The sequence below is a fragment of the Pelodiscus sinensis genome, chromosome 1 (genome assembly GCF_052426305.1).
Source record: "Pelodiscus sinensis isolate ZL-2025 chromosome 1, ASM5242630v1, whole genome shotgun sequence".
In the NCBI taxonomy this organism is placed as follows: domain Eukaryota; kingdom Metazoa; phylum Chordata; order Testudines; family Trionychidae; genus Pelodiscus; species Pelodiscus sinensis.
In genome coordinates, this window is record NC_143052.1 from 186,274,163 (window position 1) to 186,346,251 (window position 72,089).

General features: G+C 41.8%; 1 protein-coding gene across 17 annotated transcripts; it reads left to right on the plus strand.

Moving 5' to 3' along the window:
• Window positions 1-7,058: 7,058 nt before the first annotated feature.
• On the plus strand, window positions 7,059-50,516 carry BACH1 (BTB domain and CNC homolog 1). Of its 17 annotated transcripts, none has more exons than XR_016347960.1 (9): window positions 7,059-7,449; window positions 12,281-13,490; window positions 20,942-21,223; window positions 27,539-28,936; window positions 35,529-35,735; window positions 36,182-36,214; window positions 38,638-41,299; window positions 42,526-42,608; window positions 48,507-50,516. XR_016347960.1 is itself a non-coding variant. In XM_075910512.2 (9 exons), the coding sequence occupies exons 5-9, from the start codon at window positions 20,984-20,986 to the stop codon at window positions 39,097-39,099; spliced, it is 2,340 nt and encodes a 779-aa protein (XP_075766627.2). In that variant the 5' UTR covers window positions 7,059-7,449; window positions 11,232-11,258; window positions 12,281-12,338; window positions 13,340-13,490; window positions 20,942-20,983; the 3' UTR covers window positions 39,100-43,017. The 17 variants fall into 17 exon arrangements, 14 of the variants coding, with proteins under 14 accessions (XP_075766627.2, XP_089629791.1, XP_075766636.2 ...); XR_016347961.1 differs by having other exon boundaries at window positions 48,511-50,516; XM_075910512.2 differs by lacking the exon at window positions 48,507-50,516 and adding an exon at window positions 11,232-11,258 and having other exon boundaries at window positions 12,281-12,338; window positions 13,340-13,490; window positions 38,638-43,017.
• Window positions 50,517-72,089: the final 21,573 nt, after the last annotated feature.

Sequence of the window (72,089 nt, forward strand, 5' to 3'; positions counted from 1 at the left end):
AATGTAGTCTCTCTCTTTTTTGAAGAGTTCGAATTCAGACATGGAACAATCCACTGGAAGACAATATAAACTATTCTGCATCAAAATTTAAAAAAAGTCTCAGAATTTTGTTCTTCATATGCATGCCAGTCAAACCTAACAACCCCCCCTTCATAGTGTCTGATCCTGGTTAAACCCAAGTGCAATGTAAAGGTGTCTCATGTAAAGACACAGCTGCTTGTGATAATCTTATAACCCTTGATAAAAATGTACTTGATTAAACGAGAGTTTTGCAATTCTTAACACTCATGATTTAAGTAATTATTATCTCTATGTAACAGATGGACAAAGAAAGGTTAATTTAGCAAACTCATGGTGACACTCACCCCTGAATTTAGTCTATTACGCTAGGGATTAATTTTGCTGAGTGAGGAAATCCAGGAACTGAATTCAGAGCTGTGGGCTCTATGACCTGTGGCTTAACAAGTAGACAATTTTTCTTCCTAATGAAAGTGTTTTTTCTTAACTTAAAGCATCATAATTCCTGCTGAGAACAAATGCATATGAGCAAAACATTAAAAACTTATGAGAAATAAAGACGATATTGCTCTACAAAAAATTTCAAAGCCACAAAGATCTATATTTGTTGTTAATGTTGTTGATAAATGCCATTGAATCCTGCATCTTCCACCCAATCATGTATTTGACACCTTCCTTGTTTCCTTTGTACTTTTTCTGAACCCCCTTGGGTGATTTCATATCTTCCCTTGTTCTCTTATCTGCAGAGTTGCAGAAGTGTAACAGTTGCTTAAAATGGTCTTTTGTACAAGAGCAGCTTACAATAATATACTTCTGCATACTGTAGGATTTTGGAAGGGAAAATGTTGCTTGGCCAAATTTTGTTTCATACAACTAACATAGTACAGAATGTTTCATATATTAATCTTACCATGATTTTGCATTGCAAAATTGTCAGTTACAAGAGATTGGATTGCTGTTCAGAAATATTAGTGAGTGTTAGATTACAGAAACATTAAATTGTTTTAAGAATACTGGATCATGTTCCAACATAGCAAACTGAAAGGAGCATTGTTTTGGAACACTTTTAAAGTTTGTGCACCAGATTCAGAACTAGTGTTACAATGGAACTAAACTAACTTACAAGCTGAGGATCTGGCCTAGAGCGTTAATATCTATCTTTAATACAGCTGTTGACGAGTTGCTGGAGTTCTACAATAATCACGTTTTCTTGAAGCTTTCTTTCCATGCATGTGTATAACTCAGAAATGTAGCGGTGTAACTTCCCAGGCTCTGAAAAATATTGGGACTCTGATATTTTGTATGCCATCCACAAATGCCTCTTGGCACACAAACGGCTGCTTTGTGGTAAGGCATAGCTGCAACTAGTACTTCAACCTGCCAATTTTGGACAGAACTAGAGGTGCTTGAATAAAAAGGAATATTAATAGCAAAACTAAAACTAACAAGATATCCAAGATAAAGTGAGGCCTAAACCTGCTTTAAAGATAAAAAACTCAGAATAAATGTCCCCCACCCCATTTCAATATGTGTGAATTTAAATTGATCAATTAGAGAAAAAGAACAGATACAAATTAGGAACTCCATGAAGAGCCCTTGGGTTTTATGAGCTTTAGGCTGGTAAAATGATTGCTAAAGAGTAGGTAACAGCTGAGAAGCTCTTTATTTGAAAAAGAAAATGCTTTGATGAACAAGGGGCTACTTAGCCCACTGCACAGAATCCGAATGTATTGATCACTTCTGTGAATCAGCATCTCTCAAAACTCAGCTTTTATGAATTTTTCTCTGGGTTTTCACTGCAAGCAAAAGACACAAGAGTAGGAATCCAGTTAACATGGTATCGTTAGAAAAAGAATGCTAGAACAGGCATGAATAAACCATATTTTTTCAAACAAGTAGTTTTTCCTTCCTCAATATTTAGCTTCAGATGTTTTTGAGTTATGCAAGTACATTAATTTCAGTCTGACCATAAGAGGAACTTCCCCTACAACTGGCATAACTAAAAAGGACTGATAGCAAAAATCCTAACACCTTCCCCCAAAACTCAGTTAGATTGAGACAATGCATGGAAATTTTCACTGTAAAAGCAATTTGCAAAAGGCATGAGCAACTGAAAAAGCAAGGATGAAAGAAAGATGCAGTAATTTAGTCTTAGTTGTACATTCATACCCCATGAATATATTCCTATAATTCAAAGTAGGGATGTAAGGGACTAGTTGACTACCCGACTTATTGGCTGTGTCTACACTGGCATGAATTTCCGGAAATGCTTAAAACGGAATACTATTCCGTTTTTAGTTTTTCTGGAAAAGGAGCGTCTACATTGGCAGGCTGCTTTTCTGGAAAAGCATCTGTGGCCAATGTAGACGCACTTTTCCGGAAAAGAGCCCCGATAGCCATTTTCGCGATCGGGGCTTTTTTCCGGAAAAGACTACTGGGCTGTCTACACTGGCCCTTTTCCGGAACAGTGTTCCGGAATAAGGACTTATGCCCGAGTGGGAGCAGAATAGTTTTTCCGGAATAGCGGCTGATTTTGTACAGTAGAGCATCATTGCTTTTCCGGAAATTCAAGGGCCAGTGTAGACAGCTCGCAGCTTATTCCGGAAAAGCGGCTGATTTTTCGGAATAAGTGGCCCAGTGTAGACACAGCCATTGGGTAATTGAGTAGTGACTTGACTAGTCACTCCTCCACCGCTGCCTCTGTCAGAGAGGCACAGCAAGTGTGTGGGGGATGAGGGGAGGGGATCAGGAGCCAGTGATGGGGGGGAACTGGCTTAAAAGCCATCTCGATGGGGCAGGGGAGGCAGAGGCATAGTGGGAGACTGGGTGCAAAGCAGGAATCAGTTGATTCCCGGCTTACTCCTGGTCCCCCCTGCTGAGCATCTGCCTTTTAAATGCGTTAAGAGCCTGGCAGTTCTTAATACATCTAAAAGGCAGAGCCATAGCGGAGTTTCCCCCCTTATCGACTAATTGAGTAGTAAATGGAAATTCCATTGACTACTCGATTAGCTGACTACCCACAATTTAACATCCCTAATTCAAAGTATAACAAAATTAATGAGTCTTGGTTCTAATTCTTAACAATGGAGACCTGAGGTTATATGCTTCATTACATACGTGCCATTGTATATTTAATAAATGTCATTTTTAATTTTTCACACAGGTTCAAGAAGCAAGATACCATGGCCATCATTTTAGGTGGTGAACAAGGGTAAAAGCTTTCAATCTGAAAACAGACTTGAAGTAATGAGGAACTTTAATGACCCAGACATCTGTCTGAACAGCATGCCAGAAACCAAATTGTTCAATAAGTTCTTGGACCGTACTGTGGACCACTCTGTTTTAGAAAGTAGAGACAGTAACCAGGGGGACAGCCATTTAAGAGTTTGTGCTGAGTAGAGAAGAATTGACTGTAAGTTTTAAGGTGGTAGACAATCTGGGTGAAAATCATCATGAAATAATAGTTTTCTTGAGTATAAGGAAAGGTGGAAGTCAGAGCAGAGGAATAAGGGCAATTGACTTAGTACACTTTTACAAATTCAGAGAACTGTTATGTAAAGTACGTTGGAAAGAAAATCTAACAGATAAAGCAAGTTCAGGAGACCAGACAGTTTCTCAAGGAGACAACAGTAAAGACACAACTACAAATTATCCCAATTTAAAGAAACATAGGAATAGGAAGAGGTCAATATAACTATTAGGAGCCCTTTAAAATAAAAAAAAAATTCTACAAAATGCGGGAACATGGACAAATTGCTAAGCAGGGGTGCAAAAGAATAGCACAAGCACATAGAGTTACAAAATTTACAGAACAAAATGAATTACACCTACCAAGAAACATAAGTTCTTTAATTATATTAGAAGCAAGAGAGAGTGAGAGAAAAATATGTCTTTTACTTTTCAGGGAAGGAGCGCTAATAACTGTGGACATAAAGGCTGAAGTTTTCACTAAGAAGATTAATGATGATCAGATATTTAACACAATTAATATGAACAAAGGGGGAGGGGAAAGGAAGCCAAAATAAGGAAAGAACAGGTTAAAGAATATGTACGTAAGCTAGATGTACTGAAGTTAATATGGTACTGAAATTCATCCTAGAGTAGTTAAGGAACTAGCTGAACCATTAATTATCTTGGAGAATTCTTGGAGGACAGGTGAGGTTCCAGAGACCAGCAGAAGGATAAACTTATACCAATCATTAAAAAGGGGAACAAGAAGATCCTGGGGAGCACTCACCTCACTTCAATATCTGGGACGATATAGGAGCAATTAAAATTAAACAATTTGAAAGCAACCAAATGATAACAGCATTATAAGTTACACCCCGCAGAAAGCGCTTTCACTAAGACATGTGGCACAGTCCCATATAACGTTTTATAAGCAAACTAGGGAAACACAATGTAAATTTAATTATTATAAAAGGGGTGCACTAGTTGAAAGACAATCACACGATTAGTTGATAAAGGGAGCCACTCTGCAGAGCCACAGTGGGGATAGTTCCCAGCTCACACCTGCTCCAGAAATGCTCAGTCCCAGCTTGCACCAAGTCTAGCAGCCCCTCTTCGTGGCAGCCTGAGTTGGCCGCAGGCAGGGGCTGCTGCTGGAACGGCCTCTGCCCATGGCCAGCCCAGACCCCTGTGGACAGGGCCTGCCCTGAAACAGTCTCAGCTTGCTGCAAGCAGATAGAGATAGGCTGATAGAGGCGGGGAAAGCAGCACTACAGAGACAGTGCTGAAGGGAAACCAGCTTTTAAGCGGACTTCCCCCCAGCACCAGCTCCTATTCTCCCCCTTGCTGCCTCTCATAAAGAAGCAGCAGTGGGGGAAGGGGGAGAGGAGGAGGAGGAGGGAGAGAGGGAGTAGTCAGGTACTCAGCTACTCGCTTACATCCCTATTTGGTATTATTATGAATGACTCAGATAACATTAATAGGAAACCCACTTTTAAAAGTTGATGATGACACCAAACTAGGAGAGATTGCACATACTTTGGAAGATAGGATTGGAATTCAAAGTAATCTTGATAAAATGGAAAGTCAGTCTAAACAGATTAAATTCAATAAAGACAAGTGCAAATTATTTCACTCATGATGGAAAAAAAATGCTCAACTGCAAGATACAGAATAACTAGTAGAGATGCTGAACGGAATATAGGAATAATAGTGGAACACAAATTGAGCCCACAGTATGTTGCAGTTGTGAAAAAAAGCATTCTGGGATGTATTAACGGAAGTGTTGTGTATTTAAGCCAAGGAATGTTACTGTCCAATTGTAACAGTGTGATTCACCAGCACAGTGCCTCCTGTTGGACACTCTGGGAATTAGGTTTTTAGCTCTGGAGCACTTCCTTTCAGCAGGTGTCATTCTTCCTATGAGCTCTGACACTCTGTTAGGACTCACACTCTTCCAAGACTATGGTACCCTTTCCCCTTGGTACTCTCCTGCTGCAGTGCCTCCACACTCTGTGGTCTTCCCTTTCTAGGAACCCTTAACTCCCTATGCCCCCCCCCTTGCCTCAGTGACTCACTGCCAATCTCCATCTAGCCCCTGCCAGAGGGATAGACTGCAGTCTGAAATGACCACTCATCATAGGCAAGAGAGTGTGGACCTACTACCTTTGCCTACCCTGGCTGCCCCCCTGCAGAGGTAGTACTTGCCTAGGAGAGCTTCCCCAGCACTGCTCTAAGTTAGGAAGCCTCTAGCTTCCCTGGTAGCTAGGTCCCTTCTGCTCTACAGCTGGAGCAAGAGTGAATCCAAACCTCTCCTTTCCCTCCAGGAGCCTTTATTTATTTATACTTCCTTGAGATGGGCCCTAATTGGCTAATTCCTGCCAAAAGCTGCTGGCTCCACAGATCCACTGCTCCAGCCCTCTCCCAGGCTGGGTTTTAACCCTTAAAGGGCCAGTGTGGGGGCAAATGCCCCACCATACCCACTCTACTTGACACTGGTGAGGCCTCAGTTGGAGTTCTGTGATTAATTCTGGGTGCCACACAATGAAAAATGTAGACAAATTGGAGAGTTCGTAGGAGTCCAACAAAAATGAGGTTTAGAAAAACCTAACCTACGAGGAAGGATTAAAAGAACTTGGCATGTATTCTAGAAGAAGACTGAGGAAGGACCTCATAATAATTTTCAAATACAGCAATTATAAAGAGGACATTGATCAACTGTTCTCCCTGTTCACTAAAGGCAGGCTTAATCTGCAAGAGAGATTTAGGCTAGACAGCAGAAAAAAAATTCAAATCATAAGGGTGGTAAGCTCCGAAAGAGGCTTCCAAAAGAGGTTGTGGAAGTCTCATCACTGGAGAGTTTTAAGAACAGGTTAGACAAACACCTGTCAGGAACAGTCTAAGTTTATTCGGTCCTGTTTTGATACAGGGTGCTGAAGTTGATGAGCACTCATGGTCCTGTCCAGCCCTATGTTTCTGTAATTTCAACACAATTTTATTTCCTCAAAACTGCTGCAAGGTTTGGAGTTATTTGTTCCACTGTGGCAGAAAACCAAATTTCAAAAGTTTCCTTGCAATGGCATCGTTGCCTTCCTTAGCTCGAGTGCTTGGGGCTGGAGTCGCTCTGCTTCCTCTAAAGCTCGGGAATCCAGCCCACAAAACTGACCAGCTAATATTGTGCAATGAGCATCTTCACAGGCTTCCCAACACAGCTACCTCACGTGAGAAAAGGGGCAAGCCTGGGAAACCCTAGGCAGGTAACAAGCCCCTGCGGATGGTTGGGAGTCTATGTGCGGGTGAGCAGGGGCTGTGCACAGGCGGCCATGAGGCCTTGCATGGGGCCTTGGCTTTAGCGTGCGGTGCTAAACCCCGGATTCACACAGCGCGCGCCACCATGCCCCGGAGCGAGGAGCAGAACGTTCCAAAGCCCAACGGCCACGCTCGCGCCCCCCGCGGGCCACGCTAACAGCTCCGCGGCGGAAAGAAAGCGACGGCGCTGATCCTGACGCGCACGCGCGCTGTAGTCAACGTTGGCGTCAGAGCGTCGACCGGGCCGGCAGCGTCCAATCAGCGGGCAGGAAGTGAGGGGTCGGGGCAGGGGGAGGAGGACTGTTGTTACGGGTCAGCTGATTCCTTCCCGTCGCCGCAGTTCGGGGCAGCTGAGCCCTGCCTGGGCCTGGGGAGGACGCGCCTGTCCCGCTGGCGGAAGGTGAAGCGGGGAGCGCAGCTGTTGGCGCCGCGGGGCTCTTCTGTGGCCGGTTCGGGATCAGAACCCGCCTGGGGCTGTGGGACCCGCGCCGCCGCTGGAGGGGAGCTCGGCGAGCGGGGCCGTGTCTGCTCCCTTCCCCCGGCACCTGGGCCGAGGTGGGCAGCTGTCCGGGCGCCACGGGCCCTGAGCGCTGGCTCTGCCCTGGCTACCCCCGCGCCGTTCCTGGTGAGCCGGGCGAAAGGAGCAGGGCTGCCCTCGGACCCGCGTTGGGACAGGTACGTAGCAGCTGCCGCCTCCGCGCCCGCGTGGCTTTGCGTTGGCAGGTTTTTCCATGAAGTCCGGCGCTCTCCGGAACCGGGCACTTCACTATTCATCGTTTCCCTGCTGCGTGTCCGCCGGCCAGTGTGCTTAGGGCTCACCCCACGCCTCCCCCGCCCCGGAAAATCGCCCTCCTCCTTTCAGACAAAGGAGCCCCTCAGTCTTACTAATTTGGTTTTAATGGTTTGGTTTGGATGAATCTCCTAATTGTGAGCATTACGGCGTCTCTCATCAATTGTAGAAGTCCAGCCGATTTCAATTTAGACTTTTCCGGGAAGATGAGCTTTTAGTCTGTACTGTGAGAAGCCTCGCATGTGACGGGCATTGTAAAATCAAATTGAAAATGACAATTACGGAGAGGTTGTCACCAATTTAATAGTTAAACTAGCAGTGAGAGGACCTGAATTGGCATTTTTAACACCATAATACTGCAGTAATTTCAAATTCATACAGACCTGCATCTTGCTAAGTGCTAATTATTTTTAATCAGTTGTGAGCAGTTATACAGTTCCAAAACATTACAGGATAAAAGACAAAATAGTTTGACACACTGTGTAGATCTCTGGGTGAAAAGAGAAAGCATGGCAGTATTGTTATACATAGCTACAACCCAAGGGAGCATGCCCAAAAACTATGGCTCCACAGTTAAAGAGTATGTCTATGAAAATCCAGGGAATGGTACAGTCCTCAGGGCCCCAGCAGGAACATCTACAGTGTTGTTTTTAGCCCTGCAAGGTGAGCCACAGAGCCCAAGTCATTGACCTGAGTGTTGCAACTTAGCACTATGGGTTTCTTTCCGTCATACATATACTCTGCAACCAATTCTGCTCCCCTGAAGGCTGAAGTACTGTAGTTGTCTGTTCTTTAAACTCAGAATCACATGACATAGCTGAAAATAAATATGAGTTTGAACTAAGTGTGCTGAGAGAATGTGGACATATATTTTCATGCTTTTGTGGATTTGTCAATCTGTAAGTAATTGTACTGAATTAATTGAGACTACTCATGTGCATGAGTATCTGCAAGATTGAGGGCCTAATTTATGAATGGTTTGATGCTAAACAATTTCAAGTGTTTCATAATGGGAATTTTTAGGCACTGTTAACTTTTTTTATGCTAAAATCATCTGAAATTGTTTATGGCTGTTGATGTCAGCATGTGTTGTTATTGCCCTTCTCATTTGCTGTTGTTGGAATCACCCGGGGGGGGGAGAACCTGCTTTCACATTTTATTACCCTAATATGACCATCACCATTGTGTGTAGTGTGAATGCAGTTTTTCATACATGATTTATAGGAGCAAGTCTCGAGTGCTCTTTTTTCAAAATTAGTGAAATTATAATCTGGAGAAAAATAGATCAAGTAGGCATAATTCTTCTTTCATGTTAAATATGTTCAGAAAATGTATGCACATATGAATCCCCATCACACATCTGAGCACCCTGCACCAACTTTTCCAAGTGTTTGGTATGGCCAGACCTCTTAGTTCTTTTTTCAGATTATTTTTTGTTAAATTCTGTAGCTGTTGTGAGGATACGTCTACACAGCAGTGTTATTTCAGAATGACTGACATTATTCTGAAATAACATAGTGCACATCTACATTACAAGCCTCTATTTCGAAATACTGTTAAGCTGGAGGACTTCTTACTCCAATTCATGGTAACCGTCATTTCATGAGGAGTAAGGGAGGTCAAAGGAAGAGTGTTTATTCTTTTGACTTCCTACAGTGTAGACAGCACCAAAAGCTGAATTAAGCTGTTTTGACTTAAGCTATGCAGTTAACATAGCTGAAGTTACATAGCTTAATTTGACTTTAGCCCTACTGTGTAAATGCACCCTGATTATGGAAAGAATCTCTTTTTTTGGTTCTTTATTTGCTGCCTAGTTACTTGCAGGTATTGACCACACATGATTCCCTTCACTCAGGTGCAGTGATGCTTTTAACTTGAGTTGATTGGCCCTAGAGGGGAGGGTAGCCCAGGGTTTATTTACAAAGTTGCTTTATTGCTCTGTAACTTTCTTGCTCAGGGGTGTAAAAAACATTCTTCTCTCCTCTCTCTTCCCGCCAGCTAGCAAGTTACAGTGCTGTCAAGTGCAGTGTAAACACACTCACAGTACTGTTAGCTACTCCCTTTGTGGCAGTGGTTTTATCTAGAGCCCATTGGTGCTGCATTTAAAACTTCAATGGTGACAACTTGTTGGCTGAATATGAGTTAGCATACCCCTTTTCCTGGGGAGTGCACAGCCAAAACTTGTCAGCTATTAGTTTTCATCCACTCTATTGAATGTGTTAGTGCTGATAGTCCTCCAGTACCTTCCTTATTTACTACCCTGCTCCCAGATATTACCAACGAGGAAGAATTCATAGTGCCCTGTTTACTGAAACAATAAAGCCATGCGATGTACCTCCAGAAAAACTAGTGCCACATAAATGAGTGCACTGCCTGTGTGGCTATAACTGTAATATTGTTTTACATGACCAATCGCTGGAGCAAGGCCAAAGCCTCATTTTTTCTAGAATAAGGCTTGTTCTTAACTTGCATTATGTAACACGAGAGTGTTATTAATTTTCATCTGAGTTAACAGGTCCCAGTGGAAATACCTAGGGTTTACTTGAATTAGCTAATTTGTGTGACTATTACAACTTGTTGTTGTTTTCAATAAGATTTTACCTTATTAGTTTCTGCATGTTAGCGGACATGTGCTCCCTTTTCTTGGGGAATACACACTCAACGTGCTATGAATAACTTGAGCACAGGTTTAAGTATGAGAGGGGTAGCCGTGTTAGTCTGGATCTGCAAAAGCGACAAGGAGTCCTGTGGCACCTTATAGACTAACAGATGTATTGGAGCATAAGCTTTCGTGGGCAAAGACCCACTTCATCACATGCATCTGATGAAGTGAGTCTTTGCCCACAATAAAAGATGTATTGGAACATAAGATTTTGTGGGCAAAGACTCACTTCATCAGATGCATGTGATGAAGTGGGTCTTTGCCCACGAAAGCTTATGCTCCAATACATCTTTTAGTCTATAAGGTACCACAGGATTCCTTGTTGCTTTTGCAGGTAACTTAAGTTTACTCTGCAATGAAGACATAGTCTAAACTTTCACTAGAGTATGACATTGCTTGCTAACATGTCTTCATATGTTACTCTGCATCTTGTTGAGGGCTTTTCAGTCATGTTAAGACAACACAATTGAAAATGAGACCTGTTTTCCTTTCAAGGCAGGGATTAGGGGTTTGGTCAGATTCAGGTATTGGTGCTCAGCTGGTATGAGTTGATGTATATTTATGTGATAGGTACACAGATCACAATAAGAGTGTTTTTTCAAACATTAATGACTTTTCCTCATACCCTACACGTGAGATAGGAAACATCCATATTTTCTATTTGGAGAGTGAGGTACAGGCTGGCTTGTCTGAGGTTGCACATGGAGTCTGGGTGACTAAGCTGCAAACTGAAGTCAGGCCTCATGAGAAGCTGTCCTATGCCGCCACCACAAAACTATTCTAGTCAAAATTATTTATGCCTCTCTCCTAGTTGAGGTGAAATCCTTGAAATTTTTACTTTTAGAATTTTATTCAGTCTACTTTCTGCAGCTTCTTTCAGTTTAGCAAATATATGTTTGTTTGAAAAACTTTTTCAACTGAATATAAACATGGATATTGTTAGCTTTTTAGATTAAGCATTTTAAAATTGTTTCATAAATATAACTGCTTCTGTTAAATCTTCAGGATGACTCTTGGCTCTTTCTCAGTTTAGTAAGTAATATATGCAGTAATTCTACATAGTTTCCCTGTTTATTATGTGTTTTATACACTTGTGTATGTACTTGACCAGCTTCCTTAGTATTAATCAACTAACAAAATCCTTAGGGCTGTGTTTAAAGCCACTAAATGTCATTTTCTATACTGAAAACAATGTTGAAGAAATTCTTGAATTAAGAAACAAAATGCTTTAAAACTAAAATATATGAAGCAAATCACGTTTTCTGGAAGGAAACAAGTTTTCATAGATTGAGTCGTGAGGATAAACGTGGAGGATTTTACCTTTAAATAAAGTTAGGACCTGACAATAAGCTCTTAAATATTTACACACACGCTTAAACAGTGAGCCAGAAAATACTTCTTTTCTCTCTTTTTGGAGGTGTTCATAAATGTGAATTTTTATCCTGGAACTTGTCTCAAATATGAAACACTTCTTTGTGAACATAAAGTAATGGTATCTGAAGATAGGTAGGATTTAGAAGGCCCAGTCTTATGACCATGTGACCCACTTCATGGACTTAACATGAATCATGTTACAATTTCACTTTTACCCTAAATTGACTTATTGTGGTCCATCCCAGTTCTCTTTTGGAAAGTCAAACTGTTGCAGTGCTTGTAAGCTCTCCTTAAAATGTGTGCTATGCCCACAATAGCTATCTCTCTAATTGCATTGTCTTTTGAATAATTTCTTTTGAATGCTATTGGGATGAGAATTTGGGGGGAGAAGGGGATTAGGGAGCGGACTTCTGAATCCAATGCCCATTCTTAAAAACGTTTAAAATTTAAACTAGCTAGAAAAGGGTAAAAAGGCTAGTGCTGTCTCTGACCCAAAGAGGCCATGTTGGGTAACAAGTGAGTAAAAAATGCTCTAAGATAAGGAAGAATTAGGTTGAGTAATGAAAACAGTTTCTAGCTTCAGAATATTCTAGTTTGGCATAGCTTCTTTGGGGAAATAATGTGTAAAAATAATTGTTGAAAACTTGCCTGATTTTAATGTTGTGGTGTTTTTCTTAAAGCCCCAGCACCTGGAGGCGTACAACTGCATGGAAATCGTGGCTTTCATTTTTTGAAAAGGTAAACTCTTAGCTCTCGTTATTTTCAAGAAAAGCTACACAAGATGAACTCTAAAAGTTTTTAAAAAACAAAACAGAAGGAAAATCAAAACAATTCTAAGTCTATTTTAAACATTTTATTCTTTAAGAAAAAAAGCAAGATTTTGCTGGCTCTGGACTAATTTGGATTCAGCAAAGATCTAAATAATACTTTGATAAGAATCCTGGATCAGCATAGGGACATACTAAATGACCCTAATAATTTCTTATTTATATAATTTACTTATTTCTGTACTTAAAGGATAATGTTAGTATTGTGACAGATGCTTTTTAATTCATGAGCAAGGCAACTGCTTTCTTTACTTTTATGTTGGGATATAAAGCAAACGAATAAGTGTTTTGTTTTTGTTTTTTACTTCATCCTGGTTCCTTTGAAAATGTTTTCAAAGTAAGATGAACGAAAATGCTTGTTCATGCCTTGTCAGCATAACATAATGAATCAGCAGCTCTTAACTACTGCAAGCATTCATCTGAAACATAACTCTACATCCATAAAAGGAGAGAGAGTTGTGGGAAGGGGGATAGATATAAAACTGGTATTTTAAATCTACTGCTAACTTCTTGCTGAAATGCCAAGTGGTCACACTGTGTTTCTTAACAGTAGTAAATACCTGACTCTCAGTTCTATTCATTTATAGACTTCAAAGTTGGGTTTTTTTTTTTGTTTTTTTGTTTTTTTTTAAATAAACATATCCTTGTTTTGCAGAGGAAGAAATTGAGGGAGGTACAGTGACTGACTTAAGGTTAAATAGCAGATCATTGATAGAGCCAAGAATGGAACCCACATTTTTTGACTCTAGATCTAGTGCTTGATCTGAAGACCAGAATGTCCCTTAAATGTTTAAGAATTTAAAATGCTGTCAGTACCAACATTAGCTACATGCTAAGTGATGCAGATCCCCTTTTTTGTATTAGAAGTTAGTAATGGCTAGAAATCCCATGCTCTGTCTATCCAAATGACAGCCTTAGTGTCTTTGTGGCACGGTGGACAAATGAAACTGCTTCAAGATACCTAAATCAGATGAGATTGCAGTTACTACAGAGTCATTCTGCCTGAGTTACACAGTTCATGTGGAGTTTCTGAAGAGGTTAACTACACATAAGTGTTTGGAAGGTGAGACTTACCTGTTTTTTGCAAATGATTCATATCCCAAATGTGGTGCTATTTGAAATGGATAATTGTCCCCATATTCTACATTAAGCATGAAGATTCCAGGGCCCTGAAACACTGGTGCAGTACATGGGAAATTATGCAGCTGCTTCATTTAAATTACAAACAAGTAGGTTTTTAATATTAAAGTACATATAATAATGCAACTAGTAGAGTATCTCATGTCTATTATGGTAATATATGCAGTTGATCTTATGATTTCTCTCTACACTTTTACGGTGTTTGGTGTGTCACAGATTTTGTATGGACAACACAGCTTGGATGTTTCTATTAAAATGATTAAGAGTTTCATTCAAACTGCCACATTAAGTTTCAAGCTGACATCTCTTAACAATATATCATTCATACCTCTTGCCTGTTGTATTTCAGGCTGTCTGTAATCACTTTAGTATTGTACCAGTTTGTACAATCTAAAACTTTCAGGGGTTTCTTGGCTTCAGTAAGGGCTAGAAAGCTTTTTCTGAGATACAGTTCTTTACTGAGAATTGGGTTTAATGTTAAATTCAGCAGTTGATCATATCATTTTACGAGGAAATCTTTTCTATTCTAAACCAATATATTTCTCTGACTCTTGAGAGATCTGAATCATGGTGTTTCAAGTTCTGATTTCTTGGGATGTTCTGCTAGGAATATTTGATATAAAAAGGGGTTTGTTGCTATGAAGAGGCAGAAAAAAAATCCTTTAAAATCCTCATATGGAATACTGCTAGAGTATTATATTTGTTTGATGCTTGCTTGGAAACTAACTTGCTTGATACTCGTTTAGTAGTTATTTTGTCCTCTAATGTATATGGTAAGGTAGTTTCTCTGTATCTTTTTGTAAGGTTAATGTGGATGTATTAAGTGATGTTAAAGTGATGCTGATGAAAGCGCTTTTTGATCCACATCATTTCCTTTGAGCCCAAGTTAATTACATATACGTTTGTTTTCCTAGTTCTAATGATGTCACTAAGGGTATGTCTAGGCAGGAGGTATCCCGGAAAAACTCCGCCACATCCAGAGAACACGTTTGCTTGTCCGCTGCGTGCTTTTTTTTTTTTTTTTTTGGCACGGAAGAGCAAACATGCCCTTTCGGGGAGCCCTGTACACCTTGGGGCCAAATGGCAGAAAAGCCTCTGCCAGAAAATCGATCAGAAAAAGCTAAGCAAATTGTGGAGCGCAAGTTGCATAGCTTTTTCCGACAAAGAACTGTAGTCTAGACCTAGCCTTAGTGTCCAATGTAAGGCTATAGTGGCTAATCTACCTTGTGCCAATTTCTGTTGGTGTAAAGTGGTGCAATTGGTATAATATATGAATTAAAATGTGGTGATGGACTTAAAATGAGCCAGTCATTTCAACATTTTTCCTTCACTCATGTCTTCATCCCAAGAGACCATTATCCATAAACTCAATGACAGAAGTTCCTTATCTTTTTATATAGAATGGACCAAGGGCCCTTATGAAGTCCACCCATTTTTTTTATTATTATTATTTTATAAGTTAAAGATGTAACAATGACCAGAAGAGCCATGTCTCAATGATGGTCTGATTTCTCATAATTGTACTTGGCAGACTGTTGGCATACATGACATTACAGCATTCAGTCCATTCTTGCATCCAGTACAACTACTAGCCTTAAATCTGTTTCTGTAAAGGAGCCTTTGCAGCAACCACATGATCATCTTTCTGTACCTTTATAAAATCTTATTTCCCCATTAAGAAGGAAATCTGTGTTTTAGGTTGTATGTGTTGAAGAGTGTGTTCTCTAGCTTGGAGGCTCTGTCTGTGTGTACATGTGTGTTTGTCTATATATATGCACTACTGTTGTTACTGCTTTTCTTTCACGGTAATGACATATTTCTGTTTAAAAACAAACCCCAAAATAAGAAACCATCACAAAATAGCCTTAAAACAAAGGAAATTACCTGTGTACTATGCGATGTTGCAGAATTATCACTTGTTACTTAACCTTCTTTCAGAATCTGGGTTTTTGATTTTGCTTATCCTGACATACAAATGTATGCATGCTTTCAATTAATTTTGGGAAATATTTTCATCTTCCATTCATCAAGGAATTGGACATGAAATGTAAAGGATTTTTTGGTACTTGCGTGTGAGACAAACCTACCAATGTCTCGGAGGATCATAAATATGTTTGACAGTACAGGCAGTCCCCGGGTTACGTACAAGATAGGGACTGTAGGTTTGTTCTTAAGTTGAATCTGTATGTAAGTCGGAACTGGCGTCCAGATTCAGCCGCTGCTGAAACTGACCGCCAGTTCTGACTTACATACAGATTCAACTTAAGAACCCCAAGTCAGCTGCTGCTGAAACTGATCAGCCGCTGATTCCAGGAAGGCCGGGGCAGAGCAACTATGCCTCGGGCTTCCTGTAGTCAGCACTGGTCAGTTTCAGCAACGGCTGACTTGGGGACGCCTGGGGCAGAGCAGCTGGGGTGTTGCTGGGTTGCTCCAGTAGCGTGGCTTCTTGGCGCTACTGGACCAACCCAGCAGCACCCTAGCTGCTCTGCCCCAGGCGTCCTGATTCAGCCGCTGCTGAAACTGACCAGCAGCGGCTGAATCAGGACACCTGGGGCAGAGGGCTGGGGTGCTGCCGGGTTGGTCCAGTAGTGCCCAGAGCGGCGCTGCAGGACCAACCGGCAGCGCCCCAGCTGCTCTGCCTCAGGGTCCACAACAAAAGCCTGGTCTGCTGGGGGGGGCACACTAGCTGCACCTCCCTCCCCCCCAGCAGACCAGGGACACGGGGAGCAAAGCCGCAGCGGCGGGGTGCCTCGCCTCTGAGGCTTTGCTCTGGCGCAGGACCCGCTTTGCTCGCAGTGCCCCTGGTTTGCTGGAGATGGTCCCCAGCAGACCAGGGGCACCGCGAGCAAACCCGCAGCCGTGGCGGGGTACCGCGCTTCTGAGGCTTTGCTCTGGCAAAGCCTCAGAAGCGGGGGAACACGCCGCTGCTGCGGGTTTGCTCGCGGTGTCCCTGGTCTGCTGGAGGCGGTCTCCAGCAGACCAGGGGCACCGGGAGCAGCTTTTCTCGCCCCGGAGGTCTAGGTGGCTGACTGCTGCCTGTGAGCTCCGGGGCGAGAGAGCCCCGTTCATAAGTGCGGATCCGACATAAGTCGGATCCGTGTAAGTCAGGGACTGCCTGTATTGGAAGTTCCCAACTTACAAATGGGTTGTGTTCCAAAAGTGTGTTTCCAAGTTCCAAACAATTAACTTACAATGCATTTTCCAATAGAAGCAATGTTATAAATGGTGGTTAGGTTTCCAGGCTAGCCCACAAAAGCTTACTTATCCCATAATGTAGCTGAAATACTGTATATTTATAATGAAAAATAGTAGCGAACACTACTTTTGTAAGACTAGCAATTAAACAAAACAGAAAAGCAATAAAATTGACTAAGAAATAGTTTTTTATTTAACCTCGAATGCTGGTGCTAGTGGAAAGGCAGTTTTAATTAGAGGACAATGAGGCGGTTAGGTGAAGATTCGGAAGGGGACTTCTGAGCATCCTCTGGCCAGCCCCACCTGGGGCGTGTCTACACAGCAGGGCAACAGTCAAAATAAGCTATACAACTGCTGCTACATCAGCTGTGTAGCTTAAGTTGAAATAGCTTATTTCGTTTTTTGGCACTGTCTACACAATTCTTCCTCTGACTTCCCTTGTGCCTTGTAAAATGAGGGTTACAGTAGTTGAGCTGGAAGACTTCTTACTCCAACATTATTTCAACACTGTTGACATAACTGCTTGTAATGTATATGCGGATTGTGTTACTTCAGAATAACTAATGTTATTCTGAAATAACTGCTGTGTACATGTACTCCCTGTGGGCTGCACTCAATCTCCATTCACCAGCAGGCTATGAGCAGTGCAAGCACGGGTTGAAGGACTCTGTAGGAACAGGGGGCAGCCTGTGCAGGCGATGGGAGAGAAGTGGCCCTTGAAAGGGAAACAGCTGCTGATTTTTCCCATGCCCATCTCTCTGTTCCTTCAAAGTCCTCTGTCCCACACTTGCAATGCTTGCTACCACCTGCGTATCTTGGCTGCTCCCTTGAGGCTTCATGTGAGCTGGGGGGTTTTTTATGTGCAGATGTTCAAAAATTGGATATTTGTTATTCAGGGAGTGCTTATATAATTTATTTTTCTTAGATGGGTGGAATGGCTGCAATAATCTGTATCTGCAAAAATGCAGGTTTGCTGGTATAAGCTGATCTACATTAGGAGTTATATTGGCATAGCACTTCCAATGTAAACTTGGCCTATGGCTCCAGTGATGTATTTTTTGACCACAAGAATTACATGCACCTGTAACTTTTGCTGTCATCACTAACTTGTTCTCATCTCAAAATGTAACTTTATTTAAAGTGTTGGAATGCAGTATAATAAAACATTAAACTGATGAATAACTCATTTTAATAAGAATAACCCCAGAAATACAATTCTCTTACAGATTTCTTAGGCTTTTAAGACATCTCCCAGCGTGCATCGGCTGCTACCCTGCGCTCCTAATGAGTATCAGCTCCCACCTGCTGCCCCTGCAGCAACGTGGAGCAGCAGCCAGCTCCCCAGGAGCCAGACTGGAAGCAGCAAAATATGCTGGGGACGTGACATAAAGTGTGTCCATAGAATCATATTTCCCAAAAGAGTGTACAACTTCAAAGTTATGTAAAACTCTAGCCTAGGGCCCTTCCTACTGTTATATCACTGAAGGCTGTTTTATAATTGGGACATGATGGAAGCTTCATCATATTATTCTAGTAGTGAGTTCTCGCACTGTACTTTTCCCCCTAAATTTATTTGGGGGAAAGGTTCTGTTTACCTCAGAGACATTTTATGCTGACTTAGCCATGAGTGTCTCAAAGGAATTACCAAGGGAATTATCTTTTCTTTTAATAGGTACATTTGGCCACTTAATCTGGTATGTCTTAATTTGCTGTGTTTAATTTTACAGTAATATGCTAATATTTGGGGAGACTTGTTTACAAGTTCTCAGCTGACTAATGTCTAGTGTTTCTTACTGAAGAATTGGTTTTAAAATGAGATGATAGCTTTTTATCCTTTGAAGAGGCAATGTGATGTAGACTTTAAAAATTCACTTTTGAAATAATGAAATGAACTGTCAGATCTGACCATTCTATTTGGTTGCTGTTTATCCTTTGGTCATTTATGGATTGTTGAGGGGATATGTCTAAGGATGTCACTCAGTAGAAAGACTTAAAAGCTCTATCTATATCTCAAGAAACAGATACACCACAGACCTCAAAATTAAAAAAAGCCTTGCTTTCTTTTTCCTAAAGCAGACTAACCCTAGCAATTAATATATTTTCTAATACCTTTTGAAAGTCTATTGTGGAATTGGTTATGCTCCATAGATTATCCCTTTGTCAGGAAGGAATTGTATTCAATTCTTAAATATCCTGTATTAAAACAGGGTATAACCCAAACATCTCTTCTGAAAACTATCCTCTTTGGGCCTAGCATATGGCAGAGTATGTGATAGGGATGTTAAAATTAGATTAATCTGCTAATTGAATGGTTGCTACATTTCAAAGCAGAAGTGCTCTTATCAAGAGCTGGGTTGGTTTTTTTCAGGTGTGGTGAAACTTCAAACGTGCATAGTGGGAGATGAGTGCCATTTTTATCATACATAGCCTTTGTACATTGCACTTAGGCAAATTGGAGGAAGAGAGAATGATCACACAGCGTGGGGAAATGAGACTGCAATGATAAAGAAGTGTGGAAGAAAAAACATGAAAACAAAGTGAGGTAGGAAGAGTGGGGGAAAATGAAATGGGAAGGAAAGGACAGAAGATCACAGATGAACTGGAGAGGGGAAAGGAAAGTTAGTTACCTGGATTCTTTTTGGTAAACAGTAACAGGATCCATCTTTTCTAGATACGTGAATAGTCATGACAGTGCATGCTCCCCATTTCAATTTTGAAACACTTGTTTCAATCTCTAAGTGTCTTACAAATCTTGCCAATGCAATTAGATTACAAGTAAATGATACCAATTCCAAGAATATAAAAATAAACAATACCTCTTACAGTTGCCATTGTTGCTGGGTATATTCCAAACCACCATACAGACAAATATTAAGCAACGTGTATTATTCCATAGCAACATATAAAGTTAAGGATGAGTTTGGGGTGCTAACTTAAAAAGAATACTTGGCATTTTGAACAATTTACAGATGTTAAGAAGTGGGGTTTTTCTAACTCTGAAATTTTCTGTGGTTCCATGTATATGCATGGGGATGGCTCCAAGCACACTACTGCGCGCAGAGTGTCAGCTTTTAAGCCTGTGTACCAGCTCCCATCTGCTTCAAAGCTAGCTCCCCACAAGTGCCAGCTCCCCACAAGTGCCTGCTCCCCCCTCTTCCCTGGGTGCTGCTACTTCTGATACAGCATCTAACTGCGAAGGTTAATGGGTGAGCCCAGGTTCACTGGTTAACCATTTAAACATGTATACTAACATATCCCATATGTTTGTGCATTTGTGTATTACTATTTTCCATGGCCATGTGAAAAAATTAGTCAAGTAACTTGACTTGTATATAATCATAATTTATGTATAATTTTTTTTAGTTAATCTTTCAGGGGATCATTTCGGGGCATCAAATAGTAACTCAGTTTCCATGGCTGTGCAACTTGTTTTCCAGGTGCCTCTTTTGAGACTGTAAACAAGGATGCTTGTTTCTAATGTCTTTTATAATGCAGGCATCTGCTCCCTGAGAATGCAAGTATGTTCCATGTAGCAAACCAATGAACTAGTTATAAAATACTCCATTTCTTAGTTCCATCATTTGAGGTATTGAGTAATTGTTGCCACATTTATGTATCATATTGAAAGTTCTCTTTGAATTTGTTTTGTCATTCTATAAAGGCTTAGAATATATACCTCATTAAATAAACAAAAGCAGTTTATGTAGTATCTTTATGAACTTTGATCTAGAGTCTCCTTAGAGTGTTCTTTCAGTTTCTATAGTTCTGCAGTCAAGAAGAGGTCTTTAAATACTGGTACTTCATGTCAGAGTTTTGTGATAAATTTGTCACTTTTATTCAAGGCGCATCTCTAAAACCAAAAAACAAATGTGTGTTTTCTTTAAAAAAAAAAATGCTTTTTTCAAATGTGTGTGTTCTCAATTCATTTGCAGCAAAATCATACAATTAAAGATGAATTTGCTAAAGAATATACTTTGAAACTTGTATAAAATTGAGGGGCTAAATTGTCTTATTTGCATTTAATTTAGCTTAACATCTAGATACCGAAACAGTGACTTTTTTTTTTTGAAAGGGTGCATTATGTATAACTTGTCTCTCTTGCTATGCCTCATAAAAATTCAGTGACAAGAATACTATCAGATAATTGCATATTGTGTACATTTTTACATTTCTTTTCAGGTTTGAATAATAGGCATATGCTTTCCATTCTGCGGATACACAATGCCTCTAAGTGAGAAGAACAGTGTGGTTTTTGCATACGAGTCTTCAGTACACAGTACCAATGTTCTACTTAGTCTCAATGATCAGAGAAAGCAAGATCTTCTTTGTGATGTTACTATTCTAGTGGAAGATCAACGATTTCGGGCTCATCGGTGTGTGCTTGCAGCTTGCAGCAGCTATTTTCTTTCAAGAATTGTGGGACAGTTAGACACTGATCTCCTCATCACTTTACCTGAAGAGGTGAGTGGCACTGCATGGCATACTTCCATACTTTGACATACTAGACCATTACATTAAATTATGCTATTACAATAGGTTGGTGTTAACTTCAAGCATCTGATAATCTTAAATCAAGTGGTTTACAAACTGGGAAACTAGTTGTTGAACAAAGAACTGACAGTTCTGAATCGGCAATCAGGATGATGATGTGGGGGACACTTAAATGAGAATGTACTAGGGATGTAAAATTCTGGTTGGTTAAACATATTGTTTAACCAGTTAAATGTGGGTAAATGGGAAGGCTGGAATGCCTTCCTTCACTCAGAAGGAGATGTTGCTTCAGCCTGGCTGCAGCAGCTCCTACATAGGCAGGGGTTGCTCTGGCTGTGACACTCTGGCCTGTACGGCATCCAGGCCTGCTGCAAACAGGGGCTGCACTGAAGCAGCTCCAGTCTCTGGCATGCCCCCTACTGGGCTGGAGCAGTGCCCTGCCCATGGTGGGTGGGGAACAGCTCCAGCCCCACAGGTAACAAGTTAAACTTTCATATCCCTAGAATGTACATGAGCTATTTCACATCAAATTATCTCTTTAAAAAGCTGTAAACTAAATTAATATTGCTTGCTTGTAAGGTGTACCTTCTGTTTGAAAAACATTTTGTGCCCAACAGATGTTAAGTTCTTATGTTCCCCAAGCTGGTGAGGGTTTCAAATGCTGCTGAAGGTATTGTAAATCACTGTGCTTCATGTGTGAGAAGGAAATACTTTTGAGTCTGTTAGCACTATCTTTTGATCAATGTAAAGAATGGTCTTCAGTCTCTTAACTGTTTTGAGGGGACTGATGAACAGGGTACATATAAACTAACTTCTCTAGAAGTTATGACTTTAACAAGTTGAAAGTGTAGCGTTGCTTCATCAGTCGAAATATTGAACATTGTTATCCACTCTTATTCAAAATAACCTATTGTAAATATAATTAACATACGTAATTTTGCAAGCAAATGAGAACTTGCAGCTTATCACTCCTCACTCAGCTTTCCTCCTACACATCCACATTTTTCTCTGATTTTTGGCTGCTTCTCTTTCTATTGATCTTTTTTCAACATAAACTATATAGAAAACATTTAAAGGTATCCTGTCCAATTTAAAAATGCCAGAAGTTCTGAATGCCTTGGGTGAGGGGGGAGGGGAGAAATGACAGGATACTCTAATGATAGAAATGTAGCCGTGTTAGTCTGGGGTAGTTGAAGCAAAATGCAGGACAATGTAGCACTTCAAAGACTAACAAGATGGTTTATTAGATGATGAGCTTTTGTGGGCCAGACCCACTTCCTCAGATCAAATAGTGGAAGAAAGTAGTCACAACCATATACTTTCTTCCACTATTTGATCTGAGGAAGTGGGTCCGGCCCACGAAAGCTCATCATCTAATAAACCATCTTGTTAGTCTTTAAAGTGCTACATTGTCCTGCATTTTGCTTCAGGATACTCTAAGGAGCTTTCAGTACGAATTTAGCAGCCTGTTTACCCTCCAAGACAGAAAGTAGTGTAGATACCTGGAATGGTTAGAACATGCAAAGGATTTTCAGTTTACACTTTAATTATAAATTGGAAATTCTGTGTATGTTCTGAATATTCCTTCATGTATTTCAACAGCTAAGTACTAATTAACAAACAAAACCATAAGCCTGTTTGTGTCCTTAATTGTTACCATGTTGGATTTAATGCAACACTGATTAGTCAATAACTTCATTATTGTCCCATCTTGTGTGTGGGTGTGGTTTTTTTGTTTTGTTTTTGTATTTTTATGGTGTGTTGTTCAGATTCAAGCACCAGCCTCTGACTTGCCCACTCTTTGGCACCTTCATCTACTTAAAGTGCAGCATTAGATACCAATTTACATCCTGATGCAGTGTCTTGTCTCAGATGAATTTATTGTTTCAATCTGTTAGTCTAGGCTCATAATATAGCATTAAAACAAATACTGTACTTTTTAAAATAAACTAAACCAATAACAAGCTTCCTCATCCACTCAATCCATCCTGTCTAATAATTCCTTCCCCCCCCCTTTCTTTTCCCTCCACCATTACCCCCATAACTCACTCAAACCATCCTCATCTTGCTGTCCATCAACAAAGCATGAGAAAATAGGCTGAGGCTCTAGGGATCTGAAAGTTAATGAGGTGAAAAAGGAGGGAAGAGACTTCCACTTTGAGAAAAGCGTGTTACTTGTATTCCTGGTCCAGTTAAAAAGCAGCTGGGGTTTAACTGTGGTTCCATAGTGAATGTTTCCTGTTCTTACCAAAATATTTATAAAACACATATATGGTCCCAATTTATGAAGTAGATATATTTGTGCATTCTGGGCATTGACACGTGCAGGAAAACTAAAACTTCTATTGCACTTGGGTTTCGCTTTACATCGTCTGTCAAGAATGTTTATGGGAGCTAAGAATGCAATAAACAGGTTCTCCTAATCTCATGGATTAGAAGACTTTAAGGGCCTGATTCTGTACCTCTGCAGGCCTTATTAGTATGAGAAATGACTGAGATGAGCATGCATGGGTGACTTCCTGAGAGTACTTACTTGATTTGGTTAGTCAGGTTTGAAGAGAAGCCAACAATCCATGTGTGGTTAAAAGATCAAGCATATATTAAAGCAATAGAACAAAATAGCGGGCAATGTCACTTGCTGTTTCTTGGCAAGTTATGAAATTACATGGCTTCCATGGCCTCTTGACCTGAACGGGGTCAGAAACACACATTGATGTTGGTATGCATGACCATATCAGGTGCTGATCACAAATATTGTGGGTGATTTATTAAAAAAATTCAGTAGCTTCTTAGAATTGTGGTTTTATCTGCCTTGAGGTTTATCTACTCGTGAAAGTGACCCATAGGAAGAGTAATTATTAGTGTACAGAATGCATTTCAAGATAAATTAGCTATTTGAAAAGGACGCATACTGGCAGAATCCCCAGACTTCCAGGAAAATCAAATATAGTTAGAACCAGGGAAAGTTTACTCTATCCTTTTGTTGGTTGGTTCAATAAAATAGTGATTGCTTCTTAAGTGGCATGCTGAATGTCAAATGGCAGAAGCTGGTCTCCAAATGAAGTATCACCAATGTACAAATGCAAAATCTAACACTTGATAAAAGTTTATTGCACAAGATAAAGGTGCTCTAGGCAGATTTAAACTCTGCAGTCATCTTTTACAGATTGTATAAATTCATGTTTTATTGTTTACCTAATTAAAAATGCAAATTATGTTTGTAAAATTTAACAGCTTCTTGTACAGAATTTCTGACTTCAATTTGGTTTGAAGTGTGAGTTTGTTTTACATAATCTGGATTCAAATGTGCATCTCCTAAATTATGTGGGGGAGGGACCAGTTATTCAATGTTAGTCCTAACAAGTTGAGTAGTCCCATCCAGAATGTCTTACCTTAATCAGCATTTGTGATATTTTCTTTAACAATGAAATTTTTGATAATATGGTAGGTGCAAAATTGAATTAGATTTCTATTCCCTCAGTCATTCTCCAACTACCATATTCTGGTCTTGCCAGCCTCAAAGCTGGGACTTATTGGGACTTCAATTCATAGTGAAACTCCTTAACAACCTGCTCCAGATTCTCTCTTTTCCACGGTCTGAAACACCATCTGGAGATATAGTCCAAAAGCAAATGATTGTAGTTTAGGGAAAATGAACAATCTGACGAGTATTGGCATCACAAAGTCACTCCATCTTATACTGATTAAGACTGAAAATCAAGATTTATCTGGCAAAGCAGTTTAGGTAAACTTAATTATTGCTTGTGATGTACCTTGTTTGTAAGTAGTGCCCAGAATGCTCCATCTAGCGCCTTTCAGAAGCCAAAATATTTACACTGTTTTTAAAACAAGATTATAGATTAGCCACCACTGATTTAAGAATTGCAACAACTAAAGTCTGCTAAATCAGGAAAAAGGTACACAAGAGGTAATATGTCTCTAACATGTTAAGAATGAACTATTTCATTAAGAATTTTTTAATTCATAACTACTCTAACTACTGAATGTGGGGAAAAAAATAAAAGATTCAGCAAGTGTTTTGCTCCTTTAGCAACCACCACAAGCCTAAGTCCTAAATTTTCTATTCTATTGAGTCTTGATTCATGGAGAATAGTAATAGAAATGCAGCTGTGTTAGTCTGGTCTAGCGGAAACAAAAGATAGGACTATGTAGCACTTTAAAGACTAACAAGCTGGTTTATTAGGTGATGAGCTAATGAAAAGCTCATCACCTAATAAAACATTTTTAGTCCCATCTTTTGATTCATGGAGTGTGTGTTCAGTTAACAAGTGATTAGTCATTTTGGTGGTTTGACAACTTGCCAACCCTTTTTAATTAACCTGTTTTATTCTGCTTCCATTTAAAGCTAAAAAATACTTGGCCAGAAGTATGAAGGAGTGAGAGAGTTCTCACAATAGTTGTTCAACCAACAAACCTATTATATATATCATATGATAAAATTAACTGTTAAAGGAAACAGTTCACTCTGTTCTTTATTACTTTTAAATGTTTGTTTTTTTAAAGAATTGAACTTTCAGCCTTCTATCAAATTAAAAGTGAAAGATCCTTATGAAGGGAACAATCATTCCAAAACATTGTAGTATTCACCATTTCAGTTTGTATATGCAGTGTGTCTTGTTAACGCACAACAGATCATCTAACAGGTCACTAATGAGACTTAATTACATGTCACTACTGTATATATGTTTAGGATTTGAAGATGGGAAGGTTGACATCCTCTTTCCCCTTGTGGTTTGTGTGAAGCGAAGTTTGTATGCTGATCATAATCAGTGCCATTGGAGTAGATGAGAGCACATGGTCTATTCACAAATGCATACTGATGTCTTTGGATCATGCTACAAAATAAAAATTTCATAAGATGTTTCAGATTTTTCTAAAATCCATGTGTTAGAACATTCTGCGGCATATTGCTAAACTGTTTTAAAATAGAGATCTTAAACAACATTTTAAAGTACACATGAACTTGACTGTATTCACTGTCCGGTTCTGCCATGTTTAAGTTTTAGAGTAGTACTTCACGTTGCAAGTAGATCCTTTGATTTCAGTGATTCTGTTCGTGGCATAAGTTACTAGTAAACATCAAGGGTTGGTAGAAAGTGGCAGAATCTGTCCCTAAACCTTTTTTGGGAGTAACTGTATGAGATTAGCATTAGAACTGAAGAGAAAAAGACTTATTGGAGTCGTTTGGGGATTAGTGGTGTTTTGTAATGCAGAGCAAGGGACTGTAATTCAGGAGATTTCTGTTTCTAACTCTCCCACTGCTTCTGTGCAGGCTTGGGCAGTTGTCATCTCCCTGCTTAATTTTCTGCAAAATGTGTTTTCTTGCTCTGAGATCCTGTAATGAAAGTCTATGCTGGTGCTAGGAATTAATGTGGGTCGGTGGGTATTGTTTTGGTCTGAGATGATTCAGTTCCTTAGTAGAAAAAAGGCTTGTTAGTAGTAGGTGGGGAGCTTTCAAAAATGGACTTGCTTCCAGTGAGACATTAAAATAGAGTAATTTGTCTCATGCTGTCTGTTCAGACAGAAATCAAAGGCCCTTTAATGGGGAGGGAGGGTGTATACTGGACTAAAGAGGTAAATAACCAGTTTGACCAAATTCCTGGTTTTACTGATACTGGAATCAGTAACACAGTAGACTCTGAATGAATATAGTGGCAGCATGTAAAAAGGAGTATGCAAGGAGAACTGTGATCTTGTAGCTAAATTATCCTGGAGTACCTTGAGTTTGGAAGGAAACCTAAAAATCTAATCTTGCTTTTGCAGGATTATTGTTGGAATTTATCATTGTCTTTATCACTGAAGTAGAAAGCTGTTATAAATGGGTCATGATAAAAATTTTTTATCAAAAGTTGGGTTTTTGAGGGAGCTTGCCTAGATATAACTTCTCCATAAAAAATAATTAACCATATTCTCTCCTCTTCTCATTTCTATTCACCAATTTCCCCCCCCCCCCAAAAAAAACCTGAATCTGTTTAATTGATTCATATTTGATATGACCAAGCAAGGAATGTTCCAATGATTGGAGCCCCCATTTGTTGTCTTAAGCCCAGACACTAAAACTTTGCCAGCAAACTCTTATAGGACCAGGATAAGTAGCTTCTATGTTACTGATCAGGGAAGATTTGAGTCAGTTTCATGTTGACTTATCCTATAAGAGCGATAAGATTGTAGTTTTTGTCAAGTCTCGGCCTAACTAGAAATGGGCCATACTAACATGTTTGTTCTTTCTTTTCTTTTCTTTTTTTTTTTAACAAAACAAAACAGGTGACACTTAAAGGATTTGCTCCTTTGCTTCAGTTTGCATATACTGCCAAACTTATTCTGAATAAAGACAATGTGTCTGAAGTTTGCAAGTGTGCAAAATTTTTGGGAGTACATAATATTGAGGAATCTTGCTTTCAGTTCCTTAAATTCAAGTTTTTGGACAATAAAGTGGCCCAGCAGGAATTCCCTAGAAAGAAATGTTGTACCTCACGCTGTCAGAAAGCAAAAGTTAACATTGCTCTTATGGACGATGGTGATCTAGAAATAGATGACGAAGTGGAGGAATTGTTGGAAACTGAATACGCTGTATCTCCTCACTCAGAGCTCAGCAAAGGTGAAGAAAATGCAGTAGTATCTCCTCATCTTCATGATAATACCAATCAAACATGTAATCCTGAATATTTAGAAAAAGAGAATGTTTCTGGCTTGTTTTCCCTTTGCCCAAAGTATAGGAAGTTCCAGAAAGCTTTTGGGAGTGACAAAGTCCATACTGCAGAGATGTGTGCCAGTATTAAAGAAGACCAGGTAATATCAGCTACATCCATTCATCAGAGCGAACCATTTAATGATGCCATACAGAAAGCTCAGGCGTGCACAGTGGTGCAGCTGGTCGCACAGTGTGAAGATACTCAGGTAGAAATGGAAGAGGGGGAGGAAGAGAGAGAGAAAGAAGAGATACTGAAGAGAGATTCTGTGTGTCAGAGTATTTCTTGTCCAGTGGAGAAAAAAGATGCTGCTTCTCTTCCCCAAAACTCATCTGTTGCACCTCATGAACTTTTTTCGGCACCTTTACTACATGCATATGAGCAATACAGCAACTTGAATTACAATGGTATGCAAAACACAGTTGTAGCTGAAAAAACTGTGATAGGTACTGTAGATAAGAATGATAAATCACTTAGTGAAAATCAAGATGATTCACTTTTGAAGTTGAATATATGTGCTAGTGAAGATGTAAGTATTATATCCACTAGTGACCGAAGCAGTGTGGAGAGAGAGGTTGCAGAACACCTAGCAAAAGGGTTCTGGAGTGACATTTACAATACAGAGACTGCTTGTCAAATGCACTTGTCACCTGCAACAACAAAAGAGTGCTCAGAACCGATATATTCAGGAAAAAAGTCAGAGTGTCCATGGTTGGGTATCAGTCTCAATGAGAGCCCTGAACCTTGTTTTCAAAGAACTTTTACAACTCTGAACTCTGTGAGCTGCCCATTTATAAGTAACTTTGGTAGTGAAGTATGCTCAAACAGCACAGAGATAAGCAGTGGAGATTGTATCCAGGAACCACAGCAAGAACAATGTCCATATACTTGTGTGATAAGTTTGGGAGAAGAATCTGAAACTGACACTGAAGGAGACAGTGAGTCCTGTTCAGCAAGAGAACAGGAATGTGAGGTGAGGACAGACTGGCTAAATTTTTATATCCATAAATCTTTATGCTGTGTTCTAAAGTCTCATTCTTCACCCTCTTAGTTCCAGGCAATTTTCTTGCGTGTTTTCAACACTCGGGGAGCCGAGGGTGGGGAGGGAGTATCATTTTATTTCTCTATCTAGAATGGTCAGAATACACATAATTATTTTAAATAGGTTATTAAAGGAGGTTTATTAAAATTTATGTCTATCATAATATGAAGTGTTTGGAAATAATTGCTGTATTAGAGCTACTTGTATAATTTGCTAAGGAGAAAACTTCTATCAAATATTCATATTAGTTAAAATTGGAATTTTTGCATAAATGTGATTGTTTTGACTATTTTTGATAGGGAAAAAGTTGAAATGACTTTGCGGTTGTTTGATACTAAATTGTTTTGGCTTACAGTATAGTTTAAAATGTATACAACTTAAATATCAAAATGATTAAATATTTGAAAAATGCTTCATAATAAAACCTTTGTGGAATTTTCATTCCACTGGAAACTTGGAGATCTTGGTATAGCTTTTTAAAATTTTTAGTTCAGGGCAAATATTTTTGGAGGATGTGGTAGGGATGTAAGCAAGTAAGCCTAGGCTTATTAGGTAGTCAAGTTGACTACCTCCCCCGCCCACACACACACTTGCTGCTTCTGTATCCAGAGTCAGCAAGGGCAGGGAGAAGCAGGAGCCAGTTTAAATGCTGGTTTCCCCCCAGCACCATCTCTGCAAGGTTGCTGCCTCTACCAGATGTAGCAGTGCTGAGGTGAAGGGGAGAGAGGCAGGAGAGGCTGCTGCAAAACAGCATCTGCCTGTGGCTGGCCCAGGCTCAGTGAGAGTGGAGGCTGCTCTGCATCCTGTGCAGTAGCCCTTGTCCATGGGAGAATCCCAGTAGGGAGCTATTTGTGGCCAGCCCCGGCTGCTGCAAACAGGGACTGCTGCCATGGAGCAGCACCTGACTGCGTTAGCCCAGGCTGGCTGCAAACACAGGATGCTCTGGCAGTAGCCTCTGTCTGCAGGGGTCCCAGCTCCCTGCTGGGGCCCCCTTGTGGACAAGGGCTGCTGGACCCAGCATGAACCAGGACTAAGCAAGCCCAGCTCAGTCCTGACTCACGCCAGGTCCGGGAGCTACTCTTGCTGTGGCTCTGCATTTTAAATGTAGTAAGAGCCGGGCTGCCTGTGCACCTGGACCCAGTGTGAGCCAGGACTGAGCACCTTCTCTTATTGACTGATTGTGTAGTTGATACAAATTTTATCAACTACACGATTAGCCAATTACCCTCTTTTTAACATCCTTTACCCTCTTTTTAAGACTGGGAGGAATTGTTTCTGAGAATCTGGACTCTGTATAATTCCAGACTACTTTTATACTGTACTTATTTCCACAGTTTTGGTTATATAATGTCTATTTCTTCAACTGCAAATATTGCTTAGTATCATCTTTTTTGTGACAAAGCGAAGCACTCCTGTTTTCTCCCCATCCCTCTCAATGTCTTTTCTTCACGTTAGAATTTTTATCTTCAGCTGAATGACGTAAGTAATCCATTTCCACATATTAACTAGAAAAATGGAAATCCTGTATGGCTTTTAAAATTTATGGAAGTTACAAAATGAAGTCAAGTAAAACTCTTAATTACTCTAAAGAGGCATTTTACCTTTCAGGATTTAAAGCCCACCGAATAAACAGTGCACAGCTTGCACTACAAGTAAATGAGGAAACAATGCAAGCTATTTCCAAGGTTGAATTTGGCCCGTTCCTTAAATTCATGGAGTGGTAAATGAGATTATTGCCTGGAGCAGCAGCTCCTCTGCTATTTTAATGTTAGCAATGTTCCTGGCGGTAGCAATAGAAACACATTGAAAGATTCCTTCCCTTTAGGTAGAAGTAAGATGACACTTTTTTGACCTTTAATTTTTTATTAAGTCTGTGTATACTCTTAATAGCTTACTTTGAAATATAAAGATTGCTTTTGAAAAATAAATATGGCTTTCAACATACCACAAATGCTTGGTTCAGACCTTATAAGGTTGGTATATGTGCATATTTGTGGCAGCTGCTGTATCCAAAGTTCAAGCATGCATATTGGTGGGTTCTATTCTATATATAATAATGGAAAGTGTTAAGCAACCTAAATATAGGGGCTGCAACCAGTTACATTTAGAATAGAAAATAGTATCAATGTTTATAGTTGTAAAATTATGTATTTGTGTACAATATACATGCAAACACTTTAGGATAATGTTCAGACTATGCTGTGAATATCTCTAGAAGTTCTTATATGCTAACTCCGGGTTTCTAAAATTGGGTTGCCAAAATGTTTCATCCCAAAATGTAGCTCTGATTCCACAGCAATCTTGACATACCAAATTTGAGCGAGTGGCATTTCAACCCTTTGAGCCAGGTTACATCTCTACTCTCACAAATTTGGTCCAGTACGTGGGTGGGGCAAAACCTGAGCAGCACTACAGCCTTGGTGGTTGCAGTGTCAAGAGCCCAGCCAGCCCCACAGCACAGGAGCTGCCACTGTGGAGTCACGGCTGCACAGGATGGGATGTAGGACCTGACTGAAATCACACCAGAGCCTTTATTCCCAGACTACTTAGTGGGTTGTGAGAGGCCATAAAGATTTACAAATAGTTTCTGAGGCCAGACAGGCCAATACACTAACTAATGCCTGGCCTGTTGTGGTCCACTGCACAGGGTAGATTTTACTCTTAATAAAATATTCTTTTTTGAAAATCTGAAACTAAATGTGCAGAGTCTTTGGATTAAATCTAAGATACCTATCTGAAATTCATTTGTGTCTGCTTTTCCTGTTTAATATTGATGTTCCAGTTCTATTTTCTTCCAATGAAGTGTTTGTTTTTGTTTTGTTTTGTTTTGTTGGGTGGGTGGGTGGCCTGGTCTAAACTGGGAGCTTAGGTTGAACTTAGCCACATTACGTCGAACTTGAGTCCACACCACTAACCCCTTAAAGTCAAAGGAATGGGAAGTTAAAATCTATTTCAGCACTCCAGCTTTTCACAAGGAATAATGCAAAATTTGACTTTGCATGGTAGGCTGTAAAGTAGTGAAGACACTGTGCTGTGGAAGTCGACGTTCTTGAATTCTGGAAAGTGCCCTGCTGTGACTGCACTTTTAACTCTGCTACTCTTCAGGTGAACAGGAAAAGCCCTGGGAAAATTTTAACTTCATTTCCTGTGTGGCTAGCAGACCTCAGAGTAGGCAGCACATCTTAGCAACACACCTGACCATGAGTTCCTAGGGTCGCAAACAAGCACCAGCATGGAGCATTCAGGACGTCCTATACCTCATTGCTGTATGGAGTGGGGGAATCTATTCTTGTATAGCTACAAACCAGCAAAATAAATGCAGCTATATTGCCAAGATCACAAAGGACATGCTATGGACACTCAGCAGTGCCATGTGAAAATAAAGGAGCTGAGGCAGTTATACCAGAAGACACAGGAGGCAAACGGATGGCATAAATCATCACTGCAAACATACTGCTTCTGTGAGCAACTGCATGGGATCCTAGAAGGGGACTCGACCAGCTTCAATAGCCAGTCCATAGATTCCTCCCAAGACACTAGTTGGGCAGCAGCATGGAGGACTGTGTGGAGGAGGAGGAGAATGGTTAACAAGTAAGCAGGACAACTGATGTCACAGACAACCAAGACAGTCTTACAACTTTAGAGACCATCTCCTCCTCCAAGGGCATCTCTCAGCCAGGCACCGATCCTGGGGAGTTCACATTTTTTTTAATCATGCTGCAAATGGGTTAAGGCAATTGGGTGTGAACTGTGGCAGCCACTATGTCTACATAGCAGAGGCTCCCTGGAATAGCTTGTTAACGTGTCTGGAAATGGAGCAGGAACCCTCCCTGCACATCTCCATAAAGTTGTCTTAGAGGAACCTTTCAGTCCTTCTCCCAAGGTTTCTGGAGATGCCTGCCTTATTCCATCCTCCACAGTAGGACACCTTTTCATGCTAAGCCACAGTAGGTGGTCTCGCATTGCAACATAAAGTCCAGGTTTCTGGCCACATTCAGTCAGCATCTGTTCCTTGTCACTCTGATTTGGAGAAACTTGATATTTAGCATGGCAGCCTGGGTGAGGCAGGTTAGCTATTAGCTGATGCCTCTGCAGTAAACCTCTGTTGGCTCATCCCCAATGAAGCAGGCTTGAACCCTTGCCCTGCCTTGCAGCCATGTCTGGATCATCTCCCCGTGGGCTCAAGCCTCAGCCTATTCCTTACCATGCTTGTCACCAACCCAAGTCCAGCTGCTCCCCTAAGAACTCTGTGGTGTTCCTGCTGCATAGAGGCCGCTTAAAAGCATAACTGTGGCATTTGTATATACATAAATGTATCCCTATTGTCTTTAGGGCCTTCCTTTTATGCTAACAGATTAGGTTTTACACTCGACAGTATCTCATGAAAAGTCTGCTTTTCACTTTTCGTTACAGCAGGTGCAGCAGTGAGTATGCTGCATGTTCCCCTAGCTCTGCCAGCTGTCCGGCTAGCACAAATCCACAAGCAAAATCAGATTAGGGGTGACATGATCAAACAACAAATGTAGTCCAACCACTTGGACAGAACATGCTTAAGTGAGTGGAGGAATCTGCTGCTGCTGCTGGAGATGTGATCAGAGCATGAGGACAGGAGAGCATGCAAGGAGCTGGAAGTGAAGAACCAGTAAAGAGTCTTGATGATGATGATGATGATGATGGAAGATGTGATGAACCACATGGTTGCCTCTCTAGGACAGCTATATGTACAGGCACCTCCTCCAACCCTTGTGGACCCACATTCCCTTCTTACCAAGTTCCATAGCAAAGAGGGGAGGGAGTCAAGGACAGCCTCACATTCAACCTCCAGGGAGGTGTCCGGAAGCAAAAGACTGTCCTCATACCTGTCATCACCCCTCACCCAAAGCTCCTGCCCTGAACTCTTTTCCTGTCCCTCCTGGGTACCCTAAATAAAAACACATGATTTCTCAACAACATCTCTTTATTGCTTGTGTTGAAGGGAGAGGGGAAGTTTACAAGCAAGCACATTGAATGCAAGAACACCTTGTTAAGAGCAACATGCAAGACTCTCAAATCTGGTCATTCTTAACACTGCCTTTCAAAGTCTCTCTGATTTGCAGTGCCCAGTCTGACTGCTTATAATTACTGGCTAAGCACCCTGCCTCAGAATCCTGCAATATAACTTTCCCCTTATTTTCAGAAATATTGTGGAGCATGCAGCAGGCTGCCACAACAGTGGGCTAACCTAATCAGTAGACTGCAGAACCTTCTCTTTAAATGCGCAAAACCACAGTCTGCCATCATTTGGTTCTTGCTTAGCCTGTAGTTGAACTGTTCCTTATTGTAGTTCAGACTGCCTGTTTACAGCGTTGAGTGAGTCTCATGGGAGCAAGGGGTAGGCTGAGTCTCCAAGGATCACTATTGGCACTTCAATGCCACTGATTTTCTGGTCTGTGAAGAAATTTACAGCTTGCAACTTTTTGAAGAGGCAGGAGTTCATAAAGATCTGCCCATCATGCACCTTTCCCAACCATCCTACGTTGATGTCGTTGAAACAGTCCTTGTGATCCACCAGAGCCTGCAGCACCATCAAGTAGTACCCTTTGCAGTTAATGTACTCTTTGGCAAGGTGTGTTCAGGTGCCAGTTAAGGAACTCCATTGAGGAAAAGCCCTCCACTATGTCCTGTGCATTTCCTAGAATCACTACCCTCCATAGCAGAAGGGTATTGATTATTTTGGCTACTTATATAACAGCTGCCACTGTAGACTGCCCCACTATGAATTGATTCCCAACTGACTGGTGTTGCAAGCTTCCATGGGGCAATTATCATATATTTCTCCACTGTCAGAGCGGGGCTGATCCTTGTGGTATAGTGTTTCAGGATGGGGAAAAGCAATTCACAGTTTCATGAAAGTGGCCTTACGCATGTGAAAGCTTTGCAGCCACTGTAGATTGTCCCATAGCCACCTCACTATGCAGTCCTACCAGTCTGTGTATGTCTCATGGCACCAGACAGTGTTTCACTGTGTCTAGAGAACTGAATGCCAGTGGCATTTGCCAGTTGCTCATTTCAAGTATTTCACACGACAGTATGTTCATGGTCTCCCAAGATTCTTCCTCATTTTGGCAGACCCTGCATATGCTGTTGATACAATTGTAACACAAGGCACACCATGGTTAATATGATTCTTGTTCAGCATCAATGCATTATGGCATCTGCACAGATCACCAGGGGAGAGGGTGTAAAAAGACTGTTTGCTTTCAAGTGCAGAAAGTGCAGGAACTGTGGGATAGCTACCCATTGTGCATCACTCTCAAAGTCAACAACAGCTACTCTACTGGGGACATGCTACTTTGAACTGTGTTGAATTCTTGCACACAGCGGGGACATGCACTTTCAACTTTACAAAATCGGATGCTAAAAATCAACCTCTCCCAGTGTAGACAAGGCCATAAATGTTTTATTAATTTTAATTTAAATAAACCCATTTAATTTTGCTTTTATCAGTTTCCTCCTTTGTTCAAAACTATATTTTATATTTTAGGTAAAACTGCAATTTAATGCACAAAGGATCATTTCACTTTCTAGAAATGACTTTCAATCATTTCTGAAAATGCAGAAATTGACTCCTGAACAGCTGGATTGTATCCATGATATCCGAAGACGAAGTAAAAACAGAATTGCTGCACAGCGCTGTCGTAAGAGAAAACTCGACTGCATACAGAATCTTGAGTCTGAAATAGAAAAACTGGTATGTATAGAAAATTCCGTAACCAGCTCAGATTCCTCACTCAAATTAGTTTGTTTCTTTGGGTCAGCCAACTTGGCCGCTTGTGTGTGGATTTAGCTGCTTTGTTACGCACTCAACTTTGAAAGATTTGTTTGCATACAGCACTTTCCTTTAGTAATTAAATGTTATACTGATGTTTTATAAAATACAGGTCAAAGCAGGATGTATTGTCTTAAAAGTATACAATCTAAATAGTACCCATATAACTGGGTAGTACTAAAACCAAAAGTGATGGTGTTTAGTATAAATCTTATTAGTACCATAATTTTGTAATCCATTTTTTTCTGTAATCTATTTTAATGCTTCTTTGGGAGAGGTAAAAACTGTTTATAAGCTTCCTTGAGAGAGCATGTTTATTTAAATGATTTAAAAATAAAAAGGTTTTTTTTTTTTCTTTTGTCCCATAGCTCCAGAGACAAGTGCATGTGTGTTGCCATGTAGTAAGTTACTTCCCGAAACAGTGACTGACAATCTGTGTAGTGAAGTTGCTGTGAATTTTTGTATGGAATAATTCATAAATTGTGACACTCCTTACTGTTAAGTTTTTTTTCTGGATGTCTGTTCTCACACCATAAGGCTCAGCTAACAGCATATGTCCAAGCTCCACTGTGTTAACTGACATCCCAATGAGTAGCACATAGCTTGGACCTACTGTGTTCGCTAAGCTTTATGATGTATGAGCTAACACTTAGCTTTGGCTGGAAAGATGCTTCCTGAGTCTGTTGTTTTAGTCCATTGAGGGATTGAGAAAGATAAGATGGCTCTTAAAGCAGTGATCCGCTTCTCATCCATAGTAGTAAGCTTGCAGAGACAAGTCAGTGTTTCCTCTAAATCTATTATAGTAGTCTGATGGCCCCTGAATGGGAAGTAATAAGTAAAAGGTCACTATTGGATCTGCATGGCTCTGTTCCTTTCCCAGGACAAATAAACATTCTACTTTTGTCACCTTGGGGGGGGAAAAACTCTGTGTAGGGTGATAGTCTTTTTTCCATCCCTTTCTCTTTGGTTTTGACTTCGAATTGTAAAAGTAGTAAATATTTTTCAGTTTCACTTGTCATACCTTGAAAAGGATCTACTAAAAGGAAAAGGTCATTGTAATGTTAATTGTCTTATAAATATTATTCTCTAGTATAGAAATATTTACAAGCAGGCAATAATTTGCCTGAAATACCCCCACCTTTTTAGCAAATTGACTGTACATAGATGACCTGTTTTCAAATTAAGTATAAGGGAAATAGGACCCAGAATGTGGACTTTGAAATGTTAGGAGGAGGAATTCTGGTAGCAGCCAAATCTGGAAAGACATTCTGAGGTGGTCATTGTAACCTAAATATCTGTTGTTAGAGCCAAATTTTAGAAAGATAGTGAACTTGACCTATGCATTCTGTCTGTTAGAATACTTTGGGAAAGGCAGCCACGCACAAAACATTTGAGATGTCTCAAAACAAGCATTGAATATTTGTATGTAAGCATAGGATACCTAAAGCTCTTGTGGCAAGAAAATCAGTGTGTACAACTTACCTACACTTCCTTATATTTCAGTTTTCTTTCTTTCAAGTATCATCAATATGGGTGCTCCACTTCAGGTGCAGTGCATCCTACCTGCTCTGGATCAGAGATTTCTGGTACAACTGCTTGGTTAGAGTAGGGCTGTGCAGGTGAACCACCCTCAGTTCCTTCTCAACCACCTCTTCCTAAGACCGAGTGTTAGCATTCCATTGTTGATAAGCTTACTGCCTTTTCTTCTAACTTAGCCTTTATTAGCATTTAGTTAGTAGTCACTTATTTTATTTTGATGTTTTACTTCATTCCTCCTACCTTTTAAGGGGATCTTCCTTTTCCTCTATTGCGGAGTTATGTCATGATCATCAAGATTCAAACATTGCCTCTCATGCCAGGAAATTAACTCAGTCAGAGAAAGACATTTCCAATGGATTTGCAGCCTCAGGAATGGGGAAAACACCCCCATTGCTGGACCAGAGAGCTCTGGTGCCTGGGAGTGTGAGTTGGTTGGGAATCCAGCACTAGGGAGCCCTGCCATGGGGAAGGGTGAGCTCTCTCCGTGGGGAGCCCCAGCCGGGTGAAGCAGCCATGGGGCTGCCAGTGAGCCCCATCCCTGAGGAGCTCCGGCCAGCTGGAAGCAGCAGGACTGGAGTCCACTGACAGTGAGGCCAAAGCAGAGCCAGGCAGAGGGAGAGACTGTGTCCTGGGAGGTTGGTGGCAGGGGACCTCCCCTGATCCAGCAAATTCACTCATTTGGGATGGGTCAGGTCCTGAAAGTGCTGGACTGGGGAGGTCCAGTCTGTATGCTTTTATACAAAATAAACTAAAATTAGTGTTGCATCACAAATGGTGTCTGAAGAATTGCTAAGGTGATGGCATGCATCATATGTAGTTCAGTCTCCACATGACCACTCTTCAGAACTCTGTAGAGTAATTTGATTATAAGTAGATTGTCCAAAATAGTTTCAATGAAATATGACCCCAGGATTTCATTGCTTTGGATTTATCTAAAAGATTAAATTCTATATCCTGGAAAATACATTTTTCAGAAACTGTGTTTTGTTTTGTTTTTGTTTGAGAATGGATGACTTTCATACATTGGCCTGGCATAATTTTGAAACTTCATTACTTTGTTCAGGGGAAAATAGTTTTATTTAAACTGAAAAGGTGGATTTTTGCACTGTTCAAATGTAAATCAGCTATTTGTGAAAAAACTGCACTTGAGTCTGTTGCTTTTTATCATAACTTTAGCATGTTTTCTTTTCCAAGATAAACCAAATATACATCTATTTGAGTATTCTTTTCAGCTTTGGAGCAGAATACAGTTATACTTTACAGTCAATCATGTGTTTCTTTGCAGCAAAATGAAAAGGAGAGCTTGTTAAAGGAGCGAGATCACATTTTGTCAACGTTAGGAGAGACCAAGCAGAATCTGACTGGACTTTGCCAGCAAGTATGTAAGGAAGCAGCATTGAGTCCTGAGCAAATACAAATACTTGCAAAGTATTCTACCTTGGATTGTCCACTTTCACTTTTAATTTCTGAGAGAGAACGAACAGCTCCTGATAGTAAGCCTGTGATCCCATTGTGCATAGAATTACCAAGTGAGCTTTCAGGTGCTGTATCAGCCACTGACCAGAGTTCTTCCTATGCATGTGTAAGAGGCACTTCTGATACAGCTTATAATCAAGTGCAAGAACTGTGTCCTGTTACAATGAAAACATCGGAGGACACTTTACTTGTGGAACAATGTGGACAGAGTGGTAGTGGTATCACAGATTTCTGTCAGCAGATGACTGACAAATGCACTACAGATGAATAAATCTGTTCTGAGATTGTCAACCTCAACCTTATGAGATTTAAAGTAAAGGTTTCAGCATTATTATAAAATGCCTTACGTGAAGGGAAAGGCAAAACTTGATATTTTACAAGTGCATTAACTATTATCTGTCCATCTATGTTACCCAGCAGACTTCAGGATTTGTTTTATGTAATTTTGGGACATAACTTTTTACATGTCACTAAAGTCTGGACTATATTAGTGGCGTAACTCAAATCAACATAGCTTAAATCTATTTTCCACCTATGGGCTCTGAGTTGCAAACTCAGATGATGGGAGGAATCCACTTGCATAACTTATAATACAGGAAGCAGCTAAGCCACAAAGTCTTTTGGTCTTTTGCAATGGCCCGCAGTAGTCTGTCTAGTGTTGATGGACTTCTCCTATTGGGGAGTAGGTAAGCCCTTTTACAGGAGACCAGCAGTCCACACTAGCTAGTGTATTTCTCCAATCTGGTATTGATGCAGGGTCCACATAGCGCTAGGTTGACGGGAGAAACTCTTGTCAACTCCCCTTACTCATCTCATTGCAGTGGAGTACAGGAGTTGACAGGAGAATGGTCGGCGGTGGATTTATTGGGTTTTCAAGAGCCACTGTATCGCCCTCTCCCCCCACAGTGAATCAAACGCTGCAGTGTCAATATTGGCTGTAGTGGAGACCACCCCTAAGAACTATGTCCATCTCTCAAAGTTTGTACAAGAGCTCAGCCCGTTAGTGCAAACAACTGGAATTACTTCTAGTTGGATTAGGGTACCAGCATCATAATGATTAGTGGAGTACTAGAACTACTTCCCTGATTTTTGTGGCATCTTGACCCCAGATGCTCTCTCAAAAAAATCTATTGTTGCACAGTAATTTGCTAGCAGATGAGCTTGTTCTTCCATGTAAAATGTCACATGAGGGTCAAAAAACAAAGTATTTTGAAAGACTGCTTATGAATGTTATAATCACTAGGACCAGTGAAGATGTGTTTGAAAATAATTTTTAATCAGGATATCTTTATGGGTAAACCATAATTTTCAGTGGCTTGTACTCTAATTCTAAACTTGAACGAAGTGTAATAAAATGAGCCAGTTGGGTTTTATTCATTACGTATTCTGTAAAGAATAAACCAAACCTTTAAAATAAGAATGAGGGAAAATAATCCCTGCTGTAAGGTGGGGAGATTTTGTCTTGTGTTGGAGGCAGATGGTGTACAAATGATCCCTCATTGCTTAGCTGTTCTTCTGATACCAGACATTTTTAAATACTAACCCTCACAATAGGAAAAAAATGCACTTTGTTGGTTTACATAACAAAATAGAAGAATCGTACAAGCCAATTGAATTCTTCATTTTCTACCTCAATGTACATTAACTTTTTAAACTTTGTGTATGTATGGAAGATCATATTTTGCTCCAGTTGTAACTGTAAATATTGGCTTTGCAGATTTATCTTCTTTTATGATGAGTGAAATTTTTTGCCTCCAGGATACTGAAACATAACTCTTTCTGATAAGGTTGTTGGTTTAAGCTCTCCATATGTAGATAATTTAGCATTAATAGAACTATACTATAAGTGTATTGTGAACCATTGGCCAAATATAAAAAGATGACAAATTTCAACAGTACTTCTAATAACTAGATGTTCTACAAGTAGATACACTACCTCATATCCAAGTGATTTCAAGCTCATTCGGATCTACATTTATATTTTTGACTTTTCAGAATGAAGATTTTTTTTATTAATGTTACCTAGCATTGTGATATATGCAAGCTTAAAAAAACTGAACTTTACGAGCAAAGTATTATTCCAATACAACTTGATATGGGTTCTTCTAGGTTAGGCCTGTACAACTCAGAAAGCGGCGAGGACCATATTACTTCAAAGAAAACAGTAGCGGGCCGCAAGTATGGTTGCCAAATGCTCTCCCAAAAAATATCGAACACGCGAACTAAAAATTTTTGTCGAGCAAAAAAAAAACCACCCACGCATGTCCGGCATACAAAAAAAAACCACGCACTGCCCGGCTTCAGCATGCAACCGCAGGAGGCGCCACCAAGCTTCCATCCAGGTCCCAGCCAGAAATACAGAAAATACCGGACATTGCACATGTCTGATATATTCTGAATTTTACCACCAGGCAGCGCAAATACCGGACTGTCGGTACAAAACTGGACACCTGGCAACTCTAGCCGCAAGGGTAAGTTGGGGGGGCCGTGATACTTTATTAAGAATTTTTCAATTTAATCAGGCCTGCACAACATTCGGTTCCCAATGCCCTTACCTCTCCTCACCTGGCATCACCCTGTCCCCCCTCCCACTGACACCTCCACTCCTGCCTTTTCCTCATTGTCTCCACTTGGCCTCCTGGCATTTGTCTCTCCTGCACCCTGTCCCTTGTTGACCTGCCCCTCCTCCCCTCAGCACAAGCCCCTTTCCCTCCTTTACCTGGCTTCTGCCTTCCAGTTTGCAGGGCTGCCTGAGCCTTTTTGAATCCAGCGGTCGCTGGACATGACATCACGACGCCACGTCACTCCAGCATCCTGGTGTCTGCAGGTGTCCCACCCTTTGGCTCACGCCCGGCCTCCTCATGCTGGAGCTGCACGCAGGCAGCCCGGCGGCGAGAATCACCGCACTTCCACCTCCCCGGCAGCGCTCTGCACCTCTGCCTGGCTGGCGGATCTGATGGGGCCGCACCACCTGTAGTCGTCATGGGCCGCATAGGGAGCTCCTGTGGGCCACATGTTGTGCAGGCCTGTACTAGTTGTAGGAATCTTTTCCTTTCAGATTGAGAGGAAACCTTTTTTAAATTACTAGAATTTATATATTGTGACTTCAATGTATTTACTCACATCTCTCTTCTCCAGCAACCACACAGTTCTCATATTCCAATGCCCCATAAGTAGTCAATTTTACCATTTTTTCTACTTTAACTACTTAGGGCCTTTTACCTAACATTATAAAATAGATGATATTCTAAAAGGCATACTACAGTGAATGAGACTAAATCCTGGGCTTATAATGTCATCATCAAATTTGTATCAATAGGAATTATCCGTTTTTAAATCCCTTTATTTGAGCTGTGTGGATGTGGGGCATTCATATAGAGGGGCTGACTGGAGTGTTGTGCATATGCAGTGGCCCAAAATACCAACTATTGGAACTGGGGGTCAGCAGTGACTACTGTGGCTAGAAAAGCAGTCACAGAGCCTGTTTGCAGGTTGGCATCTGAATGCTATCCCACAGTCCCCCTGAGATTCTCAGTGCAAAAATTCTCAGGTCTCATTTTTATGAAGTATGCTGAAATTCATCCTATGTGCTTAAACTTAAGCATTTTCTAATGCCTGGTTGGAAAGAGTTTGAGGTAGTTTATTGCCTAACCTGTTGCATCTAAGTACATTGTTGATTATTTATTTATACCTACAGACTGCATGTGGGCTCCTATAGGCTACATTTTCAGCTTGTTAAAATTAAGACTGAATGGCAATTTTATGATACAGGATTCTCAGGTAATTTTTTTTTTTTTCAGTTAAGAGATACTCAGTTTTGAACTTATAAAGCTACTTTAAGGCATGTTTTAAAATACTTCTAAAATCTGTTGGGCAAGATATCAAAGCCATATCAGAAAAATGGGATTGGGATGTGTGAAATAATTACAACTAATTTTGTATCTTTCATAATCCAATATTTTCTAAAAGTATAATAAAAACCACTGTCCTTTATAAAAGACTTTTCTTTTTTATGTACATCTCTTGCAGTATGAAACTAATATTTACTGATGCATTATTCATTTATGTAGTTAGTACTATTAAAATTGATCTCTGGAAACAGTAGCAAAAGTATACATTACACAAACTCCTGAATAAAATTCACAGTAGCAAATATTACTGAATTGGAATAAAGTTCCCAAAAGTTTGATATTCATTGTGTCCTGTGTTTTGAGGCTTTCCTGTGGATTTTTTTTTAAATAACTTATGAACTTTGCTATTTATTGGGAGGGGAGGAAAATACAAGATATTGAAGATATTAAATATCCTATCAATGGGAATTATCTATTTTTAAAGCCCTTTATTTGGGTTATGTGCAGGTGTGGCATTCATAGAGAGCAAACTTTAAAAAAAGAGCGAAGGAATTCATTGTTTGTTCATTGTATAAGGAAAAATGTTTTTTTTCTTTAAGGGCCATTTGAGTTACTAATAGTCTTTAATTCTTTAGTTCACTGGCCTAATTTTTTGTTCTGTGCTGGTAGAAAACCCCTAGTGAATCAGGTTTGATCAAGTCAGTGTTCTCTCTTTAGAAAAAGAGAGAAAAAGTTTTTCCTGCTGGGCGACAGAATGACATCACATTCTCACGCTCCCTGGCTGCAAAAGCAGCCGGGGTGTGTATGTGTTGGTAAGCAAGGGGCACAGCCTGCTAGTATAATTATAATATTTGGTCCTGTTAGACATCTTAAACTATGTCTTCCAACTGTGCTGAATGCAAACTTTCAGTGAAAGTACTTTTATCCTCACCATATGTGGAAGTTCTATACCAGTTTGAGATGGCCTGAGACAGAATTCAGGCATTTTAATTTCCCATAAATGACAGGGCCTTTTCCCTGGGTAGTTCATAACTCAGGGACTCCACCTTAGCAACCTTGAAGGATCAAGTCCTAGTTCAGACAAAATAATACATGACAAAGGGTATGTCTAGACTGCGTTGCTCTTTCGGGATACCAGAAGTATTCCAAAATAGCAACACCACGTCTTTAAAAGCCCCTGCTATTTTCAGAAATAGCAGGCCCGCTATTCAGGTGTCTGCTGTGTAGACCACCCCAAATTTCAAAATAAGCTCTTTCAATTTAGACTTGAAATAAGCTACGCAATTTGCATAGCGCAAATTGCGTAGCATTTTCTGACAGAAGGATGCTGTCTAGATCAGGGTTTCCCAACCTATGAGTTGGGACCCAAATATGGGTCGCCATTACATTTCAATGGTGTCGCTCCAGGTGGCTCTTAAGGTGCCATTCACACATTTTTTTTAAATTGCCCTGGGTCACCAAGTCTTCCTGAATTGTCAAAATGGGTCCCCATCTGGAAAAGGTTGGGAACCGCTGGTCTAGATGCACCCAAAATGTTAGCAAGAAGGGTAACATTTGAATCTCTTTAATATGGCACCCCTGGGAAATAGGGTATGCCAGATCAAGGAATTTTTGCAGACTATGGAGAACACTAGGATAAGGTCTAGGAGGGAAAGTGTGTGAGAAGAATAGGGTTGGGGTGCTTTCCTGGAGCCCCTCTTCTGGGAGCACACATGGCTCCGCATCCCCCCTCTGTTCTCCACACATCCGTCCCCTGTCACTATGGGAGCAATGGGGAAAAGCTTCCAGAGAAGCACATTGCTGTGCTGCCATTCCCCCATCTGATGGGCAGGAGGAGCAGCAGTGTGCAGATCAGCTTCCTTCTCCTCTTGCCAGGGTCTGAACCACTAGTGTTTCCAAATCAGGGTCACCTGGACTTCAGAGGTTCAGGTGTGTTGCTAAAGATCAGTATTGTGTGATTTGGTCAGTTGCACTAAGTATCTTCATTTAAAAAACAAAAAAACAGTGCTGATAAAGATAGCATTGATGTGAGATTAGAAGTGGACTGGTAACAGAAATGAGATACTAATTTTATAGCATTCTAAATTTAATAGAAGACTGAGTACTAGGTAGTGCATGTCTTAAATATTAAGACAAACTAGGGGGCTGCACCCCCCAGCTCACTTCACTCACCAACCCTCCTTCCCCGTCAGAGGCCGCTTTTGCGGCCAGAGAGGCTGTTAATCTTGCACTAAGCCCATCAGCACTCTCCATGGCCCCAAATCACTTGTCCACCTACACCCCTGGTTGGGCCCCTCTATTGGAACATGCTTGGCCCATCCTGCCAGCCCGTCCCCCCGCCCACATCCCTCCTGCTCCTCCCCTGCCTGCCAATAAAATAGTCCATGGCCCACAGCCCACTCCCCTCCTTCCATTCCTACATCCCCATTTCTCTACTTGTGAACAGACTTATTATTTCAAACTAACTCCTGCTTGTGAAGAGGAATAGGGCTATTTTGAAATTATTTCAGGAATTATTTTGAAATAAAGACTTGTTTTGAAATGGTTTTTCAGTGTAGACATGCCCTAAGGTGCCACAGGACTCCTAGTTAATTTTAACATATCTATAAAAGGACAAGTTACATGATGACCTTAAATGTACTATTTTGAACCTGACTCTTCTGAAGTTTGGTTTTTTTGCTAGGGCAGGTTGGGACGGTATGTGAAAAGTAAGTATTATGCGTTATTAATGCAGGAAAATTGTACTGATACATAGTCCTGCCTGGATACAAAATCTGCAGTCCATGATCCAGATTTTACAGGCAGTCCCTGGGTTACGTACAAAATAGGGACTGTAGGTTTGTTCTTAAGTTGAATCTGTATGTAAGTCGGAACTGGCGTCCAGATTCAGCCGCTGCTGAAACTGACCAGCGGCTGACTACAGGAAGCCCGAGGCAGAGTTGCTCTGCCCCAGGCTTCCTGGAATCAGCCTCTGATCAGTTTCAACAGGCTGAATCTGGACGCCAGTTCCAACTTACATATAGATTCAACTTAAGAACCCCAGGCGGCCCCAAGTCAGCTGCTGCTGAAACTGATCAGCCGCTGATTCCAGGAAGCCCGGGGCAGAGCAACTCTGCCTCAGGCTTCCTATAGTCAGCGCTGGTCAGTTTCAGCAGCTGCTGACTTGGGGACGTCTGGGGCAGAGCAGCTGGGGTGCTGCCGGGTTGGTCTAGTAGCACCCAGAGCGGCGCTGCGGGACCAACCGGCAGCGCCCCAGCTGCTCTACCACAGGCTTCTGGAGAAAAGCCTGGCCTGCGGGGGGGGGTGGGGGGGGAGGGCGTACTAGCTGCGCCCTCCCCCCCAGCAGACCAGGGAGATGCAGGTGGCGGACCGAGACGCACCGCGGTTCTGCCGCCCGGGTCCTCCGTCGCTTTGCTCCGCGTCTCCCTGGTCTGCTGGTCTCCAGGGGGCAAGGTCATGCAGGGAAGAGGTAAGCAGCAGTAGGGAGAGCATCTGTGAGTGCAAGGGTAGGGGGCATTGTCACATTTCAGTCTCTTTTGAGTGCTGCCGTTTCTGTTCCTAGATACAGAAAGAGGGTGGGGGATAAGGGCTTCCGGAGCTACTTGTTCGTTTGTCACATTTGTGGAAGCTGCTGTCCTTCTTAATAGTGTGCTGGAGGATCTGCAGGTCAGTGTTCACCAGACAGGGAGGCAGGGGTCAAGCAGGGCCAGCTCTTAGCCACTCCTACAAGGAGATTAGGGCACAGCTTCTTGCATCCTTTCCCTGCCAGCAGTGCAGGGGGCCTGCCCTGACACCTCTGCCTGGCTGTGCTTGTTTGAGGAGAGGAGAGCCTTGCACAGATATCCATTGGAGTATCCACTGGATGCAGATGCAAATACAGGCAGTCCCCAAGTTACGCGGCTCCGACTTACGTCGGATCCGCAGTTACGAACGGGGCCCTCCCTCTCCCTGGTCTCCAGCAGACCAGGGAGAGGAAGCAAAACGGCGGAACACGCGGGCAGCAGACAGCCCAGACGCGTCTGGGCTGTCAGCTGGCCGCGTGCTCCACGGCTTTGCTCTGCTCTGCTCTGCTCCCCCTACCACCTGGTCTGCAGACCAGGGGCACGGGGAGCAAAGCAGAGCAAAGCCGCGGAGCCCGAGGGCAGCAGGATAGCCACGGCGCGTCTGGGCTGTCCCGCTGCCCCCGTGCTCCGTGGCTTTGCTCCGGATGCCTGTGGTACAGCAGCTGGGGCGCTACCGGTTGGTCCCGTAGCGCCGCTCTGGGTGCCACTGGACCAACCCAGCAGCACCCCAGCTGCTCTGCCCCAGGTGTCCCCAAGTCAGCAGCTGCTGAAAATGACTAGTGGCTGACTCCAGGAGCTGACTTGGGGATGCCTGGGGTTCTTAAGTTGAATCTGTATGTAAGTCAGAACTGGCATCCAGATTCAGCCACTGTTGAAACTGATTAGTTTCAGCAGCGGCTGAATCTGGATGCCAGTTCCGACTTACATACAGGTTCAACTTAAGAACAAACCTACAGTCCCTATCTTGTACGTAACCCGGGGACTGCCTGTAACCATGCCTGTAACCATGGATATGCAGGGCTCTGCTGTTACAATGAAGCTTTTGGAAACTGGTTTCATTAAACTGATGCAATTGACTTTATGTGAATGCCTTTTGGGGTTTCCAGAGTTGAGGCACCTCTCCACCAAATTCCCTTAGTCTGAGGAAGGGGTGGATGTGGGTGTGGCCACACTTGGCTCAGCATTCAAATAGGTATATAGCTTGAGGCAGGTAAATATTTAAATGACCAAATAGGGAAATATATTACTCCTTAAATATCTACATTTTGAATTATGACAACCAATGGGCTGCTGGCTCAGGGTTTACCTTTGATACCTTCTTTCAGGGAACTATCTAAACCAGGGGATTTCTAAAAACCCTATGTGCTCCTTTTGCTAGTTGGTACAAAGGGATTTCAGACCATACATTTTGGTTTGAATGGCTTCTATAGAAAAGGACTGATGCAAGGAAGTGGGGGGAATTGAAAGGAGCCACCTTTCCACCTGGCCCAAGGACCTCCAGCTTCTGCATTCAGCATGTGGGAAGTGCAGTTGAAATAATGAGTAATAAGCATCAGTCACACACAACAGTAGACTAGCTTTCGCTAAGTGTTTTGTAGTTATTGCTGCCTAGGAGAGATTTGAAGGGAGATTGTGATTGTAGAGGGCTAAAAATGGCCTTACCTTCTGAAAAATTTAAATTTGGACTGATTTAACTTTTTCTAAAACTCAGGCAATTACCATGAAGACTAAATTCAGCAATTTCTGTGGAGAATTATATTGTCTAAATACCAGAGTGATGTAAAGTTAAACTATATTCTGCCAGTGTCACAAGTGGAAATACTTATTACAATGCTAGAGTTGATTACTGTAGTTACAAATATTATACTAACTGCACTGATTAAAATAGTTTAAAGTAATGGATTCATCTCTAATAGCTTGAAGAAAATCTGCATGCTGCTTCAATGGGATAGCCGCTATCAATTTTTAAAGCAAGTTCACTTTGTTGCATTTGAATATTTTTGCGGTTTCAATGTAATATTTCAGTTATGTGGTGTGGAAATCAGAATTTGAATGTCTGTTCTTTGTAAAGGAAACCTGTTAACGTACAGAAGGACAATTAGCAATACTATCTTTAAGATTGCTTAATGTGTCAATATCCAGCTGTTTTCATGAAGTAGGATTTTTTGGTACAGTGAAAGTTCATTACACAAAAGCTAACCTCTGTTAAAACATGAATGCACTAATTGAAATTCTTGTAATAACTCCGTCATTTTTTTCTTAAGAAAGAAAGAAGATTTAGTGAACATGATACACTAGCTATGCCCAACTTCTGTCGACTCTTGAATTTTGCTCAAGAAAGGAACAGTGGACATTGATCAATTACCAGAGAAGGGTCCAGATTCAACCCTTGGTTATGTAGGTACAACTCCATTGAAGTAAATGGATTTGTAAGTGTTTAAATTAGTGGTGGATTTGATCTCTAGAATTAATCTTAATGTTCTTAAACTCTTATAAATGGCATGAAAGGAGAATTTAATCTGAACTGTGACAGATGACAAAATTATTTGTGTTCAAGTTTCCTTAAACAGAAGAAGAATTGAGGCACTAGTGTCAAAATAAATTCTGGCAGGAGTAAACTAAAACCATTATTCAATCCACAATTATTATGGAATTAAAGTATAATTCATTATCGCTGTAACCCATACACCCAGACAAAGTTGAGATCTTTGAACTACTTTGAAATAAATGTGTATACATTTTTTTTAAAAGTCTGGATATAACAAATAGACTGGCTAATTCTGATGTTTAACAAAACTGTAAAATATTGTGATTAATGGGCAAAATTTTTCAGCAGGATATCTAGTGGATTATTAAATTAGCAGTTCTCCACACTTTGCAGATTCTATAGTCAAATATGCAGCTTTTCATTACGTATTTGTAATAACACAGCTTTTTATCCTGTTAACATTAAATGCAGTAAATTAAGAAAAATTAGATGTCCTACCATGTGTAGCTATGAAATTCACAATTGTAGTTAAAAGATCTATGCCTCCGTGCAGATCTTTAAAAGAAAAAAAAAACCTACAGTTTCTTGGGGAAAAAGTTTTAAATTAAACTTATGACTTTCTCCTGGTTATTTGTCAACATTTATTTCAGTGGGAAAGCATTTAGTTAGTATAAATATAAAAATAAAAAGCCTCTCTCCATCAACCAAGGTGAATAATTCTTATTTAATATATACATGCTTTTAAAGCAACACTTGTAAAATGTCCTTACAGTCTATCTAAATATAATCAACGAGTTTTCAGCAATTTAAAGTAATTTCACTGAAACAGATTTCAGTTCCTAGACTACAATGATGATGCAACTGTTATGTCAGACATTTGCCTATAGAGACAACTGCATCATCCTGTCTTGATTCCTGGAGTAAGTGATGTTTTTATTTCCTTGTTTTAGTCTACATGCTTCCTCTCTGTGTGAGACAAGAAACAAACCTGAAGAAAATTGTCTAGCAAACCTGACTAAAAACTACTACATGACATAAGTCTTCAGTGTTAAAACTCTTGGATGCATCTATATGCATATTTATGGAGTTCTGGTCCCCATAAGAGACTAGTTGCTAGATTCTTCCATATCTTAGCAGAGAGACTAATGGACATCTCCCTCCCACCATGGAATACTTCCCCTCCTATTTGCAGTTATATTACTGTGGCAATTACACCCCTTGTTTACTGTCTTTTTATTGTTATCAAATATTATTTACAGTTAAACATTGAAGGAAGATTTAGAATCTTCTTCCTGATCATTTATATGAGTCAAAACTGGATCATAGTAATTACCGCAAACACAGATGGGAGGAGGAGGAATTCAGAGTAAGAAAATCACATTGTTCAGGACACTCCGATATCATGAGGAGTAAAAACTTAGGAAACCAAGAATCCTTGAGCTGAGAAGTCAAGTTTTTTGCCTAACAAACAAGCTCTTAATCTGCACTGAAAAGCCGTTAATGTCAACAAGTAATGACTGACCTTCTCTAACTGGTGAATGAAGATGGAAAGGCTTTAGCCCACCTCAGCTACCTTTCTCTCTTTCCTCCCAAAAGACAGGTATTACCATTTTAGAGACTATGAGACAAGGGAGAGAAGGTTGTTTCTAAACCTCTCTTCAGCTAAACTGAACAAGAGGGCCTACATCTATATTGGCATGATTTTCCGGAAATGCTTTTAACGGAAAAGTTTTCCATTAAAAGCATTTTCGGAAAAGCGTGTCTAGATTGGCAGGACGCTTTTCCGGAAAAGCAATTTTTCCGGAAAAGCGTCCGTGGCCAATCTAGACGCGCTTTTCCACAAAAAAGCCCCGATCGTCATTTTCGCGATCGGGGCTTTTTTGCGGAAAACACTACTGTGCTGTCTACACTGGCTCTTTTCCGGAACAGTTTTCCGGAAAAAGACTTTTGCCCGAACGGGAGCAGCATAGTTTTTCTGGAAAAGCACTGATGATTTTACATTAGATCGTCAGTGCTTTTCCGGAAATTCAAGCAGCCAGTATAGACAGCTGGCAAGTTTTTCCGGAAAAGCAGCTGATTTTCCGGAATAACTTGCCAGTGTAGACGCAGCCGGGATGTTTAAAAATGAAAAAGCCTTACTTTTCAGATGCTTTTATTGTTTCTCCTTCTTTTCCTGTATCTTTAATGAAAGGACAAAAGGATTTTTAATGCTGTTTTTCATGGTACTAGGGGTAGTATGCATGTGTGTACACATGTATACATACCAGTGTGTGGTGAAGCTGCTAGTGGTTTATTTAAGGTTAAATCAGATTTCCATTTTCTTTTTTTAACTATAGATGGCAGCATGCTACTGCGCACTGACACAGATGAGCAGAGAATTCATTTATAAAATTTGCAAATAAACAGTTTTCCTATATAAAAAAGTCATAATTTCATTTATTCATATTGAGTCTGGGATTAAGTCATTTCAACCTGAAGCTTCTGATTCCACAAAATTAGATTTAAGAGTTTTAAACTAGCTTGTTCTGTTCAGCAAGTTAATAATACAACGGAGGCATCCAGATGCATCATGTTATTGCCATTTTAGTCGAATAGCAATTTCTAAAAGCTTAGACTATACTTTTAATGTTTATAAAAGCCACCTGTAATTAGGTATATTAAAGGCTGGGGGGGAAAAGATACATAATTAGGTAAAAGAGGAATAATTTTCAATATACTGCATTTTTTGTATACTGCAAACTTTGACCTAAAACTGGATAAAGTATGTTGAAAGCTTTCTTTGGTTCCAATCAGACTACTCACATGCTTAAAGTGAAGCTGGTTCTTAAGTGCCTTCCTATATCAGAGCCTTAAAGTCCATATTAGAAGAAAATATCACACACAATTTAAAAATCAAACAAGCAACTTCCAAACAAATTCTTCTTAGGGTGATCCACTATTAGTTACAGGTTGTCCTGGAGCTGCAGATCAGAGCTTTTTCAGCAGTTGTCAGTGAGTTATGCATGCACGAAGAGCGCTTTATACCCTTTGCGCTTTGGTGCCTCTCGCATGCGGCCTGACCTCCCCTTCAGTTCCTCGCTTACTGTCCTCGGTCATGGATGGAGCTCATTGTTCTCAAATGTCATTCTCCTCGTGGAGATACTTGAAAGTTTTTGCCGCACCACATTTTTACCCTACTGTCCCTCCATTTGTCCTTTAGTTAAAACAAAAAAAGAAAAGAGAGGGGAGGGAAGGAGAAAGGATTTGAGACTTTAATGACACCCCCGAGTCTCAGTGCTGGGCTCACTGGACTTCAAGAAATGTGAGGCATGCCAAGAGCCCATGCCCGTATCAGATGGGCATTCTGCAGGCATATACTGTTTGGAGGAAGCTCGTGTGCCCCAAAACTGCGATCACTGCCACAGCCTCATGGCCAGAACCAGAACAGACAGAGTTCTGGCTCTGTATTTGAGAAGGTTATTCAGCCCGCTGAGGAGTTTCAACCTTCTCAGCTGCTGGTGCAGGCTCCTAAGAAAAGGGCTGCTTCACCCTTGCCACGCAAATGGTCAAAAGAGAGAGCCTTCCCAACAAGATCACTGCCCCCCTGCCACCCCTGTCTCCAAAGGTGAGCAAGGGCGGTATACCAGGTACCTCTGGTACCGCAGCACCAAGACTACATGCCAGCACTGCTACTGTGGCCCCCGCAGCCTCGGCACAAACAAAATCATTATCAGCACTAGAGAGGTCCCACTGTCAAACCCTGGTGTCTGTGCCGGCAACATCTAAGGACCTGGCACCAGCAAAAGTAGCACCACCACCAGCTAAACAGCTGTCCCATAAAACACCAGAGCCGTCTTCCATCTTGTCAGCACTGGTATTAATGCTGCCTCCCACAGGAGCCCCAGCACTGACTCATCCTGATCAGCATGATGGCAGCCCAGCACAGCGCATATCGCCAATGCCCAAAATAAATGGCACAAAGTGCACTTCCCTTCCTCCATCCAGGTAAGCCTCCCTGGTGCTGTTCTCGCCATACACCTCTCCTTGATAGGTGAGGTCTCCTATACTCTCTCAGCATGCCACCTTTGGCAAAAAAGATCAAAAGAGTGTCTTCTCATCACAGCACTCCTCCCCTACTACTTCTCACCATCTCTACTATTTATCACAGCAGACTGCGTCACCCTCCGTGGTATTTGGTGTGGCCATATCCTCCCCACTATCCTCCGTGCTAGTCACCATGGGAGCACTGGGGATCCTGTAGAACATGGTCTACATCTCAGTCCACCCCAGCAAGGAAACCTCTACCACACTTGCCCTCTTGAACTATGCCAATCACTGTGGACTAGAAGGAGGGTCAAATCCCAGAGGAGCATAGTGAGATCCAAGCTCCTGGGGACTTCCCCACTGATTACTTGCCACTAGCCATGAACCCATCTACTATCGTATTCACCTGTCTCCAATTAATGGGTCACATGGCCGCCACTACTTATTTAGTTCAGTATGCATGCCTGCATTTGTGTGCCCTGCAACACTGGTTAGTGTCAGTTTACAAGCTATCTCGTCACCCCCTATGCAAACATTACTATCCCCAAAAATGTGCGGGCCTCTCTTAAATGGTGGATGCTACCCAACAGTCTTCTAGCTGGGGTCCCGTTCCATCAACCCAAGCCATCGTTACAGATCACTACAGATGCCTCTCCACTGGTTTGGGGCGCACACCTACACCAGCACACTGTTCAGGGCAAATGGTTGCCACACAACTGTACTGCTTATCAACCTCCTTGAACTCAGAGCCATAAGAAACATGTGCAGGCACTTTGCCACCATCATTAGCAACCACATTGTTTGCACACTTACGGCAATATGAGCACCATGTTTTATGTAAACAGGCAGGGAGGGGCCCACTCCTGATCCCTCTATGTGGAAGCAATCCACCTTTGGAACTGGTGCATCTGTCATAGGGTCACCCTGAGAGCATCAGACTTACCTGGGGTGAATAATGCCAGGGTGGATACCCTGAATGGCAACTTTACCATCAACCGTGATTGGGAATTGCACCCAGTGGTGCTTGCCTCTGTCTTCTGTTGATGGGGCTAGCCATCAATAGACCTCTTTGCAGCCCCGACAACACCAAGTGCCCCCGCTTCTGTTCCTGGGCAGGGCTAGGCAACAGATCACCGGGCGATCCGTTCCTAATCTGCTGGAACAAATCACTATGCTACGCCTTCCCACCCACCCCACTCATTCCCAGAATCCTGTGCAAGATCCAGTCTGATAGAGCTCGAGTTACTTTGATAGTCCCATCATGGGCCAGACAGACCTAGTTCCTATACCTTTGTTACGTGAGTATCGCACCGCATCATCCTCTCTCATCCCTTCATGACTCCTCTTCCAGAACTGAGGCAAACTGCTTCACCCCCAACCCCACACCCTTCACCTGCACACCTGGTTTCTGTCTGGTTCCATGGATTGGAATCCCTGTGCTCAAAACAAATGAGAACTGTTTTTCTACACAGTAGGAGACCATCCACCAGAACCACGTATCTGCAGAAATGGAAGCGGTTCTTTCCTGGTGTCATCACATCCAAATTGATCATCACGATGTACTGCTTCACGTGTCCTTGACTATATATACCACCTGAAGACTAGAGGCTTTTCCATTCCTCTATCAAGGTGCATCTGGCAGAAATAATGGCCTTGCACAAGTAGACAGACAGATCATAGTTCTTTGCACACCCCATAACCAGGGTCTCCTGAACCTGTACCGTGCACCTGGGACTTGAATTTAGATTGTCTTATGAGACCTCCCTTCAAGCCTATGACAACTAGCCCACTCCCATTCCTTCTAATGAAGGTGCTGTTCTTGACAGCTATTACTTCAGCAAGGAGGGCTAGTGAGATAGGAGCCCTGATATTTAGACCACCATATACGGTCTTTACCAAGGACAAAATGACTTTACAATCACACCCAACATTTTTACCCAAGATCAGCATGGCATTCCATGTCAATGAGCCCATAGTCTTACCAAAATTTTTTCCCAGACCTCACGCTATGCTCCATACCCTGGACAGTCACTGGGCTCTAGCATTTTACGTAGATAGGACACACGCATTCCAAAAGTCCCCAAGTCTTTATTAGATGTAATCCATTTCAGAACTTTCAAAGAACACATGAATTTCTATTCAATGTGTCTCCAAATGGATATCATGTGTAGTGTGATACCATTCCCTCTGCAACAAAGCATTGACAATCCCACCAAAGGTATATTCCACCTGCCCTTCTGCAGCCTCCACTGCTTTTCTAAACAATGTGGCCCTTAAAGACATCTACACAGCTCCTTTTTTCACAAAAGCCTCTTGCACAAAAGCAGCTGCTAATTAATTATGCAAATGAAGTACAGCAATATTCCACTCCGCACTTCGTTTGCATAAGCTTTTGTGGAAGAAGGCTACAGTGTAGATGTAGCCCTCATATGTTAGCATTTCTTACTAAGCACCGCAGTATATGCAGCTCATCACAAACTTAAGGGAGCCCGTTTAGGAATATGCTCCTGTTAAAACTGTGGCAGCACATTGCTGACATAAGTGTATGCCTTTGAATCTGGAAGAAGCAATGAACCCTGAGTCCAGCACTACAGTCTTGCATTTACTAAATAATTCAAATGGTTGACACTAATCTTCAGGTTATTTTAAACATATTAGAAGCCAGAGTAAAGTTAATAATTGAGGCTTCATTAGATGTAATGTGATAAATTCTGTGAAGCAGAGCTTTGGACTCATTACAAATGCTTCATTAATTGTAAATGAAGTGGGAGGGATACAAATGTTCCACTGATATCAAATGAGCCTTACTAATGATTTGGGGCATTTAGTGATTTGAAACCAAATCCTAGGTACATGGGAAATTCTTTAGCTATTAGGATATTTATCTTCTAGGTAGCACATTCTGTTCTTTATAGAGTAACTTTGACGAAAAAAATATTTTCATGAAAATGCCAGTGGACTTTAATATACATTAAGCAGTAAAGCCCAAATTCAGGAGAACATCCTTATGCAGGAAAGCACTTACACTGAGGCCTAACTTTATAAGCATGTACATGTGTTCTAGTGAAGTCAAGCTTAAATTGTACTTAAACTTGCTACCATTGAAGTCAGTGGCATTGCTCCTACTGATTTGAGAGGTGCAGGATCAAGCCCCAAGCTGAATTTTCCCCCAAAACAAGTAGGTGTGTGGTTTTATTTTTCTGTCAAGATAAATAAAAACAATCTTTGTTGACAGGCCTCTTGCGAAGCTTGGAGATAGTCATGTGGAACTGTGATTCCATATTGTGGGGGATACTGTTCATATCACACAAGGTTTTGTTAAAAGAAAGTTTCCTAATCTTGAGCTATCTTCCTGAAGGAAGGGAGTAGGATATCTTCTAAATCCTTGGATTACATGAATAACCTTCATGCTTACAAATGTACTTGGCAATACTGTGATGGCAGAAACCATATGAGAGAGAGATCTTCTATTTGCCAAGATTTTCACCTTGCTGTTCTTTGCAGTACAGTATATCTAAAAAGCTTTAAGTACTGAGTGTAGTTCTGTTTTCAATCCTTTTTAAAAAACACTTGGTTTAAAAACACCCATTTGCTCATGTTTTTGAAAGAAACAATTCAGATATTTAAGAATGCTTGGATATTTTATTACAGCTAAAATTAAATTTGGAAAGAACATGAAAGAACTCCGCTGTAGAACTTTTTAATATGTATTATTTACCTTTTGTCCTTTTTTTGGTTTGCTTTTCAAAGATTATAATTTGGGAAGTTTATGAGGAAGGAAGTTTATGAAGTGCTGATAATAAAAATGCCGAATAAAATGTTTACTTAATCATGAAAGATAATGCAAAGAATTCAAAATCAGTGGTGCAATCAAGACTGTTATTCTCCTGATATGTCTAATGGAGTGCCTTTGAAGCTGCTGATTGCTACCTATTGATGTACTGGAGTTTCTTTTGTTTCATTTACGAACAATGACATTTGGCTCTCGTCTGATACACAGAAGGCAACAGAATGATTTAAGATTTAAATACAAGAAAGGAAATAAATATTTTGTTGACTAGCTGTATCTAGCATACAGTGAGTTTTTTATTAATGTGTTTTAATGTCTATCCAGACTTAGGCTCTTTGTGTCTGACTTTGGGGCAATGGAATTTGGACACAACTATAATTCTTTAATGAAAGAGGGTTTTTTTAATTGAACTGTTTTCCACAAGGTTACTGATCTTTTCTAAAAACTCCGTCTGTGGATTTTAATTCCTTACTGAGCATACATAGTGAGCTTCTCCTACACAACAGAATTTGAACATTTAACATGCACATTCACTTTTACATTGTCCCTTCCTTCCTTAAAAATGACTTTTCCTCTTGCTAGCACTGTGGGAATGAGAAGGGAAGGAGAAAGTAAGCAGCTGTGTACCAGAGACAGGTCAGGGGCCTCTAATCTTCTATTTTATATATACAAGATTAAAGATTTGCTTTGAGTTTTGATTAAGAATGCAAAGTTAAAAGATTAAATACCAGCAAGCCAAATTAAAGAGGTTTAAATCCAATCTCAGAATTCATCAAAGTACCAAATTTTTAAGCTGTCATTACAACACTGGATTACTGCAAAGCTTCCCTGAACCCTGATTTCATGTTCTTTAGTCCATCCACAATATTACCCCTCTATAGTCTATGCTCTCAGCACAAAATCAGGTATTGTCTTGTATTCAAGTTCATCTCACCTAGAACTTTTTAAAAATATATACACTCAAGGCCTGATTAATCTAGGGATGCTGCATATTGTTTTGTGACCTGCATCACACACACCAAAATCAATGTGCTGTTCTGTATTATGCATTGTCACGAAACGTATTAAAGCTTAGTAAGCCTGGCTATTTTAGAAAAAGGTCTCTGTCATTTTAGCAATTACGCACATTATTCCCATGAGTCCCAAATGTAAATACTTCCTTTCTACATTCCAACCTGCTTACTCCAAATGTATAGTACAGGAAAGTGGAAACATTCAGTAAATAAACTGAGCTAGGGTTAATATGATCAGCAGGCATAAGAAAATGAACTTACCATTTGTCCATTAAAATCCATAATTGATATGCTGACCTCCATGGCGACTGAAAAATGTGTTTTAATGAAAACTAGAAAAAATGGGTCGTGCTTAATCAGGTTATCAAGAATCTCCTAATGCAATTTTCTGCTGATAATAAATTATATAAAATACAGCAAGCTGTTTAGTGCATGTGCTGTAATATACTATAAAAATGTTTCCTGGCTTTGCTCTTTCATTTAGCATATTGGGTTTATCCATTGTGAGGGAACTTTTAATATTTGGGCTGCCTCAGCATTAACATTATGCTTTCTTGGGTTTCAGCCACAAATGATGGCTTAAATACTGTACAAATCAAAATTTTAATTTGCTGTTATTGCCCTTGACAGAACACAGAATGTTAAGCAACCTATAGATAAATGTTCATCTTGCCTTGTCTGCGTGCGGGGAGGAGGGAGAGTGAGGGAGAAGGACGAGAGTTAGGGTATTGATTTCAGCAAATTATTACTGAGCATGCTAAGTACAAGCCAAGCAGCAACTTGTGGGAATATGTGACCCCCACATACCTTCCCCCACACATTGCCTCTGCATGAGTCTTAAATACTGGAATTTATGTAAAACTAAAATTTCAATGGTGCTCTTTTCAAAGAGCCACATTTAATATTCCATCAATACATAGAATACATTTTCCCATCTCCAAATATCAGATTAACATGGATATATGACTATTATTCAAAAATAATTCACTTTTCATAGGTTTGACCAAATACAAAAATATATCAAGGGCTTATTCTCCATGCCTATCTCCTTTTTCTGCTTGATCTTGAAGTTGTTGTTCTCATGTACACAACATTAAATACTGCAATATGATTTCACTGTGGGGCTATGTAAGACAAGGAGATGGTCCATGAAGGAGCAAGTCCTTGTTTAAACATGCTTTCTAATCAGTATATAGAAGAGTGAGTCAGTCTGTGTGTCTGTTTGTCCAAGAGCTTCTAAATCATCTGAGCTAGGACCACCAAATTTGATATATAGCTGCTTCTTACTCTTACTTAAAGCTAAGTTCAGGGTTTGGTTGTGCCTGGAAAATGAGAAGTGCCGGGAATGAGACTGATTCTTATAACGTGGAAAGAGAGGGGTCAGACAGTAGAGGGATGTGAAAGGGAGAAGCACAGAGAAGAGGGACCTGATAATGAGAGTGGCCACTGAGGGCGGCAGCAGCACAAAGAGAGTGGCCAGCAGGTCTGGGGCTCCACCATCTTGTCTGCCTCCAGACCTGGTAAGGAGCCCTCTTGTCCCAAACCCAGAGCCTTCCCCCACCAAAAAAGCCTGTAGGCCACAGGAGGAGGGGAGTCAGCTGGAGGGGGGAAGCCCCCAGAGCTTGGAGCCCCCTGCAGACTGTAGGGAGCAGCTCCTGAAGTCTGATCTCTTTCTAGACACTCTGCATGATGTGTGTGGGGGGCCTTTTGGAGAAGGGGGAACCCCCCCCCATCTCAGCCCCACCAAACAGCCTGCTGGCCACCGAGGGGCCACTGGAGGCCAGAGGCAGCCCCCAAAGCCTCACCGCCCTCCCCCAATACAGGCTGTAGGGGGCTGTTGGAGGGAAGCGGCTAGAAGAGGAGCAGCCTCCAGAGCCTGCCCCCTTCTCAAACAGCCTTCAGGCTGCAGGAGAGGGTGATGGAGACAGGGGCAGCCCATGGAGCCTCATCCTTCCATTGTCAGCCTGCAGGATGTGGAGGGGTCATTGGAGGGTGGGGCCAGCCTGCAGAGCCTTCCACGCTACCCTCTCTTCCCCCCCCCCCCCTCGCAACAGGCAGCAGGACAGGGTGGCTGCTTCCCCAAGCTTGGGCCCCTGTGGAGCAGCTGCAGGGTGGGAGGAGGGAGGCAGCAGCTGGCCATGGCCGGCCTACAGAGTCCCAACCCCCACCCAACAACCGCGCAGATCCATATCCCAATTCTTGGGAGGTGCTGCCCTCCGGGGAGCACAGCCCCAGCCCCTGAGGAGAAGTCTTTGGCTGGGGAGAACTGCCTGGGCCCCTAGAAGGAGCTGATGCTGGAGCAGCACCATCCTCACCACCATGGATGGCCTTGGTAAAGTCCTCCCCCACCTCCCAGCCCCATGTAGGGTTGCCAGACGATTGAAACAAAAATACCGAACACCACCCCCCCCAATAAAATAATAAAAAAACACTGAGAAAAATTCTGTGGAAGGAAAAAAAAAGGGGGGGGGGAACCAAAGTTGTCGAGGAAAACAAAAAAGACTTCAAGACCATTTTGTGCCAGCAACCTTGCAGAACCAGGTAAGTCTGGGGTCGGGAAGCCGGGGGTGTTGGGAGCCAGGGGGTAGAAGGGAATAGGGATAGGGATCACAGGGATAGGGTGTGTTTTTTTCCCCTGTAGCTTTCATTTGCCTCCCAAGTCAAATGCTAATTTACTCCATGATACTTTACAGTGTTTTTTGATTTCTCTGTATGAGGTTGTGAAACTACTGAGTCTTTCACATGAAGCCACTTCACTTTTTGATACTATACAGTTGTCATGCTTTGTATCTTAAAAGAAATATCCTCAGAATCATGCTTCCTTTAGAAAGTAAAAACTTCCTGGTACTGGTACAATAACATTTCTTTGATCTCTCTATGAAGTAGATTTATATAAGGCATGGTTTTTTTTCAAACAAAAAAATTGTCCAGGCTTTCTGCAAAAATGTTGTATCTGCTCTTTGATTAAAGATGTAAAAATGTAATTACACTGATTACTAAACTGACAGTAGCAGGATGGCATCTTTCTTCTTCAAGTGCTGTTCATGGATTCATTTATTTATACCTGCGGTGCAGAGCGAAAAGGAAATCTACTCTTGTGAAATCACTCCCAGGAAAAATGTGCTTGCTTAACTTGTTTATTCTATATAAAAAGAAAATGCATTACCACCACCTTAAAGCTGGGGTTTTAAACTGATACAAGCCATAAAATTAAGTTATGGTGACTGCCTTATCTTAACTCTGTCCCCTTGGAAACACATAAGGACACCTGGTGAAAATCATGCCTGGAATAAATGGTCATGGATCTATGGAAGTTGGGCCTAACTGAGTCACCTTGTGAATTTGGATACACAGACTTCCATTTCATAATCTTATAGTGTACAATTGTAAATATTCATAGATTCCAAAACCTAGGGAAACTATTTCAGATCCTCTAGTCTAGGGGTAGGCAATTTTCTGAGGGGGTTATTCCAAGAATTTTCATTAGTGGTCACGAGCCACACTTTTCTATTAAATTAATGGAAGTGTCAGGAGGCGTCCCTGTGACTGCCTACCCCTCAGTGCCCCAACCAACTGTCTTCACTCAGCCCATTGCTGGACCGCCTACAGTCCGTCTCGGGTGCTCATCACCGGCATTACCACCACTCCTCCTCAAACCAGCCCCGTCCTTCTATTCCCTGCTCGTAGCACCGTCGCGACACTCTCATTACAGTGACAAGAGACACCGTGGAGGGAGAGGGGGGGCCCGGACCCGCCCTCACTCACGGGGCCCCAGCCCAGGGCCCTAAGGACTCGGATCAAAGGAGGATCCATTCTGGTTGGTGGGGCGAGCCGCCAAAACGCACCAACCCGCCAACAACGCTGGGTTCCGCCCTGGGCTACTTCCCTTCCCCTCGAAAGCCCCTCTGCCACGGAGCTCACCTTCCCCTTAGAGTACAGGATTGCTGGAGGGGGGGGAGCGATGGTTCCTGGCCATGACTGGGTGCTTCCTCCCGGGCTTGGACCTTCTTCCCCTCTGGCCGGGCTGGCGCGCCTTTTTAAATGGCCGCTGCCGCCCTGGCCGCCCTATCCCTGGCGGAGCCGTGCCGGCGGCTTGCCCCAGACCCACCCAACGCCGGCGTCCCCGGTCCGGGATGCCACACACCCCCGCCTCCTTCCTTGGAGGCATGGCCTTTTTTTGCTCCCTCCGCCCACCCCAGGGCATCCCTGACGTCGCTCCTCCTGACGTCAGCCTGGGGCGACGTCCGAGCGGTATGGGAGCAGGCTGCACACCGGCGAGCCTTCCTGCCACGGAAGCTGCCCAGCGCTTTGCTGGCAGCGGGGAAGGTGCGGGGCGGGGACACCCCGTCACAGGAAGTGATGCAATCTGGCAGGGATCTTGAGCCCAGGAGGGGGTTGTGACCTGGAGCAGGGGTTGGGAACTGGAAGGAGGTGTGAGATCCAGGCTCTGACCCTGCTGGGAGGTGCTCTCCATTGGTGACTCCTGACCATTGCTTCAGTGGAGCACTTAGGCAGGCAGGCTGCATGCATGCCATGGTGGCCCCACACTGCTCAAAACTGCTGGTGGCAATTTGTCTTTACATGCCCCTTGAGGGGAACAGGGACAGCAGGTCTCTGTGTGCTGCCTGTGCTCCTGCAAACACCACCCCTGCAATTCCCACTGGCTGGTTTCCAATGGTGCTGAGAGCAGGGGCAGCACATGGAGACCTGCTGCTCCACTCTCCTCCCTCTGGTCCCCCCGCTTCCCCGGACACATAGACATATTTGCTAGTGGCAACCAGCCACTTCCCAGGAACTGCTAGGCCATGGCTGCAGGTAAACAGCCTGCCTCAGTGACCTGTTGCAATGTGGGGACTTTTAGTGGCCCAGAGGGAAATGTTTGTGGACCAGATCCAGCCTGTGAACCATATTTTGCCCACCCCTCCTCTAGTCTGAAATCCTCTGTATCATAGGCAATAGAATGTTCCCAAAATTAATTCCTAGAGCATAGCTTTTAGAAAAACATCCAATCTTGATTTAAATATCACCACTGATAGAAAGGCCACCATGACCCTCTTAATCAAAGTATCAAAATGTGAGCACATGTACAGCTGTTGATATACTACGACCCCCAAAATCTTTTTAGGAATCACAACTTTCCAGGACAGAGTCCCCCATACTTTAAGTATGGCCTACCTTCTTTGTTCCTACATGTATATGTTTACATTTAGCCAAACTAACAAATATTTTTGTGTGTGCCTAGCTTACTATGCAAGCAGGATAACTTACCAATAACCTATCCTCTTCATTATTTACCACTTCCCTAATATTTGTGTGATATGCAAACTTTATCAGGGATAATTTTGTTTTCTTCCAGGTAATTGACAAAAATATCAAATAATGAAGAGTCGATAACTGATGGCTGTGGGACCCACCTGGAAAGATAGTCAATGATTCCCTATTTACCATTACAATGAGACCTACCATCTTGTTAGCCTCTGAGCCATTTAATGTGTGCCATGTTAATTTTATACATCCTGTTTTTTAATCAAAATGCAATAGAGCACCAAGTCAAAGGCTGTGCAGAGTAAACATTATTACCCTTGTTAATACAATTTGACATTTCACTTTTAAAAAAAAAAGCTTGACAGGATTTAGTTTCCATAAACCATGTTTATTATCACTTATTTATTATGTTACACTCAATGACTGGTTCCCAAGGGTGTAACTTGGAACTGAGCTGCTGCAGAGCCCTCTGGCATACCAACCTAGTCTCCCTCTCACACTGATGTTCTGACAAGCTGTAACTTTTCCCAGGTCCTGCACTTACAGAGGCAGCAACACTCTCAGCTCAGTTACATTAATTCCTTTATCAGCCACTCTTGAACCAACAATAGAGAGGCTTCAACTAATTCCTTGCAGTTCCACAGCCTAAGTATTGACAGCTGTACTATCTTGCCCTTGTCAAAGCCTGAACAGTGTAAGTTTATTTCCCGGTCTTCTACTTCTTCAAAGGAAAATGGATGTGCACCAGCTCTTGCAATCTGAGGAGATTTTCCAAGCACTGAAGAAAATAGATTTTTACATCACAAGTGTGCAAATCAAAGTTGGTTATTCAAGACATAAAAGAAAAATTGCAATCTGAGTTCTGTAAACTAAACAAGATTTTAATCAAGCAGTCTCACCCTGTGATAAACAACACAGTCAGGTTACAGATACTCCATTCACAAGCTGGGACTCTTCTTCATATCTTTCTCAGTTCAGTGTTTGTTCCCCAGATGATTCCAGATGTAGAATTGTGGGGAGAGAGATGCCAAGTGATGATATCACTCCTTTCTTTTATAGTTCCAGTTTGCTGGAAAGATCCTTTTGCTATGATTTGAGTCAAGCAGTTTCCACTGTCTAAACCCTATCTCTGAGAAGTCTCCATTGTATATAGTTCCTTGGAAGTGTGGATTCCTTTAATGGGCACCAGCAGTGTTTTGCTGCTCCATTTTTTTTACCTGAAAGTCTGGTTGTGGGTGTTCCAATTTCATAATGTTCAAACAGATTAAGATTTCAGCGTTTGAGAAACTGGCCCTTTTAAATCACCAAGAATATATATTTCTGGTTGGAACTTTATTCGGTTGCATATTTTAAAATTGATCATGTCAAGATCACTTGTATCTGAGTTGCCATTAATTTTTAGGTCCATGACCAGTTCTTCTTTATCTGTTGAGGTCTAATCTAGAATTCCCTCATTGCCTGTTCATCAAGGATTATTTTACCAAGACACTAGCTTCTCTCTGAGCATAGAAATATTTTACTTGGTTATTTTTAGTAAATCTGAACCAAATCAGTTTTAGTAAATTAGAAAACTGGTCTTTGTGATGTAGACAGGGCTTGGTTTTGAAGGATGGTGAGCTAATGGGTCAGGCTACTCCTAGAATTGAACAACTTTTACTTCAAGAAAAACCCTGGTCTGAATGACTATCAGATACTATCATAATGAATTCTGCAGAGATGCCTATGCGTCTAGTAGTGAAACAGCATGCACTAGATCATGCTGCTGAAGAGGGGCATGGATCAGCATTCATATCTTACTCTCCATCGGTACCTGGCTAATGACCCAACCAAGTTAGGTGATGAATCCTGGTTACATGTCACCTGAGGCACATTGCACATATGGTAAGATGATGATGCTGAAAAGCAAGGCTCTAAATCCAACAGTAGCATCTGCAAACTGATTATTAGCATCTCTAGGGCAGTAGTCACTAAATGTTACCTCATGGCACCCCTTACACATGTCCATACCTCCCTGCATGGACAAAAGTGGGGCCATAGTTCCAGAAGAGGATATGTGGATTGGGTAAGGTGGCTAAGGCTGGTGCCAGAGTTGGGGGCAAGAGCAAACCCCAGATATGTCCCATGAATGTTCCTCTGTGCCACCTACATGGCACACCCCAAAGACTGGGAACCTCTGCATTAGGATCTCGTTCAGTCTAGATTCTCTTCCTTAATTTCCCACTGATGCTACTACTGGAATGGGACCACTAAGAAGACATAGACCAAGAATCTCAAATGATTAGTGATTTTTGGGTACCCAGGTTGGTACTCTCTCCCCCCACCACAACAGGTAGCCTCCTAGTCCTTACTGGTGGGACCTCAGGATCCTTTATTTGGATCTCTGTTTTACCACTTTAAAATTTAAAAGGTACCCTAAGCTGTTGCATAACATGTACTGTAGGGTGGTCTTTGTGATACACACACCATTCTCCCATGTTCTGAGATAAAGAACCACTCTATTTAAGTCTATGAACTTAACTAGAAACAGAATTTCACCCACTGCTTCCCTCTGCAGAAGGGTGTATCTAGACTACACCCCTCTTTTGACAGAGAGATGTAAATTAGACACTTTGAAATTGCAAATGAAGCCGGGATTTGAACTTCCCGCGCTTCATTTGCACAATTGCGCCATGGCGCTCTTTCAAACGTGAAATGGCAGTCTAGACATGGTTCTTTCAAAAATAGAAGCCTTTTTCGAAAGATCCTGTAAACCTAAAAAATGAGGGTTTTTTTTGGAGGTTTACAGGATCTTTCGAAAAAGGCTTCTATTTTTGAAAGAACCTCGTCTAGACTGTGGTTTCACTTTCGAAATAGCACTTTTTTGAAAGAGCGGCATGAGGTGATTATGCAAATGAATCACAGGAAATTCAAATCCCAGCTTCATTTGCAATTTTGAAGTGTCTAATTTACATCCCTCTGTTGAAAGAGGGATGTAGTCTAGACACACCCGAAGAGACAGGCAGCAGGCTACCCTGCTTTCTAACACAAGACTAGGGGTCACCAAATTAAATTAATAGGTAGCAGGTTTAAAACAAACAAAAGAAAGCACTTCTTCCAACATACAGTCAACCTGTGGAACTCCTTGCCAGAGGATGTTGTGAAGTCCAAGACTATAACAGGGTTCAAAAAAGGAGCAAGATAAGCTCATGGAGGATAGGTCCATCAATGGCTTTTACCCAGGATGAGCAGGAATGGTGTCCTTAGCCTCTGTCAGAAGCTGAGAATGGCCGACAGGGTGGATCACTTGATGATTACCTGTTCTCTTCATTCCCTCTGGGGCACCTGGTATTGGCCACTGTCGACAGACAGGACACTGGGCTAGATGGATCTATGGTCTGACCCAGTATGGCTGTTCTTATGTTTGTTTTAAATTCCTGCCATCATCTTACAGCAGCACAAAGATGACTGGAATAACAGATAATGGGGAAATGAGGGGGGGGGGGCATTCTCAGCCGGCTTACTAGTTGTTCTCCAAGAGATTAGTTTGTTAAAGCTCAAATAAACATCCAGAGTTCTATCTGTTTTTCCAATGTATATGTGTACGTAAAATCTAAATGATTAGGAATGAAAATTAAGAGGTAGAATAGCTCTGAAATGGCCCGTTTTCAGTTTGACTATGCCTGGTTATCCATTGTTACTCCAAATTATTATGGTCTAGATAGGTGACTGTAGAATCCTTACGTGACCCTCAAAGTCAATACAAAACCTCTACTGTGTCAGTATAAGCAACTTGAAGTTCTATAGTTTCTGTATGTAAGATGGAGGGAAGGTCACATAGCTCAAAACTGCTTTTTCTAATACTTTGACCTTGTGCAATCAGCTCTGGCAAAGAAATTCAGCTAATTACATGAAAAGAAGGCAAATAGTTAAGTAGAAGTAGAGTTAGAGGAGGTAGAAGTTAAATGACATAGAACATAATCAGAATGGTCTGATTATTGCTGAGCTTCACGGGTGTTTCAAGACTTTTATTCCTCCCTTTGTTGAAGAATAGTTTTACAATGATGTAGCAAACTACTTTGATCATATTAACATGATCATTTCAGCACTAAAGGTGCCATATACTGTGTTATGGCTCTGTCAGGACATGAAAAGGATTATTTCTCCCTCTGAACAATGTGGCTTGTGAGCATCATAACACCATTAAAGAGGGCGCTGTCCAAAGATATCTATGGTTGCAGGGTTTAGTCATAAGGTGTTGCAAGGCAACTTTCACTCAGGTCAGCATTTCTCAGAATCAAGCCATGAGTGAACAGCTAAAGGTTGAATTTAGTGGTGAGACCACTTCCTACATCAGGGGTGGGCAATAATTTTTGGGTGGAGCCCACCCTGGAAGGGTCGGGGCCTAAAACAGAAGGGGCGGGGCCAGGATGCTTCTGGTCTTCCTCACCCACAGACCATGATCGGTCTGGGGGTGAAGGAGCCTCTTTGCCTCTCCCCTTCACACTAAGCACCAATGCCTCTGGCAGGGTGGGAGGAGAATTCACATGCTCCCCTGCCCCCAAGCCCTGATTGGCCTGGGGGCGGGGGAGCTGCGTGAAGTTTCCTCCGCCCTACCCCTGGCCTGCAAGGAGCGTGCGGCACTTTGAAGTGCTGCACGCTCTTCACAGGGAGGGAGGAGGCTTTGCACGCTCCCCCTACCCCAGGCCAACCAGAGCTTGGGGGTGGGTGAGTGCACAAAGTTTCCTGTGCCCTTCTAGGAGCACGTGGAACTTTTCTAAGTGCTGCACACTCCTTGCAGAGTAGGGGTAGGGCGGAGGAAGCCTCGTGCACTTCCCTGCCCCCAAGCTCTGATTGCGCTGGGGGCAGGGGAGTGTGCGAGATCCTGTAAACCTCATTTTCTGAGGAATAAGGGATCTTGTGCAAAAGGTTTTTTTTTTTCCGACAAATGACCCTGTCTACACGGGGCTTTTTAGCCGCCAAACCTCTTTTGCAAAACGGATCTGCAGAAGATATGCAAATGGGAGCCCAATTTGTATATCTTCTGCCAAAAAAATGGCAGTGCAGACGAAGCCTTAGAGTCCACGGCTCTGTGCTAATTTCTCAAGTGCATGGAGACAGTTATGGTGCAGAGGAGGGAAGAAAGGAGTGCATTTTAGAAGTCCAATAATTTTTAGAGCAGTTCAGCTGACAGGCATTTAGATACATAGCTTGCTTTCTCTGCAGTCATGAATAGCACATGTCACGTTACTGGATCTTGAGGGGAGCAGCCAGATCACTGCTGCACCCATAGGTGGGGATGTTGGCCCCAAGAATGGTATAGAAGGGGGCCATGTGAGGTATTGAATAGAAGCTTACTGTCTGCTGATCCTGTGTACGCTATTTATGTGAGTGTATAATGTCTGTGTGTGTAGGTAGGAATCTGTAATCTGTGTGGAAACTGAATATTTCTCTGAATGTGGTTGAGCATTGAGCAGAGCCTGACCTATGGACAATGGCACTCGATGGGCCAAGGACAAACCTAAAGCATGAGGGCAGAGGCCTAAGAGCTGCAGCAGAGAGAGGCTGACGGCCAGGTGACCGGCTGCGGCCAAGGAGAGGCCAGGAAGAATGTATAAAGAGGCCATGTGAGGGACTCCATTTTGTTCTCAGCTCAGCACTTCATCCCAGAGGCAGCATTGCAGGGATCAAAGAGCTCGGAAGACCTGTGAACCCATCCTGATGATAGGATGTGCAACAAGAACTTTTAAACCAGCCGCTGTAACATCTCTGCTAGAGCCTGCATCGAGGACTGGGAGATTCGGTGCATGTAACGTACTATTCTTTAACAACCTTAGTCTCATGCTTTTCTTGCTTGTGATAATAAACCTTTAGATATAGATTCTAAAGGATTGGCCCAGCGTGATTTGTGGGTAAGATCCAGAGGGTAAATTGACCAGGGATCTGTGGCTGGTTTCTTGGAACCGGACAGAACTTGTTCGGGGTAGGTGGGGTTGGGTGCTAGGACCCCCCCCACATGTGTATAGGCCCGGGGCCATCTGGGGCACGGATATTGCTGGGATGTCGGAGGGGTTTTGCTCATGAGGCTTCAGGCAGGCAGCTGAAGCGCTCTGTGTGACTGGTTTGTGGCCTGTTTGGAGAGGTCACCAGTCTGGGGGCTGTAAGGAGCCCCAGATTTGAGCAATTCGCCCTGAGCGGACGCCCTCAGCTGTGCCCAGACACGGCCCGGTCCGTCACAGCACATGCCTCCATGAATGGAATTTTCTGCTGTCCATGAGCAGCCTTGCATTTTGTGACTTCAGAAATAATTCTCATTTCTCTCACAATTTTTGCCAAAGTTAGCTAAATAAATACTGCTCAGGCCTATTTGCAAGGCAAGTTTAAATGATTAGTTTCTGTTAATTGAGTTGCCAGCACTAAACCACAGTTGGGTTATGAATGTTGGTTTACAGTGGGTAAAATATATAATCTACCTGTTGTAAACAGAATGTTTCCTGCATAATTGAATGTGAACTTAAAAAATGGTGGATGAGATCCTGTTCCAACTTTCCATAAAATCACTTTGAGCCAGAGATCAAGTATGGAAAACTTTAGCACAAATTACATGTGTTTGGAATGTTCTAAGAGTCTTTAGTCAGAATGGAAACTCTTTTGCTACTTTGACTACAGAAGTGGTAATTATGACAGTTACAAATATTGTTTAACTGAACCCATCTGATCTGCATCTACTGAGGGCAAGGAGTGCATGCCAATTAGTTGTTTAACAAGCCATAATAGGTTTTAACCTTCAGATAAATGAAAGAGCATCAACAGAGAAATTAATATTGATTAAAATTTTCACTTTGTATTTTCTTAACATAACTCACATTGTAAATATCTATCCAATGACATTAATGATTGATCAGCAATCTGAAATTGTGCTTATGGTATGCTGAAGACTGCTTATGGTATGCTGAATTCATAGAGTAATGTATTTTTACAGTCTTTAGGCATTTGATTCACTATGTTTGTTTGAAACTGCATTTTGAGTCTCTTAATGTTTTTCCAGTTAAACTGAATGACTTTCTTTCCTTCATCCCACTTTTAACTGTTGTTTAATTAACCATTGACAGCTGTTGTTCAGTGAATATTTGTTTTTGGCTAGATAAATGTCAGTTATAAGCTGTGATGTAAATTCTTTTCATAAGGAATAGTCTATTTGTCAACTGCTGAATCTGTAAATAGGAAAAGTTTCCTTAAAATCTGTTTTTCAGATGATGTGTTTAGAAGAGGCAGTTTCTTAATAGATTTTTTAAAAATTGTTCCTCTGAATGAAATACACAGTTGTCACTGGATATAAAACGTTAATCCCAAACTGAAACCATATGTGATAGGAAGAGGATTATATGGCTTTCTTACAGAATTTTGTCAAGAGATTTAGCTCCCTGAAAATGCAGCTCACATTTGCATTTGTCTGCTTTTTATTTTCCCCCTTTTTTAAGCTTACAGGAACATTTAAGTCTAATGTGACCAGCAAAAAAGGAAGAATAACTAGATGCAATGCTCTCTCTTCCAGGGCCTATGCCCAACTCCTCTGTGGTCCTTTAATACCTGTGAAAAAGAGAGGCTTACTGTTGATTGGTTTGTTTTTTTACTGAAGTGCTGTGGGAGTTCAGCAGCACCTTTGAAATTTGGACAATAAATTTCATAAATTATTTTCTCACAGTAACTTTCGTTTTAAGAGAATATGTTCTGATAGTGCTAATGTAGGTTTGAGCAACAAATACCCGACTTCACATTTATGGGCATGTGACACACTTGATTGTCTATTGATACTAACATTCATGAGTATCCAGTGGCTTAGGCAGGGGAAGTCTCTGCCTTGCCAAACTGCCAGCCTGGCCCCACCCACAGTCTGCCCCCAGGATGTTTACTATAGGAGTGTTGCTGCCCCCCAGCACCCGCCCTCCCCTGTGCTTCTGGCCAGGGAGGGGCAACCACGTGACTGCCTCCCCTCCCCCAGTTCTTCGGAAGCTGTACTGTATATGCACTCCCCTTGAATCTCTGCCCCTCCCTGGTGCTCCGAGGTGGTTAGGGAGCACTTGGTGCACTACCCCGCTTCTCTGCCCCTCCCTGGTGCTCCGGGGAGGCTGGGACGTGTTTGGTCTCTTCCCCTGAGTGGGGGTATGCTCGGTGTGCTGCCCCACCTCCTCCCCTCCCCTCCCCTCCCCATGTGGGCAGGACCTCAGCAGTGGGGGTGGGGCCGTAGTTGGGATTGGGGACCTGCCTCTTCCAACCCCAGCTGCACCAATCACCCATGCTAACATTGTTTCGGTAGTTTAATAGCTTCCTTTTGGGTTGGGAGGAAGAGACTGGATGATTTTCACAGAGACTGATTTGTACAGGGGGTTGATTGTGGCCAAAATGAATAGCTTTATATTATATAAATTCTAACTAAGATTTGGGCTCAGTTCAGTTTCTAGCAACGGGAAGTCCATGTTACAAAACCAATACCACAGCTGTCTGCCTTATTGAAAGGCTCAGCAAACAGAGAAAAGATTTAATGGCTCTGGAAACTGAACTTTTTCCCTATCTGTGGATCAACAGACTTCTCTCAGGGAGTCCTGCCCTACTTCTGTACACGTTCTAAATGACCTATATTGTGCCTAAAAACCCAAGGAGCCTACATAAGCTGTAAATTGGGATCAAAGTGCAAACTCTGAAAAATACCTACATAAACTTGGACTTTCTTATTCAATGAACCTGTCCTCTGTGTAAATGCAAAGCTAGATGTGCTTACTTCACTGATTAAAAATGCATTTTTACTTCTGTTCGCCTATAAGAATCTGAAAAGCTTTAGGGGCATGAGCAGGACTCCACTGTGGCATGCATATCATTCAAAGACTGACTGACTGAATTGTAGCTTCAAGCTGTACAAAGGTTCTTACTTCAGTTGCACCTTATCTGCCTGCACAGTGCAATATATTTCTGTTAGGTCACTGTTCGCGGGGCTATCGCTCAAGCAGGAGAGAACATAGAAAGGCTTTTATATTCCAGGTTGAGTTTGCCAGGTTGACAATTAGGAAATTAGGTCCATAAAAGGCTATTAGCCAGGGGATAAAATGGTGTCCTTGGCCTTTGTTTGTCAGAGGCTGGAGAGGGATGGCAGGAAACAAATCGCTTGATCATTGTCTTCGGTCCACCCTCTCTGGGGCACCTGGTGCTGGCCACTGTCAACAGACAGGATACTGGGCTATATGGACCTTTGGTCTGACCCAGTACGGCCGTTCTTATGTTCTTATGAAAAAGGGAA

Excerpts from the sequence above, each read along its gene's own strand:
- BACH1 (XM_089773665.1), top strand. The coding sequence starts at position 20,984 with ATGCCTCTAAGTGAGAAGAACAGTGTGGTTTTTGCATACGAGTCTTCA. Across the intron at positions 28,937-35,528 it reads CAAGAGAACAGGAATGTGAG|GTAAAACTGCAATTTAATGC; the intron begins GTGAGGACAGAC and ends TTTATATTTTAG. Across the intron at positions 35,736-36,181 it reads AGTCTGAAATAGAAAAACTG|CTCCAGAGACAAGTGCATGT; the intron begins GTATGTATAGAA and ends TTTGTCCCATAG.